Consider the following 60,948-nt stretch of genomic DNA (forward strand, 5'->3'; position numbering starts at 1 on the left):
GCAGAACCATGGCTCATCGACAGCAACAGCGATCGTTCCGGGATGATGTGAGAAGTGCCTCCATATTCCAATGGAATGCGAGAGGCCTAAGGTCACGTATTTCGGATTTTCGACAGTTCGTGTTTGACTACCACTTTCCTATACTGGTGATCTGTGAACCGAACTTATCAGCCTCCATAAGACTATCAGGATATGAACCTTTTGTTTCAACAACGTGTGCCCGTAGTAGTAAGGTTCTGGTTTATATTCGCAAGGACCTAACGTATTTTTCGCAACCCGTAGCGCCACACGACGGTAACCAATACGTCTGTGTTAGTGTGAAAAAGAAGAGGCTGTCTTTTACTATTATTGGCGTCTACCTATCCCCAACAAGTCAGTTTGACAGCAAAAGACTAGAAGATATTATGGCTACTACTCCCGGTCCTTGGATAATAACAGGGGACTTCAACGCTCACCACCATATATGGGGAAGCTCCAGGATAAATTCGAGGGGCAGGTCACTAATATCCTTTGCATCAGGCCACAACCTGTGTCTTCTAAATGACGGAAGTCCGACATTTCTGCGAGGAACAACGTACAGTAGCTGCCTTGACTTGACTTTGGTGTCACGTTGCCTGACTTCGAGCTTGCAGTGGTTCACTGATATTGAAACCCATGGAAGTGATCATATTCCGACCTATGTGAGAATCAATGGTCTAGACGCCGCATTACCGGATGTATCTCGTCAAATCGATTGGACAGTCTTTCAAGATCGAGTAGAAGACACCTGCAAGAAACATATCGCACGCAGATTAGAAGACATAATTGCAGACGCAATGCAAGATTGCACGTGTTGCTTCACACATTCGAAAAAGCGTGCAGAGAATGACATTGAATTGGAAAGGCTTCGTACAATACGCCGCCGTGCTGAAAGGAGGTACAGGCGCACAAAGTCAATTCTTGACCTCAGAGAAGCTCGGCGCATGCAAAAGAAGATAAGACGCCGAATGGATAAGCTAGCGGATCAAAGATGGAAATGCTTTTGCGAGTCACTGGACCCCCGCAAGCCATTGTCCCGTGTGTGGCGTACCCTACGGGGTCTTTGCTCAAGACCCCAGCAACGACACCCTTTTAACGCCCTCGCTCTCTATCAAAACCGCCGCGAGATAGACGTTGCAGAGGAATTTTGCGCGCAAATCGCCGGCGGCACAGTTTTAGTCCCTGACATGGCTTTAAGCGACATCCCCGGTCCACGAGATACCAGCATGGAGGCTCCATTCTCTATGGAAGAATTAGAAGCTGCTATGGCGCTCTGTAGGTGTTCGTCTTCACCAGGGCCCGATGGCATAACATATACTGCTTTGCGCCACCTAGGCCGAGAAGCACGAAGAGATCTCCTCAGCCTTTTTAATAGTTCATGGCAAGATGGTGTCGTCCCACAGGAGTGGAAACGCAGCCGCCTGGTACCGCTACTAAAAGCAGGAAAGTCGCCGCTCGAACTGGCATCGTATCGGCCTATAGCACTTGCAAGCTGCGTCGGGAAACTCATGGAACGCATGATCCTCATGCGTCTCGAATGGTACCTAGAACACCACAAGATTTACCCTGATTCTATGGCGGGATTTCGACGAGGCCGTTCATCGATTGACAGCGTCATCGATTTAGTGTCATCTGTAGAACAGCAAAAATCTTGGAAACGATTATCAGTAGCGCTCTTTCTGGACGTGAAAGGCGCTTACGACAACGTTTCCCATCAACCCATTCTAGACGCACTTTTGACAATTGAACTAGGAGGGCGAGTATATCGATGGATCAGAAACTACTTGACACAAAGGTCCATGTTCGTACGTACGGAAGATGGTCCCACTACCGACCACTACACATGCCGAGGTGTTCCCCAAGGTGGAGTTCTAAGCCCTATTCTTTTCAACCTCGCGCTTCTTGGGCTGGCCGAATCCCTACCGGAAACAGTGAGTGTCTCAATCTACGCCGACGACATCTGCATCTGGTCATCAGCGGTCACTCGTCTGCAGGTTCGCGCAAGGCTACAGAAAGCAGCAACACAGGCATCTCACTATCTTCACACACAAGGCCTTACCATATCTACAGAAAAATGTGCGTTAGTCGCTTTCACACGAAAACCAATGTCTCATTATCCAGTGTGCATTAATAGCCAGCCTATCTCCTACAAGAAAAATCATCGGTTTTTGGGTGTAATTGTGGACCGGGACCTCTCTTGGAGCCCTCATGTTGCCCACTTGAAGAAGAAGCTCACATCTATTGTTCATGTCTTCAAGTTTATCGCCGGGAAAACATGGGGATCCTCAGTGGGCTCCATGCTACAGTTATATCGAGCACTTTTCATCGGATTGCTACGTTACAGTTCTCCCGTGCTTGCTAAAACATGCAAGTCAAATCTTCGAGAACTACAGAGCGTGCAAGCACAGGCACTACTTGTTTGCCTAGGACTTCCGCGGAGCGCCTCAACAGCAGGAACCATTATAATGGCTCGAGACCATCCGATCGCGACTTACATTAGCATCGACACGCTTAGGGCCCATGTTCGTCATGTTTCACGCATGCAATCAAGCTCTCTTGCCTGCCTGCCAGAACGACGACCACAGGCGTCCTTCTCCAACGAGGTCAGCATGCATCGTGCCTGTCTACCATCGGGCTTCACACCCTCAGCACGTTCAACCTCAGCTTTGTGGTGTTTAGAACAACCTCAAGTGCGTCTCACGGTTCCAGGGATAAGGAAGAAGACCGACCTGCCTACCTTGGCCCTGAAGCAAGCAGCTCTGGATTGTTTGAACACTTTCTACTTTGACCGAGTCCACATATATACGGATGGCTCTTCCACTCAGACCAGCTCCACCGGCGCAGTGGTTATACCATCACGATCAATTAGCGTCCGATACAAGATTTCTCATATGACAACATCGACCGCATCGGAGCTTGTTGCCCTCCGAGGTGCCGTTGATTACATTAACAAGCAACCCGCTAATCGGTGGGCAATATTCTGCGATTCGAAGGCGGCCTTACAATGTCTTCTGTCATCTCTTCGTCGCGGGTCGTGTGAACAACTAGTGTCGGAGATACGAGAAATGCACCATCGTATGATAGCGAAAGGACACGACGTCGTGTTTCAGTGGCTGCCTGGCCACTGCGGTATCTCCGGCAACGACCTCGCTGACGAAGCTGCTAGGAAAGCACACGAAGGAGCAACCCTTGTTTCTGTACCTTTATCGCGGACCGACGCAGCCCAACACCTAAGCAAGGTAGCACACCGTATGACATTAGAGAAGTGGCACACACCTGAATTCACCCAAGAACGATTGCATTCCCTCGACCCCTCTATGCAACTGCGGCTGTTACCAGGGCTTCTGCGAAATGAAGAAACAATGCTGTGCCGCTTACGCTTGGGCGTCGCATTCACCAATGCATATACGGTTTTGATTGGAATGACTGATAGCGCCAACTGTAATGCCTGCGGTGCCGAGGAAACTATAGAACATCTACTGTGCTACTGCCCATCTTTTCAAAACGAAAGACATGACCTCTGCACAGCTCTCAATCAGCTAGATAGAACACCGTTCACCTTGAAGAAGATCTTGGGACCATGGCCTCGCATATCGCAGCTACAAAAGGCCTCAAAAGCTCTGCTGTGATATTTGAAGGCTACTGGTTTGAGTCAGCGTTTGTGATCCGAACTGAGTGACCGAACGATATACCCAGTAGACTTTCTCTTCTTCTTTTAATCTTTCGGTCCCCTTTTCCCTTTCCCCAGTGTAGGGTAGCCAACCGGGCTCAGTCCTGGTTAACCTCCCTACCTTTCCTTTAGCATTTGCTCTCTCTAACGGACGAATATATATATATATATATATATATATATATATATATATATATATATATTGACCAGCAGCTCATTGCTTTTGAAGAGAGCAGCTGATGGATAGACGCAACGTGTCAAACGGCCGCATCTCGTGACTGATGCCCTCACACAACAATCCGGACCCGCTGTATGCAAACCATATGCACGCTTCATCTTCGTCTGGCCTCTGTGCCGCGTGACATAATTTGATTGTTCCATCACGTTGCTCTCCCTATGATGAATATCTTTACAGGTGATACAGGAGACCTTTTCAGCTGCTTCTCTCGCATAGCATCATGATGAAATGCAGCTTACAGAAGTGTTTCGAAAGTCGTTCAGAAATTCGATTGTGCCTCAGGATGGGCTGACATTAGCGGTGCAGGAAACTGACGGTATGGACACTTGAGTCAAACTATCTTTTTCGGGGAAGTTACAGCGCATCGCTCTTCTGCGAAAGCAGCACCCTAGTGCATGGGGCGCCCTTCCGTGCAAATACATTCATTGGTGGAGCTCCTGCCTTGGGCAGAAACGCAACATCTTATCGACTTGCATAAGAGCGCGCACCAAAGGAACAGTTTGTGGCTTGCCTCAAGAAATCAAATTAGCAATTCTGTCAACCATTTTTTTCTTCTTTCGCAACGTGGGACATAATAAATATCCCGAGAGTATGCTACATCGTCGTCGTCAAGAATATCTTGTCATGCATATCGTCATCAGGTTGCCTTGATAGTTGTGTTATATTTTTAATGTTTATTTGAACGAAGCCGTACCCAGCCCTCAAGAAGCTATTGGCACTCAGGCTATCGTAAACACCATTGGAATACCTGCCTGCGCGCCACCTACGCCTGCGTGGCCTTTATTGAGTCAAGTGACACAAAAGCTCTCTGCTCTAGCGCGAATCGCAAGGATTTATGCTGGTGTCACTCGGGGCACTTTTCAATTGTTATCAAGACCGATCGTAATCCAGTTTCTAAATCGCAATTTGCACTTTTGCGAAAGCTGTGGGAGAGATATTCCAATCGCGATCGAGAAATAATTCCATGCCGATCGGGCTCGATTACGATCGAAAGTTCCCCGTGTGACTGAGGTATTAGACATTAGACCGGCGCGTCTAACTAGAAACGACAAGTAGCAGGAGGCCAGACGCTCATAGCACCTCCATCTTTTCTACCGATTCACCTTACCTTACCATCTCGTCTACCATTGTGAGTTTTTAATATAACGCGCTGAACGGTTGGCTGCAAGAACTGCATCCAAGCGAGAAGGTTCAGTTAGTCTGAACAAGTTACTGTACATTTTATTTATATCGCTTAAATTATTATTTATATTTGATCCTCTAACTGCTCGGTTCAGCTGAGAAGCTCGCTGAAGCCGCTGTGCTTCGTGTATCGCCTGCTACAACTCAAGAGAACGCATTCCTCCCACGTATACACAATCATGGAAAAGGACGGGGAGGCGCAAGAACGGATCTCTTCTTTCCCTGTATTTTTATTATACCTTTCTCTCTTCCTTTCTTACCGCACTCGAGCTATACTACGCGGGAGGGGTGAGACCGGAGTCTATCTTCTCGCTTTCAAGAGAGAACCCCCGAAACAGCGGGGGCTCTGCTTGTTGTTGCAAGCGGCACCGCAAAAAGGGGGCGAATCCTACAGCAAAGCCGGCTAGCACTATATGCTACTTTGCTTGAGCGGAAGGGTGTGTGCATTGTACAACGGACTGCGGCGATGGCTGAGAGACTGGTCAGGGTATTTTGAGCAAGCGGACACGGCGCTCCCAGAAAACGAACCTCCAGTGTGCCCTGCGTTCCGAGCTCCGCGCACAAGGAGGGCTTCGCTGGACTGCGAGCAGAAAAGAGCGAAGCGAACGACAAGCGGGATGGTCGAGGGGAGCAGCGGGGTAGGAGGGAAAGGGGGCGTGGAAGAGGGGGCAGATAATGCCCACCTGTTTGCTGTTTGCTCACCCTTTTCAGCCGCCGCGGGTTTGTAATCGGCAAAGGCACTCGTGTGCTGGCCGCCCCGCCGAGCGGACCTACTCGGTGGAGCCGTTCGCGCAGGCGGCGGCGGCGACGGGAAGTGGCACTCAGCCGCAATAACACGAATTTTCAATTTCCTCGCACCCTACGGCGCAGTGTGGCTGGCGTTAAGTGCGAACGGTCGCCGAGAAGAAAAAACAAAATGAGTTGAAGTGGGACGTGTGTAGTGCTTGCTTCTTAGCTGTACTCGTGCTTGTCTGCTAATGGACTTACAACATTTTCGTTGTCTTACTCTCTTCCCTCCAGTGCCTCCCCCCCCCCCCTACAAGCACACTGAATGGGAAATTACAGGCGAGTTCGGTTTACAAAGCTTACAAATCAAAAAAGACAGTAGACCTCTCTCGCTATCCCTCTGTTTTGTAGATGCTTGCAAACTTTCACTATTCGGACACTGCGCGACAACAGGTTTTGCTGAAGTCTCGCTCACATACAGTCGGAAAACTAGTATATTGGTTCAAAAAAGCGCGTTCGAATGAAGCAAGAGGCGTCGACACCCTTACATGTCATGACGCTGCGCTTTCAGTGATGTCTTACATTGATATTTCACGTTTACTCAGCACAAAAAGCACTGAGGGACCACCAGTAACTACTGATAATTCCTTCCAGGTATAACGGCACTGCAAGCCCACCACACGACGCTCAAACTGATATCCACAAATTTTCAGGACCCGAACAGAGAATTTGGTAGCGAAAAATTTCACTCGCTTAGATGAGAACTGCAAGCTTAATTATCTTTCAGGAAGGCTCCTGCCTTTGCCGCACTCCTCACTGTGCAGGGCCCAGGCAGTCCCTTTCAGACTTCTACAAACAAGCACTTACCCGAGCCCCGCGGCACTGCACACGATGTACCCCGAACGGTTCCCAAGCCCGGACTGCACCCTGTGTGGTGGTTATGCGGGCTTCGAGCATATCCTGTGGGGCTGCACCTCTGCTGGTCCCCCTTGCACCCAAGAAGAAATCATGAAGCTTATTAAGGCCCAGGACCGGACCTCTCAAATCCTGGCAGTCCAGAGGGCCCGCGAGAGGGCCGTCAGGTTTCGCCTGATGGTCCCTGAGTGGGCCTCGCCAGGTGACGCTGAGTTTACTGGCGTCTATTATGGATCGAATAAAGTTGTTTCACTCACTCACTCACTCACTCACTCACTCACTCACTCGTTTAGACCTCGACTTCTGTAATCATCTAAGCCGTCTTCCGTGACAGCCATAGTCTCATCCTGCATTCCCAAAACTTCTCTTACGTAACGTGTGAGACTTTCGCCTTTGGCCAGCGTTAAGGCACCCACCAATCACAATGGCAATCGCAAGATAACAAGACCAATAGCGAGCAGCACTTACGTAAGAGCAGTTTAGTGAATGCGAGCCCTACATTTAAACCGGTTATCTTCTAGCTATAAAAAAGTAGGCCAAGTGCGCGTCCCCGATAAAAAAATTTCAGGGGGAAAAAAACAGCGCATGCCACTTCTCAAGTCACCGGAGCGATGACAGGAAGCCACCCGGACAGAGCCGACGTTAGCTTGGTAGCAACGAAGTCCTCGAAAAGACAAAAAAAAATTAACAAATAAGTTACCCTCTTTTACAAAAAGAGAGAGCTCTCCATTTGCTACGACAGGCATGTTTGCGCGTGTTCGCAAAACGAAGCGCTCGTACAAGTCACACTAACAAGAGAACCAGGGAGAAAACGACGGTCCGAAAAGGTTTCGGAGAAGTTGTTCGCCCCTGCCTCGGGAGAAGTGCTTCGGAAAGACTGCCGATACAAAACGTTGCTTGCTTGAGCGGAGCATTCAGAGGGTGAAAACGAAGGAGAAACGAGAGGCAAACAAATAAATAAAAATACACAAAAAGAAAGAAAGAATATGCGCGCGGGGGTGGGGGGGGGGGTGGGGGGAGGCGACGACGAATGTGAAGGGGATGACCGCCATAGAAAAGCAAGCAGGCAAGCGCAACATAAACACCAAACGGAAAACGACCGGAGCCACTCGAGGAGGAGCTGGGGGCCCTCCCTCTGGCGCCTGGACATCTCCTCCTCCGTTTCCCCGCTGGACCCCCGCCGGTCTGCTGTCCGCTAGCCACAGTTTGGCGCTGAGCTGAGCCGAGCAGCATTTTGCGTGTCGTCGTTATCCGGAGAAAAGTTTTTGGCCCGTTCCTCTCTCTTTGGTCCGATTCGATCACTCGTCGAAATCGCACGCTCGGGAGCTTGTATAATCGCCCTTTCCTGTCCTCTCCACCTTCTTCTCTCTCCCCCAAGAGTGCCGCGGCAATACCCCCTTTCTTTTCTCGCTTCTCCCACTTCTGCGCACCGCCAACGGCAGTCACACGCGGCTTTTGAAGAGGAAAAAAAAAAAGGGCAGTCAGAAGAGATAAGCTCAGGGCCTGTGGTGGTTCTTTGGAGATGTCCCCCTCCCGCCTTCTTCCCTATTTCTTGCAGTTTGGGAAAGTGGAGACAACACGCAGAGGAACGAGAAAGAAAGCAAGAAAATAAAAGGACGGCGATCGAGTCGCCCATCCTGTTCGTCTCCGCGGCCGGGATGCATACGCTTGCCCGAAAGGAGCGGAAGCACGATCGTTCTGGCGAAACGCGTTGTCGTGGTGGCTTCGAAAAGCATTTGTGTGTTCTCCCAACACTTTTGAACTTTCTTTTTACCATCTCTTTCGCATTTGCCAATATGTTTTTCTTTTATTGTCTTTTTCCTTGTTCCTGTTTCTTTAGCGTTCTTTTTTTTTTTTTTTGTCATTTCCAGCTAGAAATATCAGTTGCAGCAATTACATACCGAATATCAATATACATATTTACTTCTCTGGGACGAAACAGGGGTCGATAGGTTTTCGAACCATATTGCAGCGACAGCGCACCGGACGGAACTTCCGCTTATTCATTCGTAATTCCTCAAGCACAAACCAAGCAAACAGTCGAAGACTTAACGATTGTGCCAGCCGTTGCTGGCCCGCTCGCGATAGGCGCTAGAGGCGCGCACGCACAGCGCGCTCGGCGACACCCCCTTCGAAAGCGCGGCTTCGTCGTTTTTCCTTTTCTCCGCAGGCTCTGCAGGGGAGCCGATCCAGCAGCGGGGCCAAAAACGGCGCGTGTTTTTGTGTTCCCAGAAAGGCGGTCGCGTTGGATGCCGCCGTCGCCACCACGGCGCGAGAGAGCGAGGCCTCCACCGCTCGCCCTCCCAAAGCCGAAGCGCGCGCGCACACACACACACACGCACGCACGCCTCTACTCCGCGCAAGGAACGGGCGGCAGCGTGCAGCAGCACTTCCGCGCGGTTCGGCGCGAGCGCTGTCCCCTCCCTCTTCTCTGCATCCATTCCCAGACGGGACGCCGCCGAGAACCCAGGCGTCGTGGTGTCGCGCCCGGGTCCGCTTCTTTGGAGCTTCGACCCATCGTCGTCGTCAGCGAGTCGTCGGCCCTGACGCCGCGGGGCCCTGACGAGACGTATATCGCCATTTGCATGCCTGTCGCGCTTCAACGCCGCCGGCCGGCCTCGGCTCTGCCCGATGACAGTGCCGAGGAGGAGGCGACGACGCCGGAGAAGAAGGACCGTCCTCGTCATCAACTGACAGTCGTCGTGCCCGAAGCGACGAGGAGCGCGGTCTTCACCTGTCCGTTCCGCGCGGCGGTTCAGGGAGCAAGTAGCCGCTCGCCTCATCGTGGCTGCCACTGCTGATGGTGCGGCAGCAGATTTTTTGGCAAGGCAGCTGACAGGACGCGAGTTGCGTTCACTTGAGAGACATACCGACAGATGAACGAAGGCGTATCTCGGAAGAATAAGGATACCACTCTTTTTTGTGCGCGCGCGTGTGATTGCTACTTCTGCGGTTTCATCGGCGACACCGAAATTGGTGCGGTGACAGTTGCGCGAGTGGAACAATAACAATCTGTCATCGCTCTTTTCGTGCTCTCGCGGTGCTTGCCGGCGCGAAGAAACGGGACCAGTTTCTCATCCGACCCGCTGGCGCGTCACTGTTTCCCCACCACTGCAGTCGGTCGGGAAAAAAAGAATCGGGAGACGAACGGCGACGACAAGCCGTATCAACGAAAACAACCGAAGAGAAGCAAGCAAACGGAGCAGGAGAAACCGCAGAGCGCGGGGCCCGTCCGCGACCACCATACATCAAGCGAATTTTCGACTGGCGTCCAGCGCGCGACGGGGTGGTGGATACTCGCGATCTAGCAAAGGGGAGCAGCGTCGGAAGGGCCAGCGAACCGGCGCGCGGAAGTAAGCCAAGCAAGCTCGGAAGGAAACGAAAGGGGAGGAAGCGGGGGCGAAGCGGCGGCGACCGCGCTCTCGGCGCCGGACTACGCGTCGGCGGCGGCGGCGCTGGTGGTGAAGCCGACGCGCCGCCTGCTCGGCGCGCGACGCCGCTTGTTGTCGGGCGGCGGGGAGTGGAGCGAAGCAGAGCCGACAGCGCGGCGCGGCACTTCGGCGTCGCGGCGTCGGGCGAGCGCCGGCGCTGGCGTGTGCGCCGGCGGCTGACGGCGCTCACCACGGCGACGACGACGACGCGCCAGCGAGAGGAGTCGCTGGCGCGAGCGCCGGCGGACATGCTTGGCCTTGGCACCGCGGGCAGCTTCGCCGTCGTGCCCCGGAGAGTCGCGACAACTGTTGCCAGCTGGCCGTCCACGCTTCTGCTGACACTACTCTGTCTCCTGTGCCAGTGGACCGTCGCGAAAGGTGAGCGGAGTTCAGTTCGTTTGGCGGGAAGAAGGGTTTGTTTACCGAACGCGGTTTGAACAAGAGCGGGCGCGTTCCCGGGCGAAGCGAACTTGGTGAGCTGAAGGCGATGCTAATTGCCTGTATACACTCCGTGGCTACACTGTATCACAGTCCGATAAGTTTTGATTAACTATTTGATTGTGACATCGACGTATCGATCTCAGCGTGGCTGGGCTTGATAAAAAGCCGCGTGGAAGATGACTCATCTGCGTAGCTGCTATGCATTCTTGAGATTTGCTCTTGGATCGCACACGTGGCCGTACAAGCTGGGGAATTCTCACCAAAAAGCAAATTGCCCCAAGTCAGAACTTGAACGTAGGAATCCCGTTCCTTGACATGGGCATACATTAAATGGAGATGTTCGCACTAAGAAATTTATTTTCTAGCTCGCGAATCGTTTACCGCCGGCAGCACCCGACTAACATTTTATACGTTCTTGTGTTAGCGTGTTACTATTATGTATAATGGGAGTTTCTTGAAGGCTATCATTTGGTGAAGGTAAAGAAGTGGTTGTATCCAAACCCATCGTATACATCCGAAAGTTTCAAGCCCGATAAGTAAGGGCATACGCAAAATTCCCGTTTTGTCTATCCTCGCGGAGTAATGGTCACCTGGTTTGTGTTTTTTCAAACAACGCCAGGATAATGTTCGGCTTTTCTTACTGACTCGCGTGAGAGTGACTAGAAAAAGATGAAATTTAGTGAATTCGACGCGACTGTCGTCACGTCGTCTGTGACCTAATGAACTCGTGTTCCCACATACCTGCCAATCTGTGGACATTCAAAATCGTAAAATCCCGCTTACACAAGCAGGGAGGGAGGGATCGGGGGGGGGGGGGGGGGGATAGTACGTATTTCTTTAAGGTTTGCCCTAAATACACGCCTATTTTGGCACACACACACACTTTGTGAACAATGATTTACCGTTCGACGCAGCACACAAGCACCAGCAAACTTCATTGCAACAGCAGAGACTAACAAGCAACAGATTGTTTTTAGATCACAATGATTTTTTTGGTGACTTCGAAGCAAAACAGAGAGAGAGAGAAATGCAAATGAGAGAAAGGCAGGAAGGCTAACCAGAGTTGAAGTCTCCAGTTTGCTACCCTGCACTACGGGAAAGGGAAGTAAAGACGGTAAGAAGAGCGGGCGGGGACTTCGAAGCAACATTGCCGTATCGCTTATGGCTGGGAGTGGCGATTACGAACACTTACTCCTGCCGTATTGAAATGGTCGAAATCCCGACGTGTAACTACAGTAGGTGCAAGGAAATCATTGAGCACCCGTTGTGCTGTACCTGTCGTCGGTATTTTCCGAGTAAACTATACTCGGACCACGGTTACATCCGTCGTTGGGGCAAAAAGCTATTCGCGCGCTAGGGCAGACGTCGAAGTGCATCGGCCTAAGTGATTGTTTAAGGTTATCTGCATACTTTTGGGCGTGCGCAGTGATTACTCTTGCCCTCTTTTCCTTTATCTATACTCCGTTTCTCTAACCCTCAGTGTAGGGTAGCAATTCATTATAAAATATACCCTCAGTGTAGGGTAGCAAACCGGACGCTCGTCTCGTTAACCTCCCTACCTTGACCAACCTGACTCAGCATTCGTAATATCGTAGTGTGAGCCCGCATTCTTTATGCCTTGCGGCAAATCATCCAGAACAAAAGGGGGGAAAAGCCCGCATTCATAAATTTTACGAAAGATTCGGAGGAGTTGGTAGGAGGAGGAGGAGGAGAAATAGACGGAAAGAGTGGGAGGTTAGCCAGTTCTCAGACCGGCTGGCTACCCTGTGCTGGGGAAAGATGGTAAGGGGAATAAAAGATAATAGAAAAGCGATATTAAAAAAATAAATCGGAAAAGGGAAGGAAGAGCAAAAACAAAAAAGAAAAAGGAAAGGAAATTACGACACCACTTACAGCCAGTCTCTAAGACCAGTCCTCCGCAAAACCTTCTGTGCTGAGGACGTTCTCGACCTGTGTCCCAGGACCCTTTCCTCCGCCAAAGGGCATTTGTCAAGACTACCTAACACTCTTGGAAAGTTCTTCCCTGTGCGCACTGAAGGGGGGGCATTCACAGAGAAGGTGGACGATTGTTTCCTCGCAGCTACAGTTGTCGCATGTAGGGCTGTTGGCTATTCCGCTCCAAAATGAGTACGCATTCGGGAAGGCCACGCCAAGCCACAAGCGGCACAGAAGCGTCTCCTCAGCTTTAGGTAGTCCTGACAGAAGGCGGAGGCGTAGATTCGTTTTCAATATGTGGAGACGAGCATTGGTAAACTCCGTCGATTTCCACTGCGCAAGTGTAAGTTCAAGTGCGGGCGAACGAAGCGCTGTAGCTGCGTCTCTTCTGGATAACGGTATAGCTGCACTGTGGAGACCATCATGAGCAGATCGGGCGGCCTCCTCTGAACAGTCGTTTCCCTAAATACCGCAATGGCCCGGTATTCACTGATATGCTATGTTGCGCTTTTTTCTTTCTCTATTGCTTGGTGGTGAAGAAGTCTTATGTCAGCGACTAATTTCTCATTCAGTCAGGTGACTCAAAACAACACGGCTGGGATTCTAAGCTCTTGTTCAGCTCACGAAATAAGCGGACTGTGTGCACCTGGGTACTGAGCCACTTTACTGCACCGTCTCCCTTTTGATCCTCACATCTGTAAGCTTACATCCTTTAAATAAATGCATAGACAACCAGGCCTCTGGGAGTGGGGGACGCAGGCTGTATGAAGAACGCGAGACTCGCAGCCGACTGGAGTCCAACGCGATAAGAACAGGCGTTAGCTGAATCGTGCAATAACAGCCACGTCTTCTTTTTCTTCTAAGAACGGTAATTTTGCTGCCTTAAGTTATGTCTTGTATTAACTGATGTAACTCAGAAAAGTAAGCACTGTTTCATTCTCTCAATTCATTGTTCTGATACTACAACATCCTTCTTGGACCTGCTCGAATAAGCTTCATTTCACGAGGGCTACAGGCAACAAACTACTAACGTTTCGTCGAAAACAGATGTTATCTCCAGTGCACTGCCTTCAAGAAAACTGCCTCGTCTTCCTTGCAATAGGTGGAATACCTAATCAGTATACATAGTCGTATTAATCAGCGATGGAAAGAATTGCTGTAAAGTTGGTGAAGAAAAGCTGGGCGTAGGGTCAGGCATTAGCTTTAGTGAACAGGGAACCCAGAAACCTTTCCAAGGAACCCAGCGGTATGCCTCATGCCCCCGACCGTTTACACTGCTCGCAGCGCCAGAAAGCGCCCTGCTGTTCTGTTACCGAAGCTCTGTACTCTATACTACAACACCTTCATTAGTCTGCCGACTTAGCATGTCGTTTCCAGCTGTTTGCCCTGCGAAAACTTACTTCTGTGCGAATGCGCGAAACGGGTCACATCTCACCAACTTGTCAAAAGGCACGCTGCCGCGTTGACACAGAAAGAAAAACAATGAAGCGTCGTACAGAAGACTGATTGTGCATTGTGATGCCATGTTACTGGTTTGACAGGCGAAATGCATGGCATCAGTCGTTTGCACACGCCACACTCGCATTGCAAGGACCAAGTGGAGCTTCAAATGACATTCGATGGTGGCCGATGCCTCCATGCATACATGACAGCACTCCACTCAAGAATTAAAAAAAGAACGTAAAGGCAAATGAATGTACTGAGGTGTTTTATTAACTTGTTTGTTTGCTTTGAGCGATGGTACCTCTTATTTATTCGAGGGCGAAGGAAGAGCACGTTGGTAAGCTGGGAGCGTCGGATAGCCATCAACAATTCATTTTAAACTTCATTCTACCATACGAGCATACAAACTTCAAGCAAAGATACCTAGGCAAAAATTTAGTTTGTGACAGCTTTACCAGGTAAAGTCATTTTCTTGCATCAGCGTCGACGTCGATTGAAGAACAAAAATGTAATGCTGAATTCATACGTAATACGCGTACTTTGAAATATAAGGAGTCGTACATGCACACATTCATATGTACCTCCGTAAATTCAAAATGCAATTATTAACAAAAATAAATTACGCAGGTGCATTTCTACATGTAGCTTTTTTTTTTCCCTGTATAGCTTACAGTCTCCCTGTTAGGAATATTTTAGTGGGTAGTGGGAAAGGTAGTTTATTTCCAATATTTTCTGAGAAAGACCAGGCTTTTCTTTTTTTCAGGTCAATAGATATTTCCGGAAATTTTGCATCTCGACAACCAGGTTGAGGCGATCGACGTGAAGTCGTCGAGTGACTCGTGGTTGTTCGACAAGCGGGTGACTGCCGTAAATTACAATATATCCGTGGACTACTCACATTGCTTCTCTCTGCCCTCTCGTTTATTGTCTTTCGTTTCGCACTTTTTACTGCCACAATTGTTTCATCTATTAAGCTTTCATTGCAATATGTATTGCTATTTTGTTACTTAACAAAAAAAAATTCAGTGCCCTTCCACTCTGTGAAAAAAGATTACGAGCGAAGCTGTGTATGTGGGCATCTTAACGGCGAACTGCACCTCCACCACGTGTCGGCTCGGCATTGCGCTATCTTCGGGATCGGCCCACGTATGGCGAGCGCTTCAGGCCTGTTTCACCTCCGCCGCGGGTCGGCCCGGCGTTGCACTATCTTCGGGATGGAGCCACGTATGGGGAGTGCTTAGCGCCTGTTTCACCTCCGCCGCGGGTCGGGCCGGCATTGCACTGTCTTCGGGATCGGCCCACGATTGGGGAGTTGTGTCTACACGCGGACACGATCCTGGGGGAACTAGCCCTTAACAGCTTCGCTGTAAATTTGTATATATGCAGATCTAACGCACCAATCGGAATCCATTAGAGGCGAAGCTTTAAAGAAGCAGGTAATTAAATACTCGAATAACCGCTATGCGTACGATTGTGTTTATGTTCATCTTGCGTAACGCGCAATCTCATGCACTGCTTATTCACCACAAAAGATCACAACTTGAATCTCATGCATTTTTTTAATGTTTATGCACTTCACCAGTCGGAAGCTGTGCCGAAGTGCAAACACCAAATCAGTATAGGCGGGGGCTCGATGACGACGAATGACATGTATGACGCTTGTCGAGGAAAGAATGGTGATGGCAGACGTGTAATGAACAGACAAGTACGAAACATATCTAAACGCATTTAAGTGTTCTATGTTTTTTTTTTTTTTTTTGTCTGAGGGGCACATACCCATTCTGGAAGATTAGCCGAGAATGTGCAAGTACTCAGGGGCACTTACCCAAAGGCCAGATCAACGAAAAGGAAATCAAGCAATTCGAAGAAGTTGTTGAATATCATACGCTATTCCACTAAGAAGTACGTGTATATATAGATTAAGCATACCTATGAGGCATTGTGCTTACAAATGTTAATGTAGTGATTTATCGCTTATTTACGCAGAGCAGCGGTATGCGCAATGGACTACTTTGTCGGTCAGCTTGCAAGCATACAAGGTCAATACAAACCCGTTTGCTGGAGGTTGGAGTCGACTCCCCCCCCCCCCCCCCCCCCTCCTCCCTCCCGCCCGCCCACTTGCATAGCAAGTGCTGCAAGTGCTGGCACGGATAGATTCGCTTTAACGCCAGTTACCTATGGCAGATGCCTATGACGTGTCAAAACAATGCTCCGACTATGAGGAACGCCGTAGTGGCATTCCCCCCCCCCTCCCCACCGCGGTCGGGACCGTATACCGCGACCTCGAGCCCAGCGGCGCTACGCCATATGCCACTAATACGGCGGAGGGTCACATGCACGGATCATTTTTCCCGTGCACTTTTTCACTTTTTTAACCCAGCAGCGCTTCGTGTTTTGGCCCGAGTCTACCACTAACTTCCTGTCACAATTTGTATCGTAACACACATCGTCACTAACTCAATTGAATAGACGACGAGCAATTAAAGAAATAACTATCTAGCACTCCCCATAGCAATTTCTGTGCCCCCCCTCTCTCTCTCTCTCTGTCAGCTTCCCGCACCCCTCCCTCATGCCCTTTAACTTCATTCTTTTCCCTTTCTCCTTAATGGCGCGTCTCTCTCGTTGTTGACATTACAGCACAGATTCGTTGCTTCCCACGGATCTGCCTGTTGCAACTCGTAACGGAATTTTGCCGACAGTGACGCACATTTAGATCTCCTTTGTCAAAAGATTCGCGCACCGGTATAACTACCAGGCTGGCTTCCTGAAGATGCGTACATCAGATGTTTAGTTCCTGCTTTAACCTGTTCTGAAGCTGTGCAATCAAATGGCTCGATATATGTATATGCGATCAGCTGTTCTTTATTTGTCCCTGCACGCTCTGCGTTCACAACTGAAAAGTTTGCATTCGTGAAGGGGGGCCGCACTAAACGTGACCCTAAATTCCTCTATAGACCGTCTCACCTACTCCATGCGAAATATGGGTGGCGCCTTTCACGCGACGCCAACTGGATGTAAGCGCCACGGAAGGATTTGTAGCCATTTTCCGCAACACACACAACCGCATCTCGTTGCTGATTGGCTGACACGAGCCCTATCCCCGGCTGCACTGCGCGGAGTTGGTTGAGACGAGAGTGCGTAGGGTGGCGACATTCCTTGCCCACCGTAGAGAGCCGCTGACTGCTGAAGCGCCGGCTGCATATCGACAAGTCTTTTTTTTTTTTCGCTTTCCCACGAAATAAATATTCTTTTCTCTCTCTCACCTTGCCACTCGGCGTGCCAGCTGGAAGGCAGTTAATTCGCCATTCGCATAAATATCCAAGCCTCCAAAGCCCACGATCGCTAACGAACGCTGACAGCTTCCCGCGCGGTATACGAACGCCAGTCGTATACAGTTCATTCCCGTGAGGAATTACTCCTATTGTAGAAGCGGGCGCCGGAGAGCGCTTAAATTAAGTTTCTGTTTCGGTCGAACCGCGCGGACGCAACGCGTCGGTGTTTCCCCTGCGTCTATTTGGACCCCTTTTGAATACCCTCTTGCGGTAGCGAGAGGAGGTGGAGGTGAAAGGAATACAAGCGCTAGTACGAGGTCGTTAATCCCTCGGCGGCGTTTCACCAGTCGGAGTGGCTCTGAGTGGCGCGAACAAGTCACGTTGTGGACGATAAACATTTCGCAGAGGCGGCTCCGCATGCGTAGCGGATGTGAATCGACGCAACACGGTGAGCAGCCGCGTCGAATGCTCGCTAGGCTCCTTTTCAAACTTTTTCCCTTTCGTTCTAATCAGGAATGGCCCGGCAATTTGACTGATTTGCTTCACCCGGCGAGGCCAGAGACGTCAGTGTTTATGAACGATTCGCCGTTACACCAACACAACCGCACCATCCCATCCTGGACGTTGATTTACCTCGCTTCTCGATTGTCTCGACGTTGCGTCACCTGTTTCGAGACAAACCACTAGTGGCACTCCATCTCACCAACTACGTGTTTTGCGGCGAAAGCCATGAGTCGCGTCAGCCAATCGGAAGAGAGCCATAAGAATGAATCCTCCATTGTACACCGCTGATCGCTTTAAGCGCGACATAGACTGAATGGAAGCTTCACGTAAGGACCAATGACACACAATGGGTGAGCCATCTTTCCCTCTCTGAAATACGCAGACGTCTTTTGACTTACATGAGCCGTACGTAACCTTCGAAAAAATATGGGGATTTTTATATACAAGCCAGAACCACAATCTAACTATGAGGCATGTCGTAGTGGGAGGGTTTTTGCAGGTTTTCCATCGAGAAAGAGAGAGAGAGAGAGAATTCTTTCTTCCTGGGCTCTCTCGCGAGATTGCACAAGCACGGACTGCAGTTTCTGCAGTGCTTTCGAAAAGGGGCTCACGCTTGTTTACATGGCGTCGGCGAGCGCCCGTCAGCATGCCAACCGTAAAACAATTGTACGGCCCCATGACAGACGAAACCAGCATGTGCCCTGTTTTATGGCGTGCACTACCGCAAAGGCGCATGAGCGGCTTCTAGAGCTGCTGCAGCGAAGGTTCGAGTCCGTAAGGAAGTTTTCAGAGTGAATGCCGCAAACAAACCTTGGTGACTCTAGGCCTCAGTAGTGACGCTTAGCCATGCAAATCTGGCGTAGTTACAGATAGAACTTAGTTTGCTACGCTACTAGCAATAACCTTAGTTGTTGGCGTACATCCAAAAGAGATGTAGCAAGTGCTTTGACTCCTCTGTGGTGGCATCAACGCGCTTCCTACCGGCGACAAACCTGAAAGATAAACGAATTCTCCTGAAGTCGACTCTCGCAAACGGCACTCTCGCGTCCTCCTCTTCTTTTTTTATTAGTTTTGTTTCTTTGTGCGATACAATCGGCAGACTTTCTGGCCTTGCAGAATCGCAGCCGAATTTCCAGCGAAGCGCTTTCTGGGAAAACAGCCGGCTCTGGTTTCTGCGCAATTTCTCCGCAACGCTCGTGCACCCTCGATCGTTATCGCCTCTGTGCGCCTCGCCGCGGCGCGCCACAGCTGTTGCGCCGGCGGCGATAAACGCACTGCCCCGTACAATTAACGTCCTCAAATGAATCGTTATGTTTCCTATAAAGGTACATTTAATGGTTTATTCTAAGCGTAGATAGCAATGGCGTAGCCGGAAATTTATTTGGGGGTAGTTGTTCCGCCGACAACTACCACTCCTCCCTCTCCTTCACTCACTCACTCTCTCTCTCTCTCTCTCTTTCTAAATATATATAGAAGCAAGGGGATTAACCGAGGGGCCGGGAGCCAACAAACAATGACACCAAGGACAACACAGGGGAAATTACTTGTACGTACAGTTGAGTTAAGGAAATGATAAATTAATGGAAATGAAGGTGGATGATGAAACAACTTGCCGCAGCTGCGGAACGATCCCACGTCTTTGCATTAGGCGTGCGATGCTCTTACAAGTTGAGCTACCGCGGCGCCGTTTTCCCATTAACTTTATTGGGTATTTATGTTTTACAACTAGAACTAACTCTGTGAGTGTTAGCCAGCGCCACCACTCGCAAACCTCGGCGGCGGATGTGGAACAAAATTTCTGCCGCAGGCGTCACGAGTACGTGATCTTTTTGGATGAAGGCATCCGGTCAATAAACCCACGCATTCTACCTGAAGGCATCAATGTTGCCGGATTCGAGACCTTCGTTATGTAATGAATGAGAAGAAAGTGGATTAACCGAGGGGCCCGATTTTTGTTAATCGTATCATAAGCAGCCAACGAACGAAGACACCATGGACAGCATCGTGGAAATTGTACATACTAATTGAATTAAGGAAATGATAAATAAATGGAAATGAAAGTTGATGGAAAAACAACTTGCCACAGGTGGGGAACTACCCCACGTCGTCGATTTACGCGTACGATGATCTTACCAATTGAGCTACCGCGGCGCCGTCTTCCCATCCATTTTCTTGGGTATGTATGTTTCACTACTAGAACTAACCCCACTGCCACCACTCAAACCTTGGCAGCGGATGCGGGGGCTTATTTTGCGTATCCTAGACATGCAAGTCGCATTATTTTTGGAATGCTTTTTTTTCCGCACAGCGTGGTCGACGATTCGGTCAAGTACAAGAAATGAGAAGCTCTTCGACGACACGAAGGCCAGGTGGGGAGCAACAATGCGCCAAGTTTTATGCACGAGCTCGTCCCATCTTTATCTGTGTGTGGAATTTTTAGCGCAGATCCCCCCCTCAGAAGTTTTGGTTAACACGGTCTGGAACGAGGGAGAGGCGCATCGTAAGTGGGGCCGTAATGTTCTGTGCATGGGAGAGGGGATCGCCTCCATGACACCCCCTCCCCCCCCGCCCCTTCGGAACGCGACTAGCCTTCGCCTTACTTTCACATTTAAGCTTTCCCTTTCGTCCACGTCGCTCTTTCGGAGCCCATCTCCGGAAACATTATGTTCCGTGGGAAAGGGGGAAAGGCGAGAGGGGGTTCACCCCCCCCCCCTCCTGGCTACGCCAGTGGTAGAGAGACCCTCGATATGCGTGCAAAGAATTCAAGCAAAAAGTATCGAGTGGTTTGCGTGAACTCGGACACGAAGAACTAGTCAGCAAAAACTTTACAATTTACTATACCGTGATCCCAGAGAATCTACAGCTTCGAAAATGTTGACCATGTTACGTCCTTAAAGACACGTTGCATTCCTACCAAGTTTAACCCTAGTGTGCGCGATATTTCTAAAACGGCGTACAGTTTAATACTCATTATTCTATATAGAGCTCGAAAATACAGTTACCAAGGACCAATTTATAAAACATCTTCGCTCTTATATAGTGTTGTTTACGGATTAGCGGGTCTTGAATTAAAGACCCCATATGCCTTGCGCATGATCTGCAATTGTAACGCACTTTTTGAACAGTTATTTCAAAACATATCTCACATTACAAGCGCGCGCGCAGATTCAAGTTTCCCTAGCTACGATCTTGTAATGGTTTGAGTTTTTGTATCTTTCTTTCCCCCCTTTTCTTTGTAACATTTCCAAATTTTTCTGCTGACGACCCATTCATTTAATTTAGAAGTAGTTTCAAACCCCTTATATGTTACGTGCTGCCGTCTGGCCCCATTACCCGTCTAGCTTCCACGAAAGCCATCAACGCAGCTCCTTTTCAAGGAGGTGCAGCTTTTGTTTCTGAATTCTATTGAGAAGCCAGACAACTATAATACTGCCGTCCGAGAGGATTCGAACGAGAAATTCTTCCGGGTCTTTCGTGGTGGGCTGAATATATATGACACTTCACAAAGCATAACGGCAGTCTCTGTAAAAATTTACGACATTCGGTTCCGACGAATTCGGACGAGACGTTAGACACTTGAAAGCGTCGGAGAGCCTGCTGTCGCATGCGTCCTTCTCTCTCTTTTTCTCTATCCTATAATTTCCTCGGCGACTCGGTTGCCAAGGGAGAAACTATGCCACTGCTGTAAATTCACCCTGACTTGGCAGCTCATAACACAAATTTTTCCTGTCTTTTTCTAGGGCGTCTGTGTATAAAGGAGTTTCAGAGCTACCATCACGGATCTTACCCCATACGGTCGACATTTCGAGGTACACGAAAATTAGGGCAGCAGTCATGCGACATCACTCCACCAAAAGACGCCGTCTTCCCTTGCATGTACGGAAGAAAGCCAACCGTTAGTTCGCAGTAGGCGAGATAAATTCTCGCTTTGAAAACAGTAGCACTTTTTCGCTAACGGCATTTTAACAAAATGCGACGCAGTGAAAGTGGAATGTTTGCTCTGAGTGCGTCGTTTAATTGCCTATTTTTAAGAAAATAATTCTCTTCTTTTTTAATCATCCGTCACGAGCACCTGCCGCGTAGTTTGACGTGATTCAGAGTCTGCTTTTCACCGTAGCAACGTTACATCGTGATCGAGGAACATCTGTAACTGATGTGCTAGCACGTCGGAATCCCGCCTTCCATAACAAACTGAGGCCAGGGATAGGCATGAAAATTCAGTTCTAACACGCCTTGACACTTTACATTACGTTGGCGAAGCATGTTCACAAAGCAGTTCTTACCTCAGAGCGGTTAGTAAGAACAAGCGCTAACCAATCGTGACAACGAGCATATTATTAGCTAACGATCAACCGACCGAAATTAGTTGCCGCGAGCCTGGTGAAGTCTGGTGAATTCAGCCTCTGATTCTCAACTGAACCCAACTTTGCAGAGCAGGCCAAACTTCTCTTGCTGAAGATGTTTTCACGCATCTAGTAACCCGTTTCATGCTTTTCGGACGTTATGGGTTTTGCAGAAATTAAGGATGGGGAATGTGCTGACGTGGAACTGCGCCTTAAAGAAAAAAGGAGTATCGATCAGTATTCACTCAGCGATATCCATGGTGTTCATGAGCTTACTTTGGCTTCTCGTACAGTCCTTTATAGGCTGTTGTGTTTGAATATTTTGCTCTGGAGAGAACCAGGGAGCAAATACGCCAGGTGATTAATTAAAGCGAAGCTTATTCTGCAACCCCGTCCTGGCTGCACGGGCTTGCACGATGGTTTATGAAGGGTTCGGGCTAGAGCTATCCTCAATGACCATGTGGTAGTGGCTGTTGACTGGTGGGCTCGTTCAACACAATGCCACTTTTAACGATCAGGTTTTTTTTCTTATTCCCCCCTTCCTCTCACTTTGGATGGGCTGGCTGCTGTTTTGTACGGTTGTCCCTGATGCGGTGCAACCAACCGAGGCGGCCCTGAGCAGCCGGGGGAATTATACACCGAGCGCGGCAGATATGCGAGCTCCAACAGGAACAAAATGGGACCGAAGCATGCACCGCATATAATTTCCTACAAATATTACCCTTGACCAGGCCCGGCGAGCCGCTGTAACCAGTGGGGCCCTGGAGGAGGGGCTCCACCCACCATAACCAAACAACCTCTATTACAATAAACGTTTACTCTCTCTCCTACAAATATTGCTGAAGGAACGCTGGCGCAAGCGTCTATGAGAGCTTCAAGCACGGTGGTTAGTAGACGGAGTTGACTAATGCTCGTCCTTCTGGGCTTCGAGCGGCTTTGTGTCTTTGCAATTTGATCATTTCGAACAATATATTGCGTTGTAAACGCAGCAATATGCGATGGCTATGCACCTGTGCAAAGTCTTATTGCCATCTGCTTTATAAGAAACACGCAATTGCCTCTATATTTAAGCCAATAAAGGCAGATAAAGCGTAGTAATCGAAGCATGAAAAGCCACAAACACGAAGGTGAACCAAATGCATGTACTAATGATTCCAACGGTAGCCGGACGATCGCAGTGCCAGCGTTTCCCCTAGTAATATTAGTAGAAAACTATGTGGTGCATTGAGCGCGGAGATAAAGGGGAAGGGGGAAAACATGGTCTACGTTCATCACAGCTATAACGAGTCGGGCTTCGTTGTTTGGTCTACCCTCGCAGATGGTCGCTAAACAACAGCATTCCTCGCAAACACCAACGCGATAGCCACAGCGCGTGGAATCCGCGCAATTTTTCTGTGGGCACGAAGAAATGCCTCAGGCGGAATCCAGCTTATTGCTGTAAATAGATTGTCAGCCGTAGCACAGATAGGAAACTTAAATTTGTTCTCTTGCTGGGGCGATCAACAACACCCGCTGCCTCGGCTCGACGGTTATGGCGTACGTTTTGGGTTCGATTTCGATCGCATTCCAATAAAGGCGCTATGCAAAGACATCCGTGTGTGTGTGTGTGTGTGTGTGTGTGTGTGTGTGTGTGTGTGTGTGTGTGTGTGTGTGTGTGTGTGTGTGTTTGTGTGTTTGTGTGTGTGTGTGTGTGTGTGTGTGTGTGTGTGTGTGTGTGTGTGTGTGTGTAGATTTGCTCCCGCCCGAGGCGTTCGAAATTGTTCCTCTTTTTTAAGTATCTACGGCGCAAGGTTAAGTTTTGGCAGAGTCGAGCAAAGCCAAGTCAAAGATGGCTGTCTCGAGCTTCCACGGCCACCTGCACTAAAATCAAGCTCTGAGAAGAAAATACGGCTGCACGCCCTGCAGTACACGGCGTCTGAAGCGCCCTCGAGCTCTACCGTGATTAACTGCACGACAGCTTAGCGTATACGGCAACGGATGGCCCAACTTTTGATTTTACGGCAACCTGAAAGCCGGAGAGCTTTCGGGGCACAGTAAGCTCACAGACTGCTCTGAAAACAGTCGCTCAAGTAGTCAAGATTTCCGCCAGACGACGCCGGCTAACATTTAACGAAATTGGTAAGAATGCAAACACAGCTGTACGAGACGACATTGGCGTAGTTTCCCGGCTCCACTCAATGCTTGTACGGACAAAATGTCTTTCTCTTTCTCTCTCCGTCTTTATTTTTTTAATTTTTTTCTGTCTTGCAGCTGGATGATTTGTCTCCGACTGCACTTGAAGTCGGGAAATAAATACATTTCTGACACATTTTATACAGACTGCCAGCAGAAGCGCCAAGCCAGCTGTGTGTACGTACTCTACGCGAACGTGTATGGGCCTGTCTCATCACAGTCAGGAGGTGGAAATTCGAGAAGCTTAAATTTCGCCGAGAACTGGGCGCAATAACATCGTCCCCCGTTTGTGTTTTATTCTTTACCCTTCCTTTTGCTTTACTGTCTCTCTCTCCTTTCGCTTCGCTGCTGGCTGCTCTCTCGATTCGTCCGCGAAAACGAAGTGTCTCATTGCGTCGGGGCCGGAGAAAATGTAGCACGCGCGTATGTCTTAAACTTTATGCGAAACGTGAGCGTTTGTTCTTGTTGAACGCGAAAGAAGCGCTAACTGACTGCTTGCGCCCCTGAAGCTTCGGGCCGTAAACTCTCTCCGTGAGAAGTCTTTAGTGTTTCGCGCTCTCTCCTTGTTTATGACTTTATCATGACTGCGGAGGTTTCGTTTTCATTTGCCTCCCTACACTTTTACCACCCGCCCATCGTCATCTTTTCACTGGCCTCTGGCCGTTAATCAAGAAACTGCAATTTATGCGTTTCTTTTCTCTTTTTCTTTCGACATACTTATCTCGCTAGCATATACCTAAGCTTCCGTTTCGAACCGCGACTGGTTAGAAAAGCAGATAACAAAATAAGCAGATCTTGAATTTGTTATATGTGTTTTTAACTCGTGATGGAGGCACGCAGAATTAGCGACGATCACGACAGAATGACAGGGAAAAAAAGGGGGGGAATTAAACTCTCTTTCCTTTCCTCTTTTTTTTTGTGTGCTAGAATGGTCCGGTAATGGGGTTTGAAGATGTATACGAAGGAAAGGGAGAACTTCTTTTAGCATCTGGGCCCTGGGTTGATTGAGTATAGAGTGCCCGCTCCTGAAAGTCGAGGTTTTGCACATCGCAACAGCTCTTGGCTTACCGAGATCGCACGGGCGATCGCAAAGGCACGCCCGCGCGATCTCATTGCGAACTTAGTAGTGCAGTCCGACCGCCTCAGCCTCTCTCTCTCTCTCTCTCTCTCTCTCTCTCTCTCTGCTACTAGAGAAACGTTCGTCGAAAGTTCAGTGCAGACAAGCCAGCATATACGACGCAAAAGTAGTCCCCTTTTGCTTTCTTTCAAGGTAATCTCGTAATCCGGCTTTCACTTTGCGGCAGTCGATGCGCTCACGCCATAGTTGTCTTTGAGTATATGTTCCCCCAGTCCTGCGTGCGGCTTCCGTGTACTCGTCTAATCCGACTTACGCTACCGGATAAATATGCAGGAAGCCTTAAGCTTCAAGCCTGCTCTTAGCCAATAGACGCTGTCGTTAAAAAAAAAAAAAAAAAAAAAGTCGCAAGCGCAATTGTCCAGAGGTCCTACATTACGACGAATGATTTTAATCTTCTGATACGATGCTTGCGTCTCAGCTTGGAATGTGCTTTTTCTCTATCACGTTAGCGATTCATTCAATTTGGATTGGGCGCCCGTACATTCCTCTGCTCTAAAGTACTTTTATTCCCTTTACCCCTTTCCCCAGCACAGGGTAGCCAGCCGGGACTTACACTGGCTAACCTCCCTGTCTTTCCTCTCCTTTGTCTCTCCTCTCCTGGATGTTCCTTAGGAACCTGATCAAAAAAGCGTTACACATTCACGACTCGGTAAGGACGTTTGTTAACGCCGTGTTCTACAATAAGCACTAGCACGTCTGAGCACTGCTGCTGCTTCAATAACGTGGTCAACGCTGTTGTGTGTGCGCACGCGCGTCACTTGCTCCTCCTTTCCTTTCCTTTTTTTTGTGTCCCTTTCCTACCCGCTTCTCCCTCCCCCAGTGCAGTATAGCAAACCAGGTGCAGCCTGGTTAACCACCTTGCATCTCTCTCTCTCTCTCTCTCTCTCTCTCTCTCGTACATTTTACAATAGACATTCAAGGCTCGACACACCGTTCTATACAACGTGCGTGCCTAGCACGATCAATTGATATGTGCAACACCGTGCTTCAATAATTGGCTGAAGCCACATACCTCGTTTCGCGCGCTACGTGTGGTATTTAAAGAAGAAAAAAGAAAGAAACGCGCGCCGTGTGTGGTTCAAGGAGAATTAAAAGAGCGGACGGCAATTTTCCAATTAGCTCGGCGGGTTTCTCTTAATTAGCATGATTGGTACCCTTGGCGGAACATCAAACGTGACCTCCGGCGATTAAGCCGGCATTCGTACACGGCTGTACGCTCCCCCCCCCCCCCCCCCCCCGTCTCTTATAGTGTCTTTCCACCACCTCTTCTCCACAGTAGGGGGGTAACGTTACGGTCACGAGCTGCTCCCTCATTCAAAACTTCTGCATTTAAGTCTCGCTCGTTAATTTGGCCTCTTCGTCCCACTGCATCGGCATCTGCCACGGCACGCTTCATATCAGTAGCGGTGATCAAGCAGCGAAATGGAGTAGTAAAATAACCTCGCCAAGGCAGGCAAATCTTAACCATACCATCAAAGGCTGCGCTGTGATCATGTAAAGGGCAAAACGAATTTTGTTAGGTGGAAGTAAATTAAATGAGTGAGAGGACAGACACGACGACTTACTAACGAGCCTAAGCGTCGCTGCGAAATTCCATGAAGACTGAATCGGCAGGGCTGGGCCAAAGGGAGGGTGGTGTAGCCGTGACCCTTACTTCATACAGCAGGCTCATTTTTCTAAAAGTGCCTTCAGAAACCTGAGCAGACAAGCATACCAAGTGAACATTTTCACTGACATCTTGAGAAGAAAAGTTGAAACAGCCTTCTCACGTTCTTTTACGACGCCAGATGTGTGTCTGGAAATATTGAAGTGGCCATAGAACTGCGATTAGCATGTACATAAATTTGTCTGTGCTTGTATATCCTCGGGCGTACTTGAGAAAGTTCTTGCTTCTCCTTCTCCGTCAACATTTTTTTCTCCTCTGTCCTTTTACTTTATCTTGATCACGTATCCCCTTGTGGAGAGCAGGCCCTGCTATATATAGCACAACGTCTGGCCCAGCTTCTTTCTCCGCTGCTGTCTCAGTAGGCTGCATTACGAACTGCGAGATCGCCTGGAGTGGGTTTCCTTGAACAAGCTGTGAAAATTAATTGAGCTATATTCTCGTGCGACAATACTGTGGGTCGCAGTATTATAGCACGTATGGTCATGATGCGTGTGTACCTGACCTATAGTGAGTGTCGCACTCCGTTGCGGCTGACCGTCGAGGTGCCAAGAAGTTAAATTCTGAAGAAGTTGAATTGTCCGCTGGAAGGATGCCGCTATCAGTGAAGATCTGTCTAATCTCGTGACACGGACTTGCATTTTGGGCAGCGCCGTGGACTTAATTATAGCGAGCTATTGCTGTCGCCGTCCGGCTTAGCGTGTTGTATCGGACACCGCCACAGTGGCTCGCAACGGGATTGAGATATTGTACGCCTGACGACTAGAACTTCCCCGCGAATCTCGGCGCAGGAACGATATATGTAGTTTAAAAACTACGTCGTTCGCTGACCGAGTGAGTCGTTAGGGATCGAGAGTTTTGGCAAACGCGTAGTGCTGCGTCCTGGCCGCTGCTTCAGGCTCAAGTGACTTCTCTGGCGCCTACGTAGCACACGTATGTTTGCTAATTATGTGACATTGTGCATCTCAATTTCCAGCGAGATATTCCAACGCTCATACAATCCGCAATAGGCGTGTCTGACTTTGCTAGTTCTGAGAGTTAAGGGCATTTGTTACGTATCTACGGGGTAACTGCCTTTCGGTACTCTATCGAACGCGTCCGCAGGCTGTCATCGTCATGTCGCGATAAAACGACAAAAATAAAATAAATACAAAATAGCGAAGAAAACAAGGCACCGCGTAATTCAATTAGAATTGATAAGAAAAAGACAGGGGGGTTAACCAGGACTGAGCCCGGTTGGCTTCCCTGAACTGGGTGAAAGGGAGAAAAGGTTGAAGAGAAGCAGTGAAAGCCAAGCTTTTATGAGCACTGGAGTCGCCGACCTAGCGAAAAATTCACAGCGATGTGTCACAGACGTAGATTCAAGGAAATCACTACACTAGGGTCATCTTCGGAATAGTAAAGCACTGTGTAGGATTCCTATCACAAGCCCTCGAATTCGATGTTCCGAATGCAAGCAAATATAGCAGCTCGTGTGCTTGTTGGCTTTTCCCAAGGCCACGTTAACGTCTTTGTTGTGCAAATCTTGCCAGCGAGGGATTTGTGGCGTTACTACTTCCCCGCGTGTGTTAAGGGCACTTCGATGTATCGCCGATGGCACATTTCGATGTGGAAGGGTTGTAGCGGCGCCTGTGACCCATTTCCACTGGCGCGCGACCCGCCGACAATCATCCATCAAGTGGCCGTGTAATGGATCGGGCAGAAACAGGGCGGGCGAGAAGTCCTCGACTTGCCGCCGAGTGGCCGCCGCGAATGAACGGAGGGGCCATCCACTACTCTTTGTCGTTGGGCTCGAGCCCGCTTCGTTAATTTTTCTTTTTTTGGTAACGTCTCATAGACGGGCTCGGAAAAGAAAAAAAAAAAAGCACTCTACGAGTCTTTGCGAAGACGCGTTTAATAACGAATGGCGCTCGCAATGTCCCTCCTTATAATGCGGGAGGGATGAGTAATGACGAAAACACGTCATTTGGACAGCAGGAAAGCTCCTTCAGATTCGTAAACTTGAGTCTTACTCCTTTCGTTTGTGCCCCTCCCGCGGGGCGACGATTTTCTCAACTGTGCGCGGCCTTGCCTCGCGGTCGTTCGTTGGCGGCCGTTCTTCGTCTCCTTCTTTCCTTTTTCTCCAATCCGTGCGCAAACGGACTGAGAAGACGATATCGTCGCTCTGGCCGCCCTCTCTTTCCCTCTTGCTCGGACGCGAGCATATAGCCCTTGATGGGAACTCGAGATGGGACTCGAGCGCGGCCCACGGAAATCCTGCGCAGATTGGCATCGCTCTTATCTGACGGTGGCCGGACGGACGCAGCAGTCCCGCCACGCCTTCGTCTTTCTCTCTACAGTGTATTCATCCGGGCTTCCTCAAGCCGGCTCTCTTTTTCTTTTTTTTGTTCCTGCCAGCACCGACGCGCGCGTTCCCGATAACATCGCCGCATTCTGCCATCCCGGGGCAGAGAACTTTGACGGCGCGGGAAGTAAGCGGGCAGGGACTCGCCGCGCCCCCTGCGTTCGTATTCGCCAAGGTGCGCCGGCGTTTCCCGCTGCGGTGCGGCCACGAATAGAACTGCGACAGAAGGGGCGCACCGCTTCGGCGGCTTGCAACAACGCCGCGGCCGTCTCGCTTGGCGTCAGCGACGCGGCGAATATGAAAAGCGCGGAACAGAGGGTCGCGTGGGGGAGGAGGTTCGAGGCACTCGCGGGGGCCGCGCACCTGAGGGCTCGCGCGCGCAACACACCGCCGCTGCCTCCGCTATGCCTTTCTTTATAAACAGGGCTGCTTCTCCGATCCTTCCAAGCCCTGGGTCGCCGCGCAGGCAGTCAGTGACAGAATTCTGCGGGGTGCTTTCTATGTTGGCAGGCATTTGGCGCGGGTCGGAGAACCTAGATACGCATCGTACGTGGAAAGACACGCCGCGATGAGTTCGTGGCATGTCGTCCTGTATGGGGTGAGAAAGCTTGAGGCCTGTCTCATCTGGAGATGAACTCAGTGGAAGAAACTTCGCGAGTGCGCGAAGCGAGCAAGTATATGAGTAGCAGTTCATAGTGCGTTCAACTTGTAGAGAAAAAGAAAATCTTCGTGCCCTTCCACTCTGTGAAGAAGGATGACCAGCGAAGCTGTGTATGTGGGCCCCTTAATGGCGAACTGTACCTCCGCCGCAGGTCGGCCCGGCATTGCACTATGTTCGGGATCGGCCCAGGTATGGGGTGTTTTTGCTTACCGCGTCAACGACACGAAAATTTCCTTATACGGTAGAGGTATACAGCTCTGCTGTAAAAAGAGACAATAAATAGTGCGTCGAAGCTCTGTCTCTGAAGCTAAAGGAGCCATAAGAATTTTGCACGTGTTCTGTAAAAGCCCAGGACAGAAGTTGCTGACATTTCAAAAGTCAAGCAACTCGATTGATCAACCAACCGATGTACAGGAATTTGCCGTCAGGAGCGAGCAACCAGACATTTAACCTACAGAAGCAAACCAGCGATACCGAAATTTGTACTTACCGGGACATCGTGTGCCTTGGCTGCGTGCGGTGAGTAAGGATGCGGCCGCACAGAGACGATCTTCAGGGAAAGGCTCGAGCAAAATCATCCACGCACAGGATGGAAGACGCTTCTTCTGTATCTTAACTGCTCAGTACATGTTCGTAGCAGCAGACTAATGACTGGGTCCTGGGAGTCCAATGTTATTGCGGTCGCAAGCCGGCATTCACGTTGGGCCACGTTGTCAGATCTTACTAATTAAGGGTACGTTTGGATCACTTTTATAGCGTTTTGAATCTGACTTCATTAGGCGCCGTGTAGCTGTCATTGATCGCATCTTTGCGATAAATCTCATTTGTAATTAGTGCGGAGACTATCGTAAAGAAATTCAAAGTCGAAATCCGTTCATGGTTGTTTCGATGTCCTAAAAACGAGTGAAATGATAAGAAAATTGATGACAAGCTTAGCCCAGCAGCAAATTGCTTATATTGTGTTGGCTTTGAACTATACTCACGCACAAAGATGTCACGTGCTTTCTTGTAGTCAAAGAGCATCAGCAGATTTATTTCGTGTATTACAATTATTGCTTTTATAAGGGGCACAAAAAATGCGGAGGAACACGTAGTTCTGCGTGACACCTACAGGTACGTCACACTTTCATTGTTAATTACGACCATCGTCAGGCGAACGCGCTTACAATGTGCCGGATGAGTTCATTATTTTCTACCGGTAAAATGTGAGCAGGCACAAGTTTTGAATGTCAACTCGCGTAACAAACATAGATGTTTGCAGGTTTAAACAAGCGCGCGTTTTGCACTAGGCGCGCGTTTTCCACTCTTTCTCTAAGAAGAAGAAGAAAAAATAAGGAAAGAAAGAAAGAAGACTCCCGATAGATAGAAGCTCCAGTCAAGGAGTAAGAACTGGAAGCTCATCGGCAAGAACCAGGCGTATAAACCTGCGGGGATGTTCTCTCTCTTGATGTCTGTAAAACACTACTCGCGGTCATCGTGCCCAATAGTGTTGTTACAGAGCAACTTAAAGGTCCTTTTTCAAGAAAAGCGTTGTCGCTTGTTGCATTGGTGCCTCCCCGCGTTGAAGTTCAGCGCGGACCTGCCGTCTTTCTATGGCTTCGCAACTTGCGAGAATCAAATGGGCCAGGAGAAACAAAGCAAAATACACATTTGAAACCTTGGAAAGTGGGAACAAGAGGGGTGAGAGAGAAAGATAGCGGTCGGCAACAATATCCGTAATGCGCGACCGTGCCGCCGCAGCGAGCTTTAATCAGGGCGAATGCGCCCCGCCCCCGCGAGGCTTAGTGAATTAAGCTCCGTCGGTCGTTATCGCAATTACTCGGAAACGGGGCTAAATGCCCGCGACCAGATCGAATCTGCCGCTGCTGATCCTTTTTTTTTTCTCATATCGCGAGCTTGCACACGCTTTCCATCGCTCATCAGGCAGAGGTCTGAGCCAGCCCCCCCCCCCCCCCTCCCCAAGCACTGCCTAGATGTACGTGGGGAAGGGGGGGGGGCTGAAGGGGGGATGGGAGTACCCTCGCGAGTTTGTTTTGGCTCGAGACCGCCGATACTCGCCAGCGCCCGGTCTCCTCTCATTAAGAGGAGAAAAATGTGACGAAAGAAGAAAAATAAAGATACGGCAAAAGGAGAGAGACTGCGTCCAAAATATAAGAAGGCGATACGCAGAAAATAAACAAGGAGGGGGGGGGGCTACGATCGAGGCGCCACGACTTGCCAAGAAGGAAGCGAAGTAGAGGGAGAGGAGTGGCATCGGCGCCGTCGGCAGTTCGCCAAGTGAGCGCAGCAAACCCCCCCAAGAAGGGAAAAAGGAGCAATGAGGGCGAAAGGAAGGGTGTCGCAAGGAGAGCGCCGGCTCGCGCGCGCGCGCGCCGTGGGCCACGTTGAGAGAGCGGAGGGACGGAACGGGGCGCGCGGTGACGCCGCCGAGTCGGGCCTTCACGCATCCATGCGCACACGGCCGCGGGCCAGCGTCGTCGTCGTCGAGGGCGGCAGCGTCGGTGGCGGCGGCGCGTCTGATGGCCGACGTCATTATTCCGACCCGGGGCACACACATGTCCAAAACCTCGAGGCACGCTCTGGGGGTGGAAGAAAGCGGCCCCTCCCTCGCTGGGAGGCTGGCAGAACTCTGGTCCCCGCGCCACGGAGCCGCCGCAAGGGTGTCTCTCCTCCGGTTCGGAAGCTGCAGCAGAAACAGCAGCAGCAGCAGCAGCAGGGCAGAACGAAGGAAAGAGTTCCGAAGGGCAAGGGAGAGATGCGCGACGATATCGGCGACAGAAAACGAGGCAGGACCCCCCGCCTTCATCTAGGACCCCTACGGTGCCGCTGCTCTTGGTAGAGAATACGGAGATGCAGTTGGCTTCGCGTTGCCCTCGGTTTGTCCTCGTTTGCTGAGCGTTAATGCTAAGGATAATCTTACGTCGTTCATCCCCTCTTTCGCTCGCTCTTGAACGGAGACACCCTCCCCACCCCCCCTACCCCTTTCATATTTGGGCAAAAAAAGTAATCGGGACACAATGTCACACTCGAGAGAGGGAGGATGGGGGAGGGATCATTGCCGTGAAATTTCATTTTGCTTTGACTAAGCGTCTTCGCGGTTTCAAGCGTGCCTTATAGAGTGCACCTCCTGTGCGAAGTTGTGTAAACGAGAACTGAAGAAACATAGTCGTCACATGTCGCTTTCTTGAAAATATTAGCATAATTCGGATTTTAACTAAGGATGAAATGAACAGGCATCGAATTACATTTCAAACTTGGGAAGACCTGAGGTATGCATTTTCTGTACAAGATTGCATCAAAAGTGTCGTCCATTGAATATGTTGGAATAATTGTTGTAAGAAATATATATATATATATATATTGTTGTAATCGCACCGCTGGCACGAGTTGTTGGGGTCTCGGTGCTGGCGCCCGTTATTGCGAATGGGTCGCAAGCCCCAAGGGTAGCGTTGGCCTGGCGGCCTGGGGCACTGGAAACATCCGAAGGTCCCGGCAAAGCAAGAGAAGACTGGTAACAGAACAACTTGTTTATTCTAACATAGCAAAAGAGCGGCCGGTCAGTTTGACCGAAGTGGAGAGACGGGAGAGCACGTAACACAACAGTACAAATCGGAGCCTCTCTCCTGGCGTCCGGGGGCAGCTGCTCTTATACTCTCGGCGTCGCGGTCCAAAAGGGAAGGTCACGGGATGAAGGTCACGGGATGAAGGTCACGGGACGGCGGAGCATGAGCCCACGACGGCGCGAACGGTTGAGCCGAGAGACCTGCTGAACCGAGTGCAGTGACGCATCGCCAACCCGCCCACACGACGGCGCGAACGGTTGAGCCGAGAGACCTCCAGGCTCCTCATTCGGGGAACTCCGCTCCCCGGCTGCCGCGCTTTGACAAGCGAGGGCACACACACACACACGCACACACGAAGACACGTGGCACTGAAACACGCCTGGACACGCTTGGCGGGGAAGCGTTGCGGCGGCGTCGCACGGGCCAAAATGTCCGCCGCTTTGAACGAAGCCCCGGCGTCCGTTGCATCCGCGCCGGCATTACCGCGCGCTGTAGGCGAAACGTAACAGACCGCCCCGCCGGGGGAAGGAGATCCCGATGGTCAGGGGACTGCATCCGCTGTCCGGAGGGATGTCGCTCGATGATGCTCATAACCGTAGTCGGGCGTCCTTTGGCGTTTCTTGAGCGCAGCGCACAGAGAAGGCCTCGTTCTCACGTTCAGGTGCACATAGGACACTGCAAAGTGACTTCGGGAGAGTTGACATTTTTGTTCTCGTTTCCGGCAAGCGTTACAACTATGCCGAAAGTCAACCGCTCAGTCAGCAAGCACGGCACAACCCTCACTAAGCCCTGCCAGGCTCTTTCCCCTTTTATACTGCTGCCTAGTTCCTTACAGTAGTTTAGCAGCACTCAGAACGCGTCCACAAATCGGAAAAATTGCACTAAAAAGCACATCATCACTTTGAAACACTACACAAAAGCAATAGGTTAAAAATCCTGCCTCAGGAAGAAAAACATCAGTAACAAGCAATTTTGAGGCTGATTCCCACGTTAGGGGCTTCGACTTAAGCCATCGGCGTTACCGTTAAGACTCCCCTTTTTGTAACGCACCTCAAAGGAATATTGTTGCAAAGCGAGGCTCCAGCGCAGGAGGCGGCCATTTTTGGGAGAGATGGTCTGCAGCCATTGGAGAGGGCAGTGATCCGTTTCAATGATAAACCTCGAGCCAGCTAGGTAACATGACAATTTCTGAACGGCCCACACGATACACGCACACTCTTTCTCGGTGGCGCTATACGCCTGCTCACGACTCGTCAGCTTACGACTAGCATACAGGACGGGGTGTTCTACTTCTCCATTTTCCCGTTGGCACAGTACAACGCCCATGCCTCGCTCACTAGCATCACACTGAACAACAAACCCTTTTGTGTAGTCGGGCGATCGTAGCACAGGCTGGCTTGTTAGGGCGCTCTTTAGGGCGCTAAAAGCTCTTTCCTTCGTCTCATCCCAGACGACTGTTTGCGGCTCTGTCTTTCTTAGAGCATCCGTCAAGGGAGCCGCGATATCAGAGTACCTGGGGATGTACCTCTGATAGTAGCCGGCGACACCTAAGAACGACCGAATATCGGTCTTCGTACGCGGTTGCGGGAAGTCTCGCACAGCGGCCACCTTTATTTCAGAGGGGCGGCGTCGACCCCGACCAATCACGTGTCCGAGGTAGACAACCTCGGCCTGTGCTAACTGGCACTTGGGAGCTTTGACTGTCAAGCCCGCATCGCGCAGGCGGGTTAGCACTGCCCGCAAGTGCGCCATATGTTCAGGCCAGGATGCGGAGAATATCGCTACGTCGTCTAGATACGGTAAAGCGAATTCTTGCTGTCCCCGCAACACTTTATCCATGAGGCTTGAAAAGCAGTATGGCGCGTTCTTCAAACCAAAACTCAAAACTTTAGGACGGAATGTCCCCATTGGTGAAATGAACGCCGCATACCTACTAGCCTCTTCTGTAAGTGGAACCTGCCAATAACCCCTGACAAGATCTAGGGTGGAAATAAACTGAGCGCTACTCACTCTCTCAAGGCGCTCCTCGATGTTAGGGATTGGATAAATTTGATCCTTAGTGATGGAATTAAGCCTGCGGTAGTCGACGCAAGGACGAGGTTCCTTGCCCGGTACCTCAACTAAAATCAAAGGGGAGGTATAATCACTCTCACCCGCTTCAATAACACCGAGCTGTAGCATTTTCTTTACCTCAGCCTCCATAATATCGCTCTGGCGGGGTGACACCCGGTACGCCTTGGATCGTACTGGCTCTGGGGAGGTAAGTTCTATGTCATGAGTAAGGACAGAAGTCCTACCAGGCCTCTCAGAGAACAGACCTTGAAACTCTTGTAAGAGCTGGTGTAGTTCGGTTTTCTGCTCAGGCGACAGCGATGCTTTACTTATTAAGTCACTAATGACTTGATCGGTGTCTTTCCTGTTCGTCACTGAGCCTAGTCCCGGAAGCTCGACCGGAAGCTCTTCTAACTTTCCCGCATCGGGAATTTCCTCTCCAGTATCTGGTGCCTTTAACGCTACAGGCTCAATTTTATCCCGTTCGGGCGTGCTCTGAATACCAGCTTGCTGCGCCTCTGACCCTTTCTCATCGTTCAACAACGTCGGCCCTGCAACTACCGCCTTTGCAGCGAGCTCCCGAACCTTCGATCTGGTTAAGGCCTGAACGCTAGCCTCACCAAACAAAAGCCCCTTCTCGCGCAGGAGGTGATCGGACCTGTTCGAAAATAGGTACGGGTACTGGGGGGGCAGCATAGATGACACTGCGGCCTCCGTCTCAAGTGCTCCGAAAGGTCCTTCAATAAGCACTTTTGCTACCGGCAGACACACGCTATGAGCTTCCACTGCTTGCTTGATCCATGCGCACTCGCCCGTGAACATATCGGGTTCTACGTAAGAGGGGTGAACTACATCCATTGTAGCTGCGGAATCGCGAAGCACTCGGCACTCTTTCCCGTTCACGAGGAGGTCTCGCATGTAAGGCTCGAGAAGCTTGATGTTCTCGTCAGTGCTGCCTAATGAAAAAAACACGACTTTTGGTTTTGTTTCTGGGCACTGCGCCGAAAAGTGACCCGGCTTCTGGCACGTATAACACAGGCGCGCTTGCCTCGCCTCGAACCGCTTTCTGCGTTCGGCTTCGGCTGCCGCCGTCTCCTTACGTTCGGTCGGACACTGCGCCGAAAAGTGACCCGGCTTCTGGCACGTATAACAAACGCGCGCTTGCCTCATCTCGAACCGCTTTCTGCGTTCGGCTTCGGTTGCCGCCGTCTCCGTACGTTCGGTCGGACTGCTTTCACTCGCATCCGCACTACGTGTATCCCCCTTTGCTCTCAAGGGCGTGAACTTTGGCCTCTCAAACTTGGAGCCAAATTCACCCTTTTGACCGTCCTTAGCTCCACGAGCCCGACGCGTCACAAACTCCTCGGCTAACTCAGCGGCTCTAGCCACCGTACTAACGTCTGGCCTATCCAAGACCCAGTACCGCACGTTCTCAGGTAACCGACTATAAAACTGTTCTAGCCCGAAACACTGCAGAACTTTCTCGTGGTCACCAAACGCTTTCTCTTCTTTGAGCCACTCCTGCATGTTTGACATAAGCCTGTACGCAAACTCTGTATATGACTCACTTCTGCCTTTCTCATTTTCCCGAAACTTCCGACGGAACGCCTCCGCTGACAGCCTGTACTTTTTTAGCAGACTCGATTTCACTTTGTCGAAATCCTCTGCCTCCTCTCTCTCCAAGCGAGCGACTACGTCGGCCGCCTCGCCGGGTAGCAAAGTGAGCAAGCGCTGTGGCCACGTTTCTCGAGAGAACCCCTGCTTCTCGCACGTTCGCTCAAAGTTAACCAGGAACAAACCAATGTCCTCTCCAAGCTTAAACGGCCGCATCAGGTCAGTCATTTTGAACAATACTCGTTCTCCTGCACTGTGTGCCTGACTTCCATTACGAGCGCGTTCCATCTCTACCTCGAGACGCTTCATTTCCAAAGCGTGTTCGCGCTCTTCTTTTTCTTTCTGTTCTTTTCGTTCACGCTCCTGTTTCTCTTTTTGCTCTTTAAGTTCACGCTCCCTCTCCTCAATGGTCTCAAGGCATTCCGACAGCTCGTCATCCTCAGCTTCTAACTCAAGAATAGCCCTTAGCAGTTCTGGTTTTCTGAGTTTGTCTGAGACATCCAGACCCAACTCTCTTGCAAGCTCCAGCAATATCGGTTTGCGCAACGACTTCAAATCCATGGCTGCTCTGAATGCTGCTTTCTCTACTGCCTACTATTGTCTTGCCGCAAACTAACCCGGCAGCAACGACAACCACAATTACCAGCTCTGTTTCTAACACTAACAAAAGCCTGGCAAAACTCAGAAGAAGAAAGTCCCGCACTCACCAAACCTCGCAGCCAAGACTTCAGCGCAGTCGTTCCGCTGCAGGCAACCAGTCATCACACAGGGCTCGTTGCGCTGCTCCCGGATGGTCGTTGTGCTGCTCAGCATACAGTCAACCGCATCTCTTCGCTGCTGGCCTCCGTTGTCGCGATCTCTCCGCTGCCAACCAGTTGTAGTAATCGCACCGCTGGCACGAGTTGTTGGGGTCTCGGTGCTGGCGCCCGTTATTGCGAATGGGTCGCAAGCCCCAAGGGTAGCGTTGGCCTGGCGGCCTGGGGCACTGGAAACATCCGAAGGTCCCGGCAAAGCAAGAGAAGACTGGTAACAGAACAACTTGTTTATTCTAACATAGCAAAAGAGCGGCCGGTCAGTTTGACCGAAGTGGAGAGACGGGAGAGCACGTAACACAACAGTACAAATCGGAGCCTCTCTCCTGGCGTCCGGGGGCAGCTGCTCTTATACTCTCGGCGTCGCGGTCCAAAAGGGAAGGTCACGGGATGAAGGTCACGGGATGAAGGTCACGGGACGGCGGAGCATGAGCCCACGACGGCGCGAACGGTTGAGCCGAGAGACCTGCTGAACCGAGTGCAGTGACGCATCGCCAACCCGCCCACACGACGGCGCGAACGGTTGAGCCGAGAGACCTCCAGGCTCCTCATTCGGGGAACTCCGCTCCCCGGCTGCCGCGCTTTGACAAGCGAGGGCACACACACACACACGCACACACGAAGACACGTGGCACTGAAACACGCCTGGACACGCTTGGCGGGGAAGCGTTGCGGCGGCGTCGCACGGGCCAAAATGTCCGCCGCTTTGAACGAAGCCCCGGCGTCCGTTGCATCCGCGCCGGCATTACCGCGCGTTGTAGGCGAAACGTAACAATATATATATATATATATATATATATATTATACAGGCGCCAAAGCAGCAGGCCAATTGCGAAGCCAAGATGTCGCACTCATTTTCGTATATGTATGTATACAATGCAACATGTAGCACGTGGAACATAGAAAACTAATCGCGACAAGCATAATTACGGTGGCCGTCTATAACACTGCTTCTAAATTTATTCGGCTCTCCCACCCATGACCGTTATTATTATTTCACCGTGATTCGCACCGGAACCGAGGTGCACCAGCTGGCTGCGGTGTGCTGTCTCAGTCCGACCCATCTGCCTCCTCTTTCGATCAGCACACTATCTAGTCCACATAGTTTTCTTGCGCCCTTATTCCACTCGACGACACAACACCAGCTATCGCTATCTCTCTTCGCTCATTTACTCGTACCATCAATGCTGTCTGAAATTCGTTTCATTTACACAAAAACTCCATTTCTATTTCCACAAAAACATTAGTTGTTCACCTCATGTGCACACGTGTGTATGCCAGTTTAGTCCGTACTATATATATGCTCTGCTTAAGCTTCACTGAAGATGCCGGGAAGTGTGGGTGAAAGCGGCATCTACATATTTTCCTAAGTAATCCCTTCGGGGTGAGAAAGAGACGTTTATTGTAAAAGGAACGCTAAAAGCTCAGCTTGAATCTAAGTTCTAACATTGAGGAAGGAAAAAAGGGCAATAAAATTATATAATGGGCACGAAAATGGCAGCTCGATTGTACAGACTCTTTCGAAATTGGCCGGGCGCGGGTTGCGAGAGAGGCTGAATTCTCGCGCAATTTGCATCCACATTCAATAAAACAGCACTCTGTGCTATTTATCACGTATTGCTATTGATGGCTGCAATTCTAAATTTCTGGTAGCGTGCCCGGTCAGCGCAGGAAAGCTTTGCCGCAGATAGCGCGCTTTGTAGATTTCCCATAGTACGTTCAGAGTAAGGGGCAGGAGCTTTACGTCAGCCTTGAGACGTTGGTGACTCTGCCAAGGTCGTCGCACTGATACGCGAGTTTTACAGCTGGCTACGAAACAAACAAACATTATTCGTTTACATGAACTCGATCCGAGCGAGTCTAGTTGACTCAACCTGACCATATTTAGAATGCATCTCGCCGACCTGCACCTTGCAGGCGGGTTGAAAGAATTCGCCTCCACGCTCGTTCGGCCCGAACCGCTAACGTTTATTTGAACCCGATGACCGGTTTTCGGGCCGACAAGCCTACTCGACTTGACTTTATCGGTTTCATGCAAACGTATCCAGTGCTTGTAGTACATATACTGTAGCTGGCGGGGCCCACTGACGCCGCTGTACGCCCGATTCTTTGCAGCTGACATCCGCTGTCACTGCAACCTGGCACCGTGCGTGTCCACGGGCTACATGTGCAAGTCTGAGTTGGGACTCTGCTTCTCCGAGAGCGTCCAGATGACGTCGCTAGTCCTGAACGCCGCCGCGACGACGGCGCCACGCCACGGCTGCGTCGACCTTCTGGCCGACGTGGCAGACGAGGCCAACTACGGTTGCAAAGAGGATGACGGTGCATCCTCGCCTATTTTGGAGGCTCCTCAGTCTTCAGAAAGTCGGCAGTGCTGCAGCGATGACATGTGCAACTTCCAGAGGGACTTCCAACAGCCTGGTGCTTCCGGTGAGTGGTGCTATAGGTTGGAGAACGTGCTTTTGCATTCGCCTGCAAAGCCCTGACAGGATTATTGTGGTAAAGGCAGCGCACCTTTGAACACATGGACGAACACGGGAGGAGACAAGCACGTGCTTTCTCTTCTTGGGTGTTCGGCTATGTATCCACGAGGTTTTTAGAACACTAAAGGATAACTGACTGGCCCACCACTGTATCCTTAGCAAGCTCTTCTCAGGATTGCCTGACCGCCGACTAGTAGGGCTCTAATAGCCGTATTCTTGACGGTGAATAAAAAAGTGATGACAGCAACACCTACATTTTACAATTAACGTCGAGCACAGGAAGAGTGTCTAGGTGGCACGTGAATAGTCGTTCTCTTACTTTGCAATCATCCTTACGCGGAAAAGCAGTAGTAGCACACTGTCTTTCTCAAGTTCCGTCCATACAGATTTGCTGCGTCTGTGAGCTGTCTCTTACTAGCATCTAGCGTAGCATATCCACTGCCAGATTCATTTTTTTCGTTACCGGCCTTGGCCTAGTTCCAATATAGTGCCGCGCCTTTCTCCGCTCTCTTCGCGACAACGTTAGATCCATGCCATCTCGCCACTATTACTGTGCTCTGACAGTTTTGTATTTCCCGATGGCTGCCTATCAAGTCCCTCCAAAGGCCTTCCCGCCTGGCACAAGTTCACTAATTGCATCTGGGCTTGAAAACTAACAATAGCTCCAACATCACCATCTCACCTATATCGCCGTCCATCTACCCAGCTGTCCTGATCGAATTCGGCCTATCGCCAAAAGCACCAGAGATTGCACTTCATCTGTCGACACTCATTTAACGCGTGCGCGGCGTGTTGGCTAAGGACAGCTCATGTAAGAGTGTGTTGTTCCTAAAGTAATGACCCCTCTGTTCACGCAGAATCGCGGACCAGGGGAGGCGGCGAGCAGCACACATCGTCCCTGACGCGCCTGGTGTGGTTCCGGGCGGCGGTGATTGCGGTGCCCATCGCCGGCGGCTCGGTGCTCGTGCTGCTCGTGCTGCTGGCCGCCCGTCTGCTGCGCAAGGACAGCGAGCTTCCGTCCACGGCCTCCGCCAACTTCCACGAGGCGCTGCACAAGGGCCGGCACCGAGGCCTGCTTCGCGCCTGTGTGCGCCGCTGTTGCTGCCTCAACGGCGACGGGGCCGCAAACGACACGGACAAGGGTGCGGTCGTGCTCGTCTAGCGTGCAATCCCGGGCAGCCGCGCTGTGCAAGAATGTGCGCGCGGTCAACAGGAGGGCTTCCAGCATCGCTACCACACCACCTTCTTCACTCGTGTTGTTAACTTGTTTTTCTAGCGCGCTCTTCTTTTTTTCGATTTTATTTATTCCTACGTTGTGCCTTGAATACGCTTGAAAGACGTTTCCGCCTCGTGGTGCCAAAGAGTGCTTGCAAAAAAAAAAGAAGAAAGTAAGAACAGTTGCTTGTTAGCCCGTGCTGGAGCCACGCACTGAACTGTCGCCGGCGCCGCCTTGTTAAAGGGACACTAAAGCGAAACAATAAATCAGTTTAGGCTAATGAAGTACTGCTTGAGAACCCTGCAGGCACTTATTTCAAAAGAATAGTTTGATTATTAGATGAGAAAATGAAGGTCCAAGTATCAGTATTTGAATTTCGCTCCGAAACCCCAGCGCCGGTACGTCAGCGTGACGTCAGGGATACCAAAGTATGTTTTCGCATTTGGGCCGCGTTAGCTGAATAAAGGTTCCCGAAACTTGCCACGTTTCATATTTGGTTCCTTTAGAACACAATGTAGTCAATCTGTAACGCTATATATAATTAGTAGGCCCTAGAAGATGCCATCAAAATCCAAGACGTCACAGCCCACAGGTGCGGGAACTTAAGTAGGCGTCGCCACCCGTATTTCGTTCTTGCATTTTTTTCTGGCTTTCCAAACTTCTTATCGTTGTAAGAGTGGTGTTTTTGGCGTTGTAGAACGGTAATTTACTGCTGCAGAAGAAATCATTTTTCACTTTAGTGTCCCTTTAAGTAAGCGAGTTTCACACTTTTAATTCACATTTTTGCGGTATGTACGACCGTCGCAGAAATGCCTAGGAACTGTTCGCCAAGTTGTTGCTCAGGTAGAGGCAGTTTCGCCAAAAAAATTATAGAAATCCAGAATTTTCACAATAGGTTTAAAAGGCCAATGTGGAATTCCAGCGTTGGGAAGAAAAGTTGCTTTGAATTGAATGGATTTCACCATGATGCGAAACTGCGCTTCCTCGACGCAATGCCGAACTGGCATTGCTTGTTTCGTGCTGCTTCCTGCGAAAATTAGTCATGCATGCTAACCTGCGGAGTAACGTGAACATGGCCTCAGTATAGATATTCTTCAAGGGCTCGACGACAGTTCAGAGACGCTGCGTGGTTAACTGGCGGGAACCTAGTCATTGCGTGAGCGAGTTATTTGCTTCGTATGTTGTTTTCAGTGTTTGCGTCGTTCCGATTTTTTTTTTTTTTTTTCGCCGGGAGCTGGTCCCGCCATAATGCATTTTTGAGGTGTTGCAGGCTATATGTGACGTTCAGCCAAACACTCTACAGAATCTTTTAGCGAATCCTTAACACAAGCGACGTTATGCTTCCAGCGCTAATTTTGTAATACTTCGGCTGAAGATATTCAGCTACTGCAAACTTCCATGTCGGACCTTTCGGCCATGAAGAGGCGATGCATTTAGTAGCTCTGAGAACGGTCCCAGTTTAGTTCATGAGAGTGCGGCGTCGTAGAATTTTATACCTCGTTCGCGTCTTGCATTTGAATTACCCGACTGCAACAAACAGTCGCTCGCCTTTGGTAGCCTGTAGAACCAAGAAACACCAACTGTGCTTGGTTTCGTAGTTTACGCGAGGTTATACTAGAAATCCTACTTCTCCCGTTGCTCGCTCACACTTACGCTTTCATGGCTTCCCATTTAAATGATGACGCCATATTTTTGCTGGCAAATGATGCCTGCCGTGCTTCCACTGAGTACCTAAATCACTTATATGTGCTGCATTGCAGATACGCTTGCTAGTACACACTGAATAGAAGCGTGCCAGAGTAGTTTTTTCATGAACAGCAAGCCGTGCCGCCAGTTTGTTGGAGGTCCGTACACAGTCTCTGTGTCAGCATTGCCTTCGTGCCACTTTGCCTACAACCATTTAGCATCCTAGCTGTCTGTTTACCACAGTGCTATAGCTGCATCTGAAGTTACCTGTATATTACGTGAGCAAAGGGAGGTATTACCATCACCACCACACTTGAAGCCTTGTCCTTTCCGGACTTCGGAACCGCGGTTCCAATTGCCCTTGAAGTATGTACGTCCGCTTTCATGCACTGTAGAAAGAGTAGTCTCAGCTGACAGGTAGCCGTAGTATCAAAGGGGCCCCTCTTGTTCAAGAAGTGCCAAGCAGAACCCTTTAACGACTGCTGTAGGAAACGGCATGCTAGCACTGTAAGCGCTTTTGTTTTAAATATAAGCGACTTACCCAAATCGAGCCGAAATGGTTTCTAGCCTGAGGCGCCTTTTAGTCGCCCTGTCGTTCAGTGTGCAAAAGAACTTAAAAATATTTAGGCTGCGCATCAGCCACAAGAACGCTAGTCAACAGGTGCCTTCAGATCACGTGGATTCCGAGAGAAGTCGAACTAAAGGATTGCATCAATTTGCATTGCGCACGATGGTATCCGTTACCTAGGTTGCGAAATAATTGAACCGCAGCCACGTTAATCAGGTGTTTGCCCTTGTTCATGCAGGGTAGCTCAGACTGGGGCGCGCACGCAAGGTGCACGTTGCCGAAGTGCAGAAAAAAAATAAGGGCAGGTAGGCGCCGGAAATCTGCATGTTGCACCGAGATTAGATCTACCTTATCGCGCGATTTCTATGCGCAAAGAAAAAGAATACGGATGGCCGACAGATAGAAGTGCGCTTCGCGACAGCAATGCTGTGGGGTGGACCTGCGTTTATTCTCACTGTGCGGTCCGGATAACCTCGACCGACCACATCAGCCGGATCGAGACGGCTGCTAACTGTACAAGGCGTCTACATGAATCCGACAAGAGCGGGCCGGGTAAACGCTTCCTAGATAGCGCAAGACATCCATGACGTCATGCTACCTTGCCCGACTGCCATATAATCTAATGGGGATGCTCCCGAGTGAGCCGCGGTGATTTTGCCGTTACCACTTTCGTCACGCCGGGCTTGGAAATGAAAATTTCGGTCCATTTAGCATGAAGTCGTAAAGCAGAGTGCGCAGGCCTACCATCTATAGGAGGCGTTGGTCGAGTCGACGTGTCGAGCTGAGATTCGCCTGTCGCGCCCATTAAATGCCAGGCGGTCGAACTGAGCGAGCGTCGAGTTGGACTTAGCCAGAGCATCCCCACCGTGCGCATTGCCTCAACCCGACCTGCCGGCACGGCGCGTGTGAATGCAGACGGACCGGTTCGCACCCAGCAACAAATAACAAGAGGCGCAGTTTATTCGCTTTGTTTACTCGGGTCGACACGAGTTCATGTAGGCGTTGTCGGATCGGGCAGTGTCATCCCAACCTCTAACTCGATCATTTCGCGTCGGGTTCATGTAAACGAAGGCATAACAAACATTCCAGTTTTCTTTTTTGATTTCGATAAAAATTCAAACCTTGAGCGACCAAACCTATATTCTCCTAATAACGATCTAACGTCAAACGGAGCAAAAATGAACTGAGAGGTACGGATCCTATTTGTATTTGTGCCTCTCTCTTTGGTGCCAAATCGCCAGGCCATGTTATAACCATATTACGTCAACTGCGTCGCGCCGTCCCATCGACCACGAAAGATGCCAATAGGCTGCCTCGTGAAAGCTTCCCGTACGTAACTTACACGCACAATGCAAAGATCGCTTAATAGCGCTAAGTAGTGCGACAATCACGGCAGCGCCGCACATTGCACATTTGCCTATAGCCTTAACATAGCGTCGCTTCTGTGGGGGCGGCTGCGCACGGTTTATGCAAGCACACTCATTTTTTACACACACCAGCCTCTCTTTGTCGCATGGACGCCGAGCACGTAGCATGTAGAAGTATATAAAGTTTCAGGTGCCCTCCACGCAAGTATAATATATACGACATGTAACGCACGGGTGCGCGCGCGCTTCAAGCTCAACCGTCTCTTACCTGATTGCTTCCTGCCTTACAGTAAAGAGCAATGGCTGAGTAGCTGTAGTCGGGAACGTAGGAGCGGAGTGCTCTGCCGCCCGTGGTCACGTTGACATCCGGAATTGGGGCAAGTCCTTGCACGACGACCCACTCCCACACGGCGTTCTTGGCGGCAGCTATAGCAAAGCAGCGGTAGGCCACGCTGGTGTGGATGGGCAGTTTGCACGTGATCGGATGAGCTGCTGGATCGTGCGTTAAGGGTCTCGCGACACGCTTTGCGCCTCGACGGTTTAGCGAATGAGGGATGCTGCCTGCATTATCGCTCATCGTGTCTATAGAGCACTGGAAGCGTCGTACGCGCCTGACCGCACGGCCAGACTACTGGTCCCGTCGAGCAGCAAGTTGAGTACTTTTGACCGAGGCTACCCCGTCGATGCGAAACGTCTTTAATTGGGCGAATTTTTGTTTCTCAATTCGCATAGGCGTGACGTAATTCAAGCGCACTTCGAAATTGTCCCAACGAAGACAGCCTCCAGCCCCATCTACGCCAGCGCGACTTCCTCCCATGACGCACAGTGTGCTTCAGAATGCGAGTCGCGTATTACTTCACTGAAAAAAACGCACCTAGCCGCTGCTTCAAACTTTAACGCACTTCGCATGAACGGAAACATCCAGCGAGGAACGGTACTACAAGCTCACAGTTAGACTTTGACACTGTATGCGAAAATGCGAACTGATTGCACTCTTCAACTAATGTTTATACAATCGCCATGTTTTGGGATAGTCCGTAGTATACTAGTCGAAAGCCCAATACTATCACGATTCTTACAAGTGTCATTAAAATTGAAACGGCTTGGAGAACATATTTTTCCAGTCTGAAAGTCGCAAGATTACTGGTTGAGCCCTTCACTACGTTCACTTTGGTTACAGCGCATGCTCCTGTAAGGTCTTCGGAGGTGGAGACAGTAACGTGCTGTCTACTTATAAATAGATCGGACAAAGTTTGCCACATTTCCTTTGTGCTAAGCGCTTGTAATATTCGTCGTCGCTACAGCCGGTGCTGCCATGTTTCTTTTTTTTTTCCCCCTAATTCAGAGGCTTCTCGAATCTTGCTTTGTCGTCATAGGGTAATCGCCCACGGAACGAAAGGTTGCAGCATGCCTTGGTAAGCGCGATGGTGGCGCGGGCTTTCGCGTTAACACTCGCACGAGTGCGATTAGACGGATAGCCAAAACAGGTTGGGCCAATGCAAACGATAGCCATGCGCAGGTCCTCGTTACCCGGGCCGAGAAAAGAAGCCGCATGTCGCTGCCACCGGGGATGATGACGGCGCAGCTGTTCGTTTCACGCGTGGCGGGCAACGACGCTGAAACTGTTCCTTGATCCGCGCGGCCGAGCTAAACATAAACCCAGAGATGGCGCAATGGCTGGGTCTGTACCCGAGGCGTCACGCCCAGAAAGCAAATGCGCGCTAATGGAACGCAAAGCGCTTCCGGATGACAAGACCGGTGGGGCGTAGTTTGCATGTCGACATCACGCGCCTGTGTGTCTCCGCTCATGCCGGCGCACAGTGTCAAGTTATTTGCGGCTTCATGACGCCGGAGCTGCAGCCGAATATGCGTGTTTACTTGCACGACGTGTGATGACCGGCATCACCCGAGTTTGTTTCTGTAGGTCCGCTGAGCTCGCTGCACGTGCATAATAGTTTGCCGTTCCTTAATGTACAGGCGGAGCGGGAAAATAGCGTACAGCCGACAACTTTTCCGTGTGTAGAGCGTGGTGTTGGAGTGTTCTGTACAATTGGCCCTGAATTCGACCAATTCGCGATTTCTCAAGTGTTGAGTGTTTGATGGGAAGCAATGCATGCTTATTTTGATGTTATTTTGATGGTCTAAGTGGGTCGGCTGCGGCAACGGTCCTCCTCCACAGGTGTTAAAAAAGTCTAAGCCCAAGTAACCCGGCGTCCGCATAAGAGGCGAAAAAAGCCCCTCTTTCGCGGTAGCGATCCTGCCCTCCCAAATGGCGCTGCGTTTTGTCCCGCCTTGGGTCATCGGCCTGCGCCGACATATAATGGAATTAGGAATTAGCCATGTAGGAGTCTTCCTGCATGCCCATGTCAGCGTGTCTGAGAAAGTATATCGATGGTTGGATTTCGCACAGTGAGAAAGCCTCAGCACCACTCTCACACGCGGAGATGAACGATCCGCTTCATTTAACAAAAATGCCAGCTTCACAATGCGGAAGCCAGACAAAGACGAGAAGAGGGACGAAGACGAGCGCTTCGTCCTTGTTCTTGTCTTTGTTAGCGTCACGAATCGCCAACAAGCCCAGGTTGCTCCAACCTTGCCGTTCTAATGGGTATCCTGCACTCCTATTTGCGTGCCCACGTGCAAACAGGGTCGCTTCGCTTGTGTGTCGCCCAGCCGCAAACGCGACGCTTTCACACCCCAAATTTACGCGAGAACTTAACAGTGAAAATAGGAATAAGCTTCGAAACCGAACAAGAAAAAATCAATTTTGCTTCGCACGATGTAGAAATCAAAAACACTGTCATTTTATACTCCGTGAAACAGTAGCACCACATGTATGTCTGGTGACCTTTAGATAAGTAGGGTCGTTAACCATTGGCGGAATGCATTAGTTTAGGTGCCCATCCACAGGTGGCGCGACCTTAAGTAAATCTTTGCTTTAGGCCAAAGAGTGTGCCAATTGTCGAAACACGGGGCCAATCGGAAGGTTTGCTACTTTAGTTCTCTGCGCATGTGAAAGCCGAGAGCCTCCGAAGGCAGTGTGGAGAAAGGGATGTCGTGCGCATGGATGCCCGATAAAAAATAAAGATACGCCAAAGCTGTCCACGTACCTGCCACAGCCACTGTTACATTATGCATCCTGTATACGTGCCATGCCCGGCGCCAGCAGGCTTCTTGCCCGCAGACAAAAAAATAAATAAACACAAAAAAAAAAGACAGCCCACGCCGTGCGCCGGGCGCCACCGCGTGTCTTGTGCCATAGAATCGACATTTTTGTACATATTTTTCTTATTGTGCTGTACAGTTTTCTATGCTTGACTTCGCGGAGCGGAGGCCCCGTCTGTAAGGCGTGACTGCTCTTTCGCTTTCGGCCGGGGGAACCGATTAAAAAGAACTTTAAAAAACAAATGAATAAAACGCGCAGTGTCAGTGCCAATGCCGACTGCGCACCGACTCCGCCCATTCCCTTATGCGTGGTGCCGGTGCGGAGTGCCATTTCTGTTTTGTGCCAGCGCGAAGGCTTCCCTTTTTTAACACACACTGTTGTATATATGAATTATTATACATTATTATTATATTTAAGAGAAAGCCACGCTGGCAAAATGATGTACGATGCAAGAGAATAAAAAAGAAATCTGATCGCTGAAGCAAACCTGAATACATTGTGCCTCTGTATTCTTTTCATGCTTGTCTGACAAATCACAGCGTACCCGCCGTGGTTGCTTCGTGTCTATGTGTTGTAATAGTAACTCGTTTATTCAGCTTATTTGCGCTCTTATGCGCTGCGGTAGTGAAGAGATGGGGATTAACGGAGGCAGAGTCTGCTATCTCCGCATTCTTGAGTGGGCTCGGAAGCAGCAAGTGTGGCGTGAATTCGATCGGGCGCCCTGTCCTGCTTAGAGACTCCACGCAGTCGTTCTTCCACCGGTGGTGCCGCCAAGTCACGGAGTAGTGACAGGAGAGCCCGCCACACTGCAGTTCCATAGCGTGCTCTATAGCGATGATTATGCCGCTGAACACGTCCATGCGTGATATCGGCAATGGGCCCCGCTGTATGCTGGAGAGCGCTTTGGTTCGAACCGCGCTATGACACTGGACAATGCCAGAGCAGGTGGTCCAGATGAGCCCAATGCTGGCACTGGCAGGTGTCGATGCTGACTCACCATTGCCTCGGGATCGACTGAGCAGGAACGGCGCCTGCAGTGTTTCCGTCTGTACCCGCCTGATTTCCACAGCATCCCTGCGAAAGGGTTTCTGGGAGGGGATCGGGAGTGTGGATAGCAGGTTGACGACAGCAGCCAGATAGGCAGTGCGTTTTGCCCTGGCCTTTTGCAGCTCGAAGGTGGGGTTCAGTATTGACTGTCGTAGAGTCAGGTAAGTTGAGTGGCTATTAGGCTGTTTCGCTTGCGCGGAGAGCAGGTGCGCACGCGCAAGCCTGCGGTTCATTTCATTGCCAGAGATCCCGCTGTGTACAGGTATCCATTTGATTATCACTTGGCGTCCGAGCCTTTCGGAGGTGGGTGACCTCTTGTCGGAGATTTCGTTGCAGATCGCCACCATAGAGGATGTTGGCACACGCTCTAAATGCCGACCGCGAGACCGTGCAAATGTTGTGGATAAGAGATATTGGCGTTTTGTGCAGTCACTAGTTACATGTGCATGTAGTCGTAGATTACTTTCACCTCTTCCTTAGTACTGGTCGAATATTGGAGGATTGGTGCAGTCGTCGGCCGCGTTCGCCAGTAGTGCAGCTGTACCGAGCAGAAGCATACCTGCTCTGACTGATCTAATTCGATTAATAAGGCAGCGCCAGTGTATATAGAACGTTCGTGCGGAGCAAGTTGCTGCATGTGCCGGAGATTACGCTTTGCATAAGCCAGTAGCTTGCCTAATTGTTGCGGGCCTATATTCGTCGGTAGCGGTTTGCCGTTTGCGATGTATGCGATGTGGCACCACGGTGTCGCACGTTGAGCAAGTGAGGGTGGAACTGTGACGCTGTACCCTAGCCTTGTCAGCAGATGCCTGCCAGCACGGCTTGAGCGAAGTCGGGCCTGCTGTGCACGTTACTGTGTGTGTGGCCAGTAGCTCGCTGAGGTCATTAAGACCACTGCAGATCCTAAGGGCCCCCAGTCCCGTGTGCTTTGGCTGGCTTATAACCAGACTTGGCTTCATGCACTAAGCGTTCGAAGGTGTGCATCTGAGTTCTCGGGACCGGATGTCCATATTATACGAGGGATTACGAATGCTTGAACGAACTGTCGCACAACTTGTTCCTTAACAGCGCGTTCTGTTTGAGATCTGACTGGAGTACGTGGAATATTTGCGGTGTACGACTTCACGGTTCTTCTGTGCCATGTATTGCACTACAGCATGTCCTCCAGGCGACATTCCCAGGATTCTATTTGTTGATTTTCTAGCAATGGGACGCTGTTCTATAGTGCGGTTATAAACCTACTGCTTCTCTTCTTTTGCCTTGATCGCCGTTTCTCATGGATTACAACGTATTCTTCTTTTTTTTTTTAGGTGCAATGCGTAAGCCCTACTTGAGGGGTACATGATTGTATTAACGTCGATGGGGAAGGGCAGGGTGGGAGGGTGTTCTGCAGAGGTTTCTCCTGCTGTCCCACTGAGCCTTCATTCTCCCAAGTAATCACATCGTCGGCATATATGGCGTAATGTACTCCTGGCATGATGTATTCCTGGTGCGGTGTTTACGGTGTCGCGCTGCTAAGCACGAGGTCGCGGGATCATATCCTGGCCACAGCGGCCGCCATTCGACGGGGGCAAAATTCAGAAACACCCGTGCACCGTGTATTTGGTGCATGTTAAAGAATCACAGGTGGTTAATGCTTCCCGGAGTCCCCTACTACGGCGTGCCTCATAATCGGATCGTGGTTTCGGCACGTAGGACCCCAAAATTTAGTTAATATTGTAACCACAGCGCGGCGTTCACTGCATCGATACCATCGTTCGATTCCGTCATTTATGAGCAAACTTTAAAACGTGTTGAAGACATTAAACGTGGCGGTGAACGGGCATCCAATAAATTCTCGAAAGTATGCTCGAAGTGCATCATAAGGGCGAGGCTTCGTTCCGACACATGGACTTACCTGTGTGAAGGCAGCCAATTAATCTTACGTGACCGGGCAGTTGTCTCACGTGATGTCGCCAGAAGATGAACAAAGCTTGCTGCGCATGACGCCTCGTAGCTGCACGAGACGGACCATATAAAAGTGGCACGCCAAGAATGGCAAGGTGGCCTTGACAAAGATTAGACCGCTTATTGAAACCTCGTGCGCCTCTCGGAAGGTCGCAATCCCTCTACAAACCCTCATTACCGGCGCAAAATCATTGGAGTTCAAGCCGGAAAGCTGGCTCACACAGTGCGATGCGCCGTTTGGAATGGTCTACGCTAAAGCGGACAACGCCGAGCCTGAAAGTAGCAGCAATTGTTTGTTTTCTTGGTCGCCATTAAGCCTGCTGGCATTTTCAGCTCAGCTTCGACATGCCATTGAACGAGCTACTCAAGGAGTACGACGTTTGCAATGTGAAGTCGTCTCCCTATTGTTCGACTTAAGACGCACAGTGCGTGCTCGCCATAGGATCACACATAAGATGCGTTTTCTCGCCATACACGTGTCTCTCTAAAAGGAAAGCCGGAACCTTTCTGTACAGAATATTACTCTGAAAAGATCATTCGCCTGGAAAAATGCTTTTGCTGCTTAAAAAAAATTGTGCCTTTTTTATTGTTGGGACATGTAACGTTGACATCGGGACATGCAGTGTTGACATTTCAATGTTGCAGACAGCAACGTCAAATGACGTGGACAAAATCTAATTGTTTGCTCCTGACACTTGGTTTTTCAGTTACGCAACAATCTTCGGCAGCAATGAAGAATGAAGGGCAATTCGTAAACAGTTTTATTCAACGCATTGGGTTATTTCAGAAGGCGTTCAGTATACATCATATATTTAACAGTAATACTTTCACATGCGCATATTTCGTACGCAAGCAATGAACGTGGCCAAGTTTACAACACACAACGTCGTCATCAAAGACCCACGTCTCGTTTCCATCAGGGAAAAGAACGCGAAGTTTAACACGAACCGGCAAGCCAAAACTTCACATTTCGCTATCCTGTAGCAGAAGTGCAATATGAATTTAAGTTAGGCGATATCCTACTGAACGCGACACAAGTCGGACGTCTCTGTGTCTGCACGATCTTTTGTAGAAATCTCTACGCCAGTGAACCGAAATACAAGAACACCATGATTCACCACGTGATTCACCTTTAGGCGTACATCACTTTCACACTTCCTATTACCAAACTTTATTCCCCTTTCCTTTCTCTAAAGCCCAGTGAACGTTCATTTCCAGTTTAATTCACACACTCATTCACCTCACAGAGGGAACACTGCAACGTACCTTGACGTCAGCTCCAGTCATTCTCGTTTAAAACAGTGAACTAGCACGGCTGGAGTTTTCAATGATCAAAGTCGCACTCTCCCTAAAAAGAAAACACATGTATCGCAAGAACCAACGGCACATAACCACAGAGACACAGAGAAAATGGATCATTTCGAGCACGGCAAACAGGTGTCATCGATGCCCCGACAGATTACGCGCGCGTATGCTACGCATGCGTGAGCTGGGAGAGCCTGGACATGTGATCTCAAGTGCGCACCACTATTTCATCATCATTATTATTATTATTATTATTATTATTATTATTATTATTATTATTATTATTATTATTACTATTATTATTATTATTATTATTATTATTATTATTATTATTATTATTATTATTATTATTATTATTATTATTATTATTATTATTATTATAAGTGATTTCAACACATCTCCTGCTAACGTTGTGTCAGACTGTAAAGGAACTTGCGTCACTGCAAACATACATTTTAATCAGTGAGATATACAGGGTGTTTCAGCGAACACATTCAATAATATTTGGAATTTGCCTGTGGCAGATAGCACAATTCTAGTCCATGAGTTGGTCTACCCGAAGAGGCAGACATTACTTGCTCCAGAAAATTGAAATGCATAATCGACTAATTAACAAAAATTCCCTTTATTAAGATTTTATCTAATTACATTGTGGCACATATTGCAATTTACAAATTCTAGCGGTTAAGACTGCTAGGCACATCTACTTGAAAAGAATTGTGCGGATGACGCCATTTACGAAATATGTGCCGTCTAACTTGCGGTAAAAATACACTGACGTTCCACTTACTTTCTTAACAAAGCGTCGTTTTGTGCATTGAAGCACAAAAGTAACTGGAACACCAATGCATTTCTCCGCGAAGCTCGGGAATAAATTTTTCGAAACAGGTGTCATCCTGAGTATTCGTTCCAAGAGGATCCGCCTCACGAATTCCCCGGCTAGAATTTGTAAATTCCAATATGTGCCACAAGGTAATTAGCTAAAAACTTAATTCGCGAATTTCTGGAAATTATTCGATTATGCATTTCAATTTTGTGTGCAAGCAATGTCCGCCTCTTCGTATAGACCAGCTCATGGACTAGAATCGGGCTATCTGCCACAAGGAATTTACAAATATTTTGGAAGTGTTCGCTGAAACACCCGCGGTACAAACGTTGAGGAAAGAAAATGATATTCGGATGGAGCGGGCCTAGCGTTCACAAGCCAACCACCTTGAACCTCCTCATAAACAGCTCCCTCATCCTTGGCTGTTCAGAGAGTCGTACACTGGGAGTTTGATGCACCCAAACAAAGTAGAGGAACCCGCGTGAAAATGAGCGTGAGACAAGCGTGCACCGAGGGTGGGCGTGGGGCGCACCGCTTGCCTATTGTGTTACACAATCACGTACTTATGATATAGTTACCGGCATTCCCTTGCATTCGCCTGCCCTTTCTTTTGCGCTGGACTTCAAGATTGTCACGTGGCGCTTCCTCCTATCATTTCCTTATTCCACGTTACTAAAAGGAAACGAGACTGCGCTTTGACAATCACCTGCTTTTTCAGATCACAAATTCTGCCGGCCATTTGTGACCGGTCACACCGCCATCTGTTACGTCCGCTTCATTAGTTGTCTTAGCTGTTTCTGCATGTCCAATTTAGTGCTGAACGCTCTCTCTGGCGCAGAAACATATCGTGGCTTGGTCTCTCAGCAGCTTCTTGGGACTCTGCGAAACGCAACCTACGTCATCGTTGGCACACATTTAGACGACAGTACTCCTTCAGTTCGATGCGCTTGACTTAGGATTCTTAGAATGCTCACCAGCGTGTAGATTCTGAGTTCACTTACTTTCATATCGCATTCAGGTAGCTCTTTCTGCGCTTTTTATTTGTTTATTTTTCTGCTCACGCGAGGCAAAGTAAAAGCGGCGTGACAAACACAGCAATACTAATGCGGGAATAGTACGAGCCGAAAGTACCGCCGAAAGTACCGGGCACTGAGGAAAGTGCCCGGTACTTTGGGCTCGTACTACTGGCTTCATGTAGTACTTTTTCTGAGTGTCGGCGACGTCATTCACATTTCTCGGCGAGAATCTAGTCAACGAGAACCTACGAACAACTGCCCGCTGTAGTTCCGTTGCCTCACGTTTTTCTGCTTATTTCAGAATAAGGCGAAAAATAAGAACAAAAGACGTCCAAGATGTCTGCGCGGGCTTTGGCCCTCTGGTGCTTTTCTCGACCGAATATCGAGGGCGCATTTTCCTACCTCCGTGTATAACGCAAATAGACTTAGCGTCTGGAACCAATGAAACATGAGCGAGAAAACTTTAATCACAAAATGGAAACGCTTGAATGCTTTCGTTTGACCTAGGACATACTCCGACATTCAATACACCATTATTTGTAGCGGGAAGTTAACAGTTACGAGTGTTAATAGCACTTTCATATCAGATCAGTCAACGCTGCCATGATTTCACGTGCTATATAGTGATTGAGTTTCCCCGTTCGCATCTGATTTGTCCACGATAGTACATCCCTGATCATTGTTCTTGCAGCACGTAGTCTGCCAACAGTTATCGTGAACGTGCAATACAAAACATTGCCAGAAAGCTTTTCCTTGAAACACAAGTTCAAGCCCCGTTCGATGCCCAGTGTTCTTGAGCAGTGCGACCACTGGACATCGCTGTAATTTTCACGTTCTATCGTTATTAATGAACTGGCCGTTAATGCTAACCATGTTCTTGTAAAATGAAAGCTCGAAATGTTGAAGATATGCCGTATGCTGTAATGCTCCAGAATTTTAATTTGACTGCGTCTGCAATTAGACACGGTTTCGGCGTACACCTGTTTCGCTAGTGTTCGCCCAGTCGGAGTCGCGCAGCCAATGTCATCTGCTCAGAAAACATCTCTGCCGTCTTTAAACGCTACGCACAATCTAGTCCAATTTCATGAACATTTTATGTTTCTTTCTTTCTCAAGCACGCGGTCCGTAAAAAAAGGCATTAGCGAATTGTTATGCACAGTTTTGATGATTTCTCGGCGTCAACCGTTAATGCACAAAGAAAGAAGTATAATGTGTCCTGTTGCTGAATATCACGCAACCCATTACCCACACAGGCACACACGGCAACGCGTCGAGAGTGAAGTACGTGCCTCGACAATGTACGTGCATCTTGGCAGCATCTTTCTTTCTCTTCATTTTAGACGTGCTCACGGACGTGTTCTTGTTGTGAAGTAGCCAACCCGTGGATATCATCCTAAATAATCTGGGTCCTATAAAGGGACGCCGTCTAAGAGAGTTCCTGCGCAACTTCACTCTCTTCAAACAAACGTCGTAGCTTTCACAGCGAACTGTTAAGAGTTCCATCACGCAGTTTAAATGTTCTCTGTTCCAGCATAATAAACACCCTCGGTTACATCGCCTTCCGGATCAGACAACTGCACCGCATAGCGGAGTGCGCAGAATGGGAATATAATACGGGGTGATCACTTTTAAGTTTTACGTAATCGTTAAAAGATCGCCTGTGGCAGACAGCAAATTCTTGTTCTTCAGCTGGATCATTTAAAGAGGCGGAGATTTCTAGCTCGAGAAATCGGAATACATATTCAACTAATTACCAAACATTCACTGATTAGCTTCTTAATTGGTTACTTTACGGCACATATTGCAATTTACAAATTGCAGCCGATGAGCCTGCGAGATGTATCTTATCCACTTGAAATGAATTTCCAGGATGACACCAGTTTCGAATTTCGAGTTTATTTCCCAGAATGTGGGACGAAATACGTGCGAGTTCCAGGGAAGGTTACTTTGGTGCTTCGATGCATAAAAGAGCATTTTTGTTTAAAAAAAAGTAAATGGAACAACAATGCATTATTCCGGCGAATGTTACGGCCCATATCTCTAAACTAATGCCATTCTGGAAATTCATTACAAGTGGATGCGCCTTGTAAACTCACCAGTTTCAATTCGTTAACTGTAATATGTGCTCGAATATAACTAATTAGAAGGTAATTGCTTAAAAATTTTTAACTAGTAGCATATGTGTTTTGACTTGTCGTGCAAGTAATGTCCGCCTCTGACTAATCCCGTTCAAGGAATTAGAATTATGTTATCTGCAACAGCCGTATTTTTAAAAATTCCGTAAAATTTATAAATGATCCCCCCGTATATAGCAGACACGCAATCGAAGCGAAATTCTTTGCCACAGTTCTTGCCCTTTAAGTAGCTCATAACTGTAGAAAAATATTTAGACAAAGGCACGCAGGAAGACACAGTGGCAACGGTGGTATTGCATTAGAGCACAGTGGATCACTATCCATTTATCTTCCTACACGCAATTGCAAGCATTGCGTATATATGTTTTGCCCAATATCTGCATAGGAAAGCACAGGATTAAGTGCTAGAATAGCTGTCACTGTCCATGACTCTAGTCTGTCATTAACGGGTGCATAAATGTGTGTGTTTTTTTTGTTTTTTTTTACTTTCTCCATTCCGCCTCTGTTGGCGTGCTTAGGTTTTATCGGAACAGTAGTGGGTGAACTAATGACGTGGAACAGCAAACCGCACCTGAGTGCTAACTAAATATCGCAAGTTATTTAGCTAAATAGCGCGTGCTGATGAGATCCAGCGAAAATGGCAGCGCAATTTGGCATCCATGACAAACCCGTTTTTTTTTCCCTCTTGTAGTATGTAATACTGCAAGTAGTCATTAAAGCGTCGATAACGTCTGTTCAAGCGAGGTCTTGTTAGTACTTGCTCCATAGGTAAATTGTACAATTCCTACAACGGCATTGATTTCACCATGGATCACACATAGAGGACTCGGAAGTCGGAATTACACAGCTGCAGACGCAAACACAGTCCGAAAGACAGCTCGTTGAAATGTCCTGACCACGAACCTACGGAAATCGTCACAACGTCTCTGGAAATTGATAATTGAGCATTTGTTTTCGATTCTTTTCTTTTGTATTTTATGAAACTTGTGGCAAAACTACGGCTTCCGTTACAATAGTGACGTTTACCCTTACCATTAAATAAATCTTGATTCCGAATAGAATAGGCGACCCTAAAAATGAATGAAATGGTTTGCAATGAAACTCGTACGTCCCGTACGAGTTTCATTGCAAACCATTTCATTCACGATAGTTGTCTCTGTCCATGTTGAAAATTCAGCTTGGCCAGTTATAGCAGAAGACCAAGAAAGGCACACGTTCTTTCATAATGTAGAGGCTTCGTCAAAAATTGGCTTGTTCGATATAAAAAATGGATTTGTAATTATTATTATTTAGATATAGGTGATACCTACCAGTAAGTTAACGGGAAGCAAGAACTTAATGTTGTGTTTCCATTGCGAACCTCTGTCAATCTCCTCTCGTGGATACGTGCCATATGTTGAAGGCGACAAGAACAACAAGAAGAACAACAAGATCGCACTTGACACCGAACCAACAACTGAGGCCCGTGTCAACGTATCCCTTTCTTTGTTGTCGTCAGTATGCCGCGCTGAGTTTTTCAGCGTGAACCCGTGCCAACTAGTGAGTTTACCCAACTCTTCTTGTACTTCTTCGCGACAGTGGATTTCCGTAGGCGCGGTGACAAATTAGTACATACCCTGATAGTTCTAGACAGGCGGAGAAATCGCTGGCCTCGACTGCCAGTTTATACCCGCCTCTTCCAACATCATCATCATCATCAACAGACGAGATGCAACTCCAAATAGAAGCCTGTTGTCGGGTTACAGTATATGCTAATAAATTATTACATAATATCAAGATAATATGTCAATATGTGTTACATCTGTTAGCATTACGTAATATTAATATGCAACCTCATATACCACTCGCCGGCTGCCAGACCGCTCGTTCGCCACTCAGCAATTTCCATTTATAGGCGTTCAATATGATACTTTCGTCACATTGTCGAGTATTCTGTCTGCAGCGTCCGTCTGCATATATATATATATATATATATATATATATATATATATATATATATATATATAGTCATATCATAAGAAGCCAAAAAACATTGACACCAAGGACAACATAGGGGAAATTACTTGTGCTTAATAAATGAAATAAGAAACGAAGAATTAATGGAAATTAAAGTGGATGAAAAAACAACTTGCCGCAGGTGGGAACCGAACCCACAACCTTCGCATTTCGCGTGCAATGCTCTACCAATTGAGCTACCGCGGCGCTGTTTTCCCATCCACTTTCTTGGGTATTTATGTGTGTGTCCTAGTAGAACCCTGGGAGTGTTAGCCAGCGCCACCACACACAGACCTTGGCGGCGGACGTGGGACGTCCTTTTTGCCGCAGGCGTCACGAGAACGTGATCTTTTTGTGTGAAGGCAACTGGTCAATAAACCCACATATGCTACCTGAAGGCATCAATGTAGCCGGATTCGAGACCCTCGTTAAGTAATACTTCGTTCGAGACCCTCGTTCGAGACCCTCGTTCACCCACTTTAATTTCCATTAATTCTTCGTTTCTTATTTCATTTATTAAGCACAAGTAATTTCCCCTATGTTGTCCTTGGTGTCAATGTTTGTTGGCTTCTTATGATATGACTAATAAAATCGGGACCCTCGGTTAACCCCCTTTCTTCTCGTTTATATATATATATATATATATATATATATATATACCAGGGAAAACTGAGTGCCATCCCATGAGAGAAGTCCTCTGGCCATATACATGTGCCCAAAACAAGACAAACACCTTCCGTTTAGTTGTCGTAGCACATGTAGCGTAAGTATAACCACCAAATTACAATATAACACACGGTTTGTTAATATACACGCTGTCCCACCTAAAGGTAACAAAGTCTTTAAAGAACGACAGAGTGTGCTAGTGGACTGAAACGAGCTCAGGAGTGTTCAGGATCGCGCGACGTAGCCTGTGCTATTTTTTTTTCTTTCGTTTTTGGGAAGTCGATGAATTAGTGTAAACTAATTTCCTAGCTTTTAAACTATTATCTTCGGCAAGAAATTTCCGACATGAAAATTGTCGATCACATTTAAATATAGCCGACTAAAGCGTTTGCAACTAAGTATCATTCATAGAGCCTCTTCTACTTGCCCTCAAAGAAAGCCGTGAAATACAAGAAAAAAAAAAACGTGTGATGCTATTTCGGCGCCGCCATACGACCTATCGGGCGCACGGAGCGAGCGGCGGTGATGAAGGTGTGTCGCGCTTCGACGCGACGTGGCATTGTGGAATGAATGAAGCCCGAACATACAAGGCAACAAAAAAAAAAAAAAGAGCTCGAGCTAGAGTAAATATTGACCGTAGAACTTTTTAATCGGGAAGGAAAATGCAATTATCACATTCTTCTATTCGTTCGCGATCGCATCTTACTACACTCCGCTCCATACACAGGAGTCAACGCTGTGGAAGCTACGCAAGAAGTTCTGTCAAGAAACGTTATCACTCCGCGCGTTCCGTCCACGCTTCGCTGAGCGCCAACAGCGTTCGCTCTCGCGAGCATGCACGGGAGGCTCCTCGCGACGTGATGGAAAAAAAAAAAACGAAAAGTACAACAAAAGTAAAGAATGATCTACAACAATGCATTAGCAGCCGTACACCACAGTGTGTTTATTTCTAAGGATTAAAACTTGTTTCATTCAATAGTGAGCCTACATTAAAAAACAGTTGCGCACAATTGCGGTCAAAAAACATCGAACTATATCCAACTGGGAACGAAGCCACTGCAAGAAGCCTCTCTATAGCCTCCACATCGTTGACTGCAATGTATGGAACGGAGTACACAGCAAGAGATGCTGGCGCGTGGTCTTGCGGCCACCGGAAACGCAAAGCTCGTCCCGGACAGTGCTGCAGAGACAAGCGGATTTAGTTTCTGGATCGGTCGTCTGGCAGTGCCGAAATAGTGGCGCTTTCACGCGCGCTCGTTTTTGTATTTTGCGGGCTTTCTTTAAAAGCAAGTACCAAAAGCTTCATCAATGGTACTTACTTCCAAACACTTCAGTCGGCCATTTTGAAATGTCACCTACAACTTTCGTATTGGCACTTTTATGGTGAA

The 60,948-nt window shown here is 49.1% G+C and overlaps 1 protein-coding gene across 1 annotated transcript; it reads left to right on the top strand.

Moving 5' to 3' along the window:
- Positions 1-8,207: 8,207 nt before the first annotated feature.
- Positions 8,208-49,115, top strand: LOC126542283 (BMP and activin membrane-bound inhibitor homolog). The gene is made up of 3 exons (XM_050189290.3): positions 8,208-10,558; positions 40,253-40,567; positions 41,478-49,115. Exons 1-3 carry the CDS (start codon positions 10,429-10,431, stop codon positions 41,780-41,782), a joined length of 750 nt encoding a protein of 249 aa, XP_050045247.1. The 5' UTR covers positions 8,208-10,428; the 3' UTR covers positions 41,783-49,115.
- The last annotated feature ends 11,833 nt before the right edge of the window (positions 49,116-60,948 follow it).

Source organism: Dermacentor andersoni, chromosome 2, assembly GCF_023375885.2.
Source record: "Dermacentor andersoni chromosome 2, qqDerAnde1_hic_scaffold, whole genome shotgun sequence".
Taxonomy (NCBI): domain Eukaryota; kingdom Metazoa; phylum Arthropoda; class Arachnida; order Ixodida; family Ixodidae; genus Dermacentor; species Dermacentor andersoni.

Coding starts and splice junctions, on each gene's coding strand:
- LOC126542283 (XM_050189290.3), top strand. CDS start 10,429: ATGCTTGGCCTTGGCACCGCGGGCAGCTTCGCCGTCGTGCCCCGGAGA. Junction 10,559..40,252: donor CCAGTGGACCGTCGCGAAAG/GTGAGCGGAGTT, acceptor GATTCTTTGCAG/CTGACATCCGCTGTCACTGC. Junction 40,568..41,477: donor CCAACAGCCTGGTGCTTCCG/GTGAGTGGTGCT, acceptor CTGTTCACGCAG/AATCGCGGACCAGGGGAGGC.